Source organism: Indicator indicator, chromosome 38, assembly GCF_027791375.1.
Source record: "Indicator indicator isolate 239-I01 chromosome 38, UM_Iind_1.1, whole genome shotgun sequence".
Taxonomy (NCBI): Eukaryota; Metazoa; Chordata; class Aves; order Piciformes; family Indicatoridae; genus Indicator; species Indicator indicator.
This window is the reverse complement of record NC_072047.1, coordinates 4794306-4858986: the sequence shown is the minus strand read 5'-3', so window position 1 is coordinate 4858986 and position 64681 is coordinate 4794306. Positions and strand designations below refer to the sequence as shown.

The 64681-nt window shown below is 44.8% G+C and overlaps 2 protein-coding genes across 4 annotated transcripts; both read right to left on the bottom strand.

Moving 5' to 3' along the window:
* Positions 1–10914: 10914 nt before the first annotated feature.
* BNIP3L (BCL2 interacting protein 3 like) lies at positions 10915–25236 on the bottom strand. Its single transcript, XM_054396625.1, has 6 exons — positions 25084–25236; positions 19910–20096; positions 18031–18103; positions 16175–16278; positions 15252–15401; positions 10915–14056 (listed from the first exon to the last, which is right to left on the bottom strand). Exons 1-6 carry the CDS (start codon positions 25166–25168, stop codon positions 14008–14010), a joined length of 648 nt encoding a protein of 215 aa, XP_054252600.1. The 5' UTR covers positions 25169–25236; the 3' UTR covers positions 10915–14007.
* Positions 25237–30672: 5436 nt separating this feature from the next.
* PPP2R2A (protein phosphatase 2 regulatory subunit Balpha) lies at positions 30673–63495 on the bottom strand. 3 transcript variants are annotated; one of them, XM_054396703.1, is made up of 11 exons: positions 63482–63495; positions 60764–60822; positions 56717–56791; positions 38536–38633; positions 35708–35873; positions 35059–35171; positions 34644–34821; positions 33854–34018; positions 33182–33351; positions 32403–32494; positions 30673–31676 (listed from the first exon to the last, which is right to left on the bottom strand). In XM_054396703.1, the coding sequence occupies exons 1-11, from the start codon at positions 63493–63495 to the stop codon at positions 31397–31399; spliced, it is 1410 nt and encodes a 469-aa protein (XP_054252678.1). In that variant the 3' UTR covers positions 30673–31396. The 3 variants fall into 3 exon arrangements, with proteins under 3 accessions (XP_054252678.1, XP_054252680.1, XP_054252679.1); XM_054396705.1 differs by lacking the exons at positions 60764–60822; positions 63482–63495 and adding an exon at positions 59183–59199; XM_054396704.1 differs by lacking the exons at positions 60764–60822; positions 63482–63495 and adding an exon at positions 57400–57436.
* Positions 63496–64681: the final 1186 nt, after the last annotated feature.

Sequence of the window (64681 nt, the reverse complement as noted above, 5' to 3'; positions counted from 1 at the left end):
CAAGGTTTGGTGCAGTGGGGTTTAGTCCTTGAAAACAGATGATTTGAAAGCCACATTGTGCCACCATGCACATAGCCAATAGTACAAATATTTGGTCAATTAGAAGGGGATTTTCCAAGTCACAAATGTAAGAAGCAGACAACTCCTAGTGACTTCCAGAGGGAGTGGAGAGCCTCACTGCCTCCAAACCTACCCTTGCTAGTTCAGTCTTTTAAATGCATGTGGAAGGTACTAGCCTGCTCTAAAATCAGACATTTTCCAGCTATTCCTGGGATGACAATCACAGATAGAAGCAATGGGAATCTCTGGAGTGTTCAGTATTTAAGAAAAAAGTTCCAGCAAAATTGTTGATTCCACAGATGGAATTCCATTCCAGAAATGTCCTGTGACATTTTGAAGCCCTAGCAATAGGTTGTGTGGATGGATTGCAGCCAAGGATTGAGGAATGCTTCTTCCAGACAGTGTCATTAAGAGACCTCACCCTTCTACCCACAAAAAGGCATCATTAAATACTAACATTTCCTTTCAACACCTCTCTAAGAATATGACAGCTATTGGCTCACCACCACTAAAATCTGTATGGAACTTAGTCCCAGTTCCATACTAGGAAACAGATATTGATTTGGACTGGAAATATTCTGTAATTTTACCAGCATTTTTCCATCTGCAAACTGACTGAGAGACCACTCAATCCTAAAGATACTGAACAAGACTGGCCCTGGTTATGCTGACGATTCTGTTATGAACATCAGTGGATGTCCATAGCACAAGTTCACATTCTGCCATCTCATAGAACAAAAGCATCTTACCCTTAAGCTGCATTAAGCAGCTTCACCTCATGGGCTCTGTGTTTGGTGATGGCTTCAGAGCCTATTTTAAAATTGTCACAGCAGTCTGCACAGGTAGGGTGCACACAGCCAGAGAATGGAGGGGGTTGGAAGGGATCTGTTAAGACACATTGAGATTGCTGAATTTAAAAGTGAAGCTAGGAAGAAAAAACTTCAAGCAGAAACCTGTACTGGGCTGTCTCTGTACTGCTCAGCTGCTTCATCCCACTGACACAACTTGCAAACCTCACCAGGCCACAGTGACCAGCAGGGCAGAATTCAGTTCTGAAGACACTCTCAGCTAATGCACTGAAAATCATTTGTCATTTTTGAAAATCGCATCTCATTACCTTTTAAATAGACAGGACAGACAAAGGCAGCATTATCAGCCTCACTGTACACACGGGAAATGAGGCATAGAAATTCAAATGACCCACCTCAAACAGCAGAAGCAGCTTGTCACATGGAGCAATAGCAAGACACAGGTCCAGACTCTCGTCTGTGTCAGCCCAGTCTGGGGATCCCCTCCAGCCACAACCACTGCTTTGTTCACTAGTTTGACTTCTTAAAAACAATTAAATCAATGGACACAAAGTCTTCACAATGTGTCCCTTGTCCTGTCACTGGGCACCACTGAAAAAGAGACTGGGCCAGTCCCCCCTGACACACACCCTTGAAGTATTTACGAGCATTGAGAAGATCACCCCTCAGCCTTCTCTTCTCTAGGCTAACAAGCCCCAGGTACCTCAGCCTTTCTTCATATATAAATAATAATAAAATAATAAATAATAATAAAAAACAATACCTTCTACATTCCCTTCTTCTCATCTCTGTTTCCTTACCATGGAACAGAGAACAGAACACAACACCAGGAAATTTGATGCCCAGGTTGCTGGAGGCAGGCACACTAATACTCTAGGCCTCTGTAAGATGATTCAAGTTGGGAATCTTAATTGCTAAGCACTCAGGAAATCCTTGCTGTAAACACTTCAGAGTCCTTCCTGTCAGAATGGGCATCTGGCCAGTGGGCTTCTGTTCTGCACCCTCCCTTCAATATCAGGATCTTCAGAAGAGCTTTCTTGACAATGGTGTCTCTGCTCTGTTGAGTTTGCACCTGGATTATCGTGTCCCGTTCTGGGCTCCTCAGTTCAAGAGAGACAGGGAACTACTGGAGAGGGTCCAACAGAGGCCACAAGGGTGATTAGGGGACTGGAGCATCTCTGTGAGGAGGAAAGGCTGAGAGTCCTGGGGCTGTTTAGCCCAGATAAGAGCAGCCTGAGAGGGGATCTGATTGACACTCAGCCCAGAGAAGAGCAGCCTGAGAGGGGATCTGATCGACACTCAGCCCAGAGAAGAGCAGCCTGAGAGGGGATCTGATCGACACTCAGCAAGGGGGGGGGGCAAGAAGTTTGGGCTGGGCTCTTTTCAGTGGTGCCCAGCGACAGAACAAGGGGCAATGGGTACAGATTGGAACCCATGAGGTTTCACTTGAACTTAAGGAAAACCTCTTTACTTTGAAACTGCTGGAGCCCTGAAGCAGGCTGCCCAGAGAAGCTGTGGAGTCTCCACCTCTGGAGAGATTCCAAACACACCTGGGCAAGCTGCTGTGGGTGCCCCTGCTGGAGCAGGGATGTTGGACTGCATCATCTCCAGAGGTCCCTTCCAACCCCATTCTGGCTGCTCCCAACTGTTTTTGCTATAATCAGCTGCCTGGCTTTCCTGGCTCAGAAATGAAGAGGACAACAAAGGCCCTGGCAGGAAGCTGCTGCCCTCCAGTGCTGCTGCTGGGCTGTGGGAGCCGCAGCAGAACTGGGATCTGGCTCTGCTGGCTCTGGCTGCACTCCTTCTTCAGACTCATGTCTGACACTGTGCTCCTGTGGAACTGACGTGCTGATGTGTTAATCCAGGGGTGAAAGGTTTCTTTTATTCTGCTCCACACAGAAACCCATAGAATTCTTAAAAACTGCAGGCTTCTGTGCCTCCCCATCTCATGACAGGGATGGATTGACATAAGGACTTGAAAGGCCCGAGAGCCTCTCTTTTGCCTGCGCCTGAGCAGGCAGAAGGAAGGAGGGCAGCACAGGGTGAATCAGGCTGGATGAATTGTTCTGGCAGGGCCTGACCCTGATGTATTCCGATGCATCCAGGCATGGCTGAGTAAAATGTACTGGGCTGAAGTTCCCTGATGTTTTTTGCCTCAATCACGGTGGGCAAAAGTCTGATACTTACATCCCTTCTGTTTCATTATCCAAAGCTTGCTCCTTACAAGCAATTGAGAGGTTTGGATGATAAGAACTTTGGAATAGGCTCACTGTTGGGTGCAATAGGTTTGCACTTTACAACCAGAATACAAAGAATAGCTCTGAAAACATTGATATCAAACTAATAGTAGCATGGACAGTTCAGTGGCATCCAGTTCTGGTAAAGAAGATCACAGAGCGTAGATATATCTTCTGTGGCATGGTCCAGGCAGGGACATCTGAGCAGTAGAGCCTGCTTGAAAGCAGCATAGCACTGAACAACTGGTGAAGCATGTGGCCAGCAGTCATGTTATACTACTTGACCTGCAACTGTCCTGGAAAAGAGAGGTTCCTCATTGTGTCAAGGAGCCAGTCATCAAAAGGGGTGATTTGTAATGTTGGGAAGAGTGAGAGAGGAAGGACTCTAGCTAGTGTGGTAAGTGTGTAAGAGTGATCAGAAGTGGGGCCCTTTTGGATAATTCATTAATTACTCTCATTTTATTAGCAGTGTATTAAATAGGGTTCATTGCACTAAAACCTCATTAACTAGGGCAATCAAGGACAAGCACAATGAACACACACAATCTGATTTTTACAAGGGTTGCAAAACACCCTCACTTATACATAAAACCCCTTTGAAGTCCAAAGTTATCACAACCTGCAAGATGGGAGAGCAGCACAGCTAAACTGCTCCACCTACTATCATGTGTCTTGCAGAAGGCTTTTGCTGTCAGGACCCTGTCTTTGGAAGTTAGTGGGACTTTTGCTTTGACATCCCTTGGTTTGGTCAGAACTAAAAGCCTCTTGTAAACTTCTTTAAAGCTGTAGTGAAAGGACAGAAAGAGTCCAGAGGCCTTGTAGAAGCTGAGTGATTTAGCTGCATCCTCCATGAGAAGGAGCAGGTTGGTTGTTGGAGCGGATGTAGCAAATGGGCAGTAATTGGCTTGGCAGTCTGTTGTCAACCTTGGCCATTTTGTGGAAGCTTGGATCACTTTTATTATGGAAATGGAACTGATAATAAAAATGTGGTTGACTTTAGTGTGCATTATGGTTCAGTGGACCTTTTACCATGGCCTCATGGACATCAGTGCTTTGTAGTTGGATAGCCACTGTCTCAATGCAGTGCTGAAAGGTAATTTTGCTGTTAGGGTAATGGAAGCAGCACAGTAACAAGGGTAGAGAATGGTGTCTATTTATAGGCCTCTCATCAGGATATATGAACTATAGAACAAAGCACTTGCTCATGGATAATCTGTGAGAATTGCTGACAGCCTGGGCTGCAGCCTTTGAGCACAGAGAAGCAGAAAAGATGGAGGCAGCGATTAGGATGAAGGCAAAGTCAGCTGACAAATTGGCCGTGTCCTTTTTTTCATTCAGTTCTGAACGACAAATGGTTTAACTTATATTACTTCCTTACATTAAACTACAGCATGGCCAACTGCCTGGAGATGAATGTAGTCCCTGAATCGTGCAGCTCACATTTCTTTGAACGTGGTTTCTGTTTTAAAGGGTCTTAGTCATTTTTGCTTTTGGTTCTAGCCTGTTAGGTCCCTGAAACGCAGTGTCTGCAAGAAACCTAACTGAAAGGATTACAGTGTAATTAAAATTCCTTGTCTGTTTTCTTATCCTTTTTTTGGTTGTTTTTTTGGTTTTTGTTGTTGTTGGTTGTTTGTTTCTGTTTTTCCCTTTCTGGCACTCCTGTGTGTGGGGTAGATTGTTTCTGTCTGGAAGATCTGATTAAGCTCACAGCTCTGAAAAAGACAGAGAAGCGTTAGAGGTGGCCTTTTCAACTCAGCTGAGGTGGAGCATGAGGGCTGCATGGTGTCTTACTTATGTTCTTGTATAATTTGCACTCGATGTGATGATCTGACATACCATAAGAGTAGACAGGAATGATTGTTTAACTGAGTCACATTGGTTTACAGTGCTGAGAATGTGACTGGACCTTCCAAAACTGGGATCAGCCAACTTTAACTTGCTATCTACACAGAAGAGTGCCCAGACCTTTCTCAGTGTGTGTTAACATTTTAGTAGGCTCTGAACCAGTTCTGTCAGCCAGTGCTAAAAAATTAAATCAGATGCTATTTTTAGCTGTGTACCAGTGGATACAGAAAAGATTATAGAATCTGTAGAATCATGAAATCACTGAGGTTGGAAAAGACCTCTCAGACTAGCTTCTAGGAACAGAAGAGTTAATAGAAACAGTGACCGGTTTCCGTTGGAGTTGGCTTAAATGTCTTCTTTACATCTTCAGATGTATGGACTGACACATCAGAGTTTTTCTCGGTGTATCTCTTTATCAGAAGCAGCCACTGATTAATCTCTCTGTGCAAATTTTGGTCTGTGCTGTGTTGATGAGTGCTCAGCACTCTTAATTCGAGATGGTTTGGGTACATATGCCCAATACAACCCCTCAACTCCTTGCCTTAGGCCTGTGGGCAGCCTTCAAATCTGACCTAGGTGCTTTTCTGAGTTGGTTGAAATAATGCATAGGCCTGAAATCAGCTCCTCTTGGCATAATGAAGGAAGGACAGAGGAAGAGGAGGCTACTCAGAGAGGACTGATCTTGTGGATCTGGAGCAGGGTGAGCAATGTGGTTTCAAAACTACATCAGGTGTGGGGTACAGGCTGGGTGAAGTGACTTGAGTGTGTACCCCTGCTGAGGATCTCAAAGTGGTGGGTACACCCCTGTCACTTTCTGCCTTTCTCCTTCACTTTGCAAACCCATCCACTTTGCTCTTAGAAATCCTGTCTCTAATCTTCCACTACAGCTTGGGCATAACAGGATTTGCTTCCTCTGGAAACTGCAAGGATTTGTGCTCTGTGCAGCAGGGACTGCTGAGGAGGGCTTTGCGCACATGCAGCCCCAGTGATGCCCCAGTTTCAGTCCTGTTTAACCACTGCAGCAGAGTGAGTGCCAGCTCCTCCCTCCCGTGTTTTGCTGTGAAACCTGTTTGCAAGTCCCTGTGGCTACACCAAGTGGCTTCTGCTGCTCTTCCACTTTCTTCACTAACCTTTGTTTTGTACAAGCCCTCAGGAATGATGTACATCAGGAGCATTTCCCTCAGGTTTTTTAACTTATTTAGATCCAGCTTTTTGCTGCACTGCCTGAGAGCAGAAATCTCAAACACTGGACAAAGCCAAGGCAAAGGTAGATCTGCACAGAGCTTACAAAGGCTAAGGCTTGGTGATCAGTAACCAAGGCAACAAGGGCTTTTTTGAAGTAAGTGCATGCTGCAGACCCCATTTTGTAGGGAGAACTGGTCAGCATTAATGATCAGAGAAGAGAAGAGAAGATCTATTAGGCAGACAAAGCTCTCAGACAGGTGAGCAGATTTTATGGCAAGGTCTGAATCTGATCCTGAACATCTTTGCTGCAGGATCCCTTGCAGTGTCACTGCTGGCCAATATGTCCACAACCCATCCACCACCAAAACTTCAGTCTGAGGGAAGTGGCCAAATTGGTTCCAAAGCTACAGGCATGATAGTGTCTGAACAAAGCATTAACGGGAGGGGACTGTTGTCACAGATGGTTCTACTGCCCAGTGCTTTTTGTCAGAAAAAGTGAGCCCAGCCTTTTAACTGTGCGGCCATGTGTTCATTCTTGGCTGCTTCAGCACCTGAAAAGTGGGTGAATGACTGTCTTGTCTTCAAGTGGGCCCCATTTCAGTGTAGCTTAAGCTGCTGAAGCTCAAATTCAGTGACCTACAGCAAGCATTACAGGGGGGTGTGCACTGGCAGACTGGAGCTGCTGTGTCTGGCAGCCCTCAAGGATGAAGAGAATGAGAGCACTGCGTTTCGTTGGGAGCTCTTCCTGCCCTCTGGAGAGCACCCTTTGCATTCTGCTGCCATTGCTATAGTAACTTTCTGTCTCCTGGTTTTGTTCTGAATGGCAATGGGGAAAGCCTCCTCACAAGCTCCAGCTGATGCCCTGCTGTTCCAAACAGCCTCAAGTCCTGCTCTTGTTTTTAACCCATGAATGGATAGTGCTTTTTAGCTGGGGTGCTTTGTGAGCCTGTGTTTGTTTCCTTTTTTCTCTCCTGTGTCTGTTGTACACAGAGGAAAAATTTGGAGCAAGCAGCTTTAACCAGGCAAAGGTCTGGATGGCTGCAGGGAGTGCTGGGCACTAAGGGGAGGTGGCAGTTTATAGCGGTAGGGTTTGTGAGATGAATGGTAGTCCGTGGGGTTTAGCAGGCACCAGTGCTATGCTCTGAAGGCTGACTTTTGTCTTTCCTTTATCATGATCCAGGCATCCCCTCTCTGGACAGAAAGCAGCTCTTTTCCATCTGCCAGCACGTTCCCCCCTGGGACTTGCTGCTGCCATGGAAAAGAGCAGAAAGCTCTGGTGAATCTATTCTGCACCCATGGGTGAGCAGCAGGTCAGGGCTATCACTGCCATTTAACAAATGTAGGTGGATCCCACAGATGGGAAGTGGCTTGCTCAAATCAAAAGACCATACATCAGAACTGGGGAAAGAGCTTGGGAAGCTGGGCAGGCAATGCTAATTTCTTGGCTTCTGTCTGGAAAAGAAAACAGTGAGTAGTTTGAGGGAGATTGTTTGTTGCTCCTCTGTAAGACTGAAGAAACTGATCCAGTCTGAAGACTGATTGGGTATTATTGGACCTGGAAAGAATTCTGTCATGTTCAGGGGCTGAAAGCGTGGAGCACTGAATCCTGCAAAAATCCCCAAAGGAAGCTTAAATCTCAGTGAGAGAATTGCTCCACCAGTACTGCTGAGGCCACCATGCTTCTGAATCTGGGATGCTCACTGAAAGAAGTTGATAGATAGACACTGTGAGGCACCACCACATGCATTATTTGAATTGATTAAATAGATTTTCAGATCCTGACCCTCATGGTACAGCTCCTACAGCAATCACATTGCCTGATACTGCCTAACAGAAGACTTGCAAACACCTTTCACTTCTGCAGAATGCAAGGGAAGGTAGCACCTTTCAGCACCATTCTCTCTCTCTTATGCTTTTCTGCTGAGAAACGAAAGCCTAAGGCTGAGCAGTGCCAGAACCCAATCTGGTGCCAGGCCCACCAGGGTGACATCACACATCACACCACCATGAGCCCAGCCAATTGGGGAGGTTTCTTCTCCTGCCATTATTTCTCATGTAGCAGGGAAGCCTATAGGAAATATTACACCCCTGGGAGAGGACTCACTCTGCATTGTTGATGCTTATCTTGCCGCACCTTCCGTTCCCTTCCCACTCCAGCGTGCACAGACACAGAGAGCACAGCAGAGGCAGAACAGACACAGGCAGCAAAAATCTCTCTCCAAATGTGAAGCTTTTGGCAGTGACTCACAGAAGAATTTCCTGCTGGTTCTGGAGATTCATATTTTTGTTTGACAATTTCAGTGGGAGGAAGAAGCTCCCTCTTCTAAGACACTGATCGTTGTAACTTGCTGTCAGACACCATGCAGCTCACAGCCTTTGTATTTCCATCCCAAGTACACTAAAAGCAATTCATCTCCAGCCAGACAGCCCAGTCATGCCTGTGACCCTGTGAAAAGACAACACAGAATTTAAAGCTAGGGCTACGGGCTGGCTTTTCCCAGATACCTGCTAATTTAACCAGGCTAGACCTAATTCTTAGCACACAGACACAAAGCCCAACATGAGATCAGGGTAAGCTGCAGTGCTGCAAACTGAGGCTTTCAAGTTATTGCTCTGCTTACAGCAGATACTTCACTGCAGGGCTGTCTAGGAGAGGAAAACAGAAAACAGGCACATAATATCGTTCACAGGATGAAGCAAGATATTAAATAATTGGTAGGAAGCCCAGAGATCTCTGCTACCTCTCAGACAGGACTGTTAAAACCACAGGTGTAGGTTCGGGAGTGAAACACTTGGTGCATCAGGAAAGCAAGCCGAGCAAGTTGTAGCCTTCCAGTGATGGCACAACCCACTCAGGCAGAAGGTTAAAACAAGCCCTCTCTGTAAGAACTCAAAAGGAGACTGCAGGCTGTACTCTGGGCACACAGCTTTAAAACCAACTCAGCAGCACCTGAAAAGCCTGTGGGTACAAACTGCTTTTGGTTCCATTTCAGGCAGCAGTCACACACTGCCAGACTTTGCAAAGAGTGGGCTGAAAACAATCCAGCACCAGTGTCCATCTTGCTTTTGCTGACTCTGGTATGAGCATTTTTTCCTGCCTTATCAGTACTTACAAAAATATCTTTACTTTTAAAAAGGCAGAATCCTGCAACTGGAGCCGAGTAGATAACCCCAGGAAAAAGAACATTCTGTTCTTTCCCAGTGCTGGGGCAGCGCAGCCACAGCAAATCCTGCCATGCTGTCCCAGCAGACCTGTTCCTGCAGCTCGCTGCTCAGCCCTTGGCTGCACTGGCAGCCACAGGCAGGGGTTGTTACAGCCCTCTGCCCAGCCAGATCTTACTGCAGAGCACAACCAGGACTATCCTCTCCCTAACACCCAGCTAGTCTTTCTGAAATCTGAATAATGGCAGCTACAACTTCACCTCCTCTCCAACAACAAGCAAAACACTGGCAGAAGGAGCAAGTTATTTCTGTGAGCTCCCTTCTGTAGGAAATTCAGAGCTGAAAGCAACTATGCAGCATCACTGGAAGTAAACTCTGGTACAAATCCTCCAGACCTGCAGGAGGACTTCTCGACAGAAAAGTCCTGAATGTGTTTCCAAGTTTGGATAAAAATCCCAATTGCTTACTTATTAAGCCTGCATCATTCTCTTAGAAACACGACAGGCTGCTCGTACGTGACCAGGCGTGCTGCGCAAGAGACCACGCCAACCCCAGGAGGCAGATCTAATGGGACAGGATAAGGCACCACAAAACAAGGCAGATTTTCCTTGAAACACTTATTCAGGAGACAGCCTCAGAGATGTACCTGAGAGGCAAAGTCTCCTTTATCTACCACAGAGAAGCATCCCAGAGTCCTGTGGCTGAACTGTAAACTATGGTCCAAAGACGATACAAGGTAAAGGCTGTGACAGCTGAGCTCCACACACTGAAATCTTGCAAGGCTGTATGAATCCTTCTATGGCTACATTATACATCTTAGCAACTCAAACCACGTGGAAGAGACTATTATACTCCAGAATAAGCACTTTGGTTATTTTGTGGCTTGAAAATTACTGGATTTCACTTTAGATTACAAGCTGCACGTTCAATAAACTCTGCCAATCAAAAAAGTTTCTAAACAAACTCCACAACCTTATGAGAAAAGTGTTAGGAAACAATTTAAAACAGCTATAGTTGAGAAACGCCACTTTCCATGCTCTCAATTCTCTGGCAGCAGCATAGAAAGTGAAGTCCTGTTTACTTAATGGAAAAGCTTCACTTGCTCTCCCCCTAATGTCAGGACTCATCACAGAGCTTTGGCTGAGTCAGCTGCACTCAGCTGAGCTGACACAAAGAGCGAGTTAATGAAACAGAAATTATGTAGCCATTTCCTGTTCCTGTAGGTGCTGCATGAAGCACCAGAGTTTTCCAGGAGTATCTTAAGGTTTTAAAGTGATGATTGAACCATACAGTCCAAGAGGCCTTGTATTTCATTTGGTTTTCAAGAACCAAAACACAAAGGGCTCTTTCTGTGTAACCAAGCATGAGGCAAAGAGCCTACAAACACTTCCAGAGAATCAGGGTTTAATTTTTAATACAAATTTGTACAGATATGCACACACACAAGACACCTAAACTTGGACTGAACAACTCTCCGCCATGACTCCTAGAAATACCCTGGGCTCTTGAACCAAGAAATATGGAGGCAGATTAACAGTTAGGGTTTCTGTCCCTTATTCTTTAATCTGCAAAGTCAACAGTATTAGGTAACAGAAGAGAAATACAAAGAATACAACAGAGTTGACCCACGATACAAAAAATCCCATCAATCGGACTTTACGTTTTTATGTGCCACTACATTATTTTGCTTTAAGTTTCCCTGGACAAGGTGCTGGAGGGTTTGGTGCAGATCTACAACACTGACAATGGAAATTCCTTTATTAGGTGCTTCAGGAAAAGAAGCAGATGATCCCAAGTCACTACACAGAAAACTAAGCCCAGCAAACTTTCAGATGATGATCCCAGTCTCTGAACAGCAGCTGCAATGTTCATGTAACCCAGAACACAACAGTTCCAGTGAAACACTGCACACAGCAGTCCTGTAAAAGCAAATACAATAAAAGAGAGCGAGAAGGGCGCAGTATGAAGTGATTCCAGACAGACAGTTTTGTGAGAGCTTTAATGGCACAAAATGCTGGTAAGCTACAACTTATACATGAGCTGTAAACTGTATATAATGTTACAAACTGCTAACTAATGGATGAAGAATGCAGAATCACTTTGGCTCAGTTAAATCCAATATTTTAAACAAATGTCAATTAAAAAAGTTTGAGTTTCTAACAATATTCAGATTCCACTTTAAAACAGTAAGTCAATATCTGCTGCAGTTAGCTCAGCCTGCTGCATCTTTAATGTGCGAGTTTATGCATTATTTCTTTTTTTCTTTGATCCTATTTACAAATATTCTAGGCCAGTTTTCACCAAAGGTAAGAAAAATGAAGCCTGCATTTATTTATTTATTTTCCAAAACTGTAAACAGGTATAAAGCTTTTAAAACAACATTTATCTTAACAAAACTTCAATTATCAATAGTTGAAACCCCTTTTCAAACAATTAAACCATCTGGTTTTGCTCATTGTAAAAGCAGGAGTTGCAGCCTCTCATCCAAAGTTTATAGCAGGGTGTCAATAAATAATGCATTGTGTCACAGCAAGCATTACAGTGACCACCTCCACTCCTCATCTAGAGGTCTCGCCACTTCCAATCACTCCATGGCTTCTTCAAACACTGCAAGCTGTGTTGATACTCTAGCCACAAGCTTGCAATACTCTTGATCAGATTTTAATTTAGAAAGGAGCCTTTTATCAGTACTCCCTACTCAGAAAAAAATAACTAAAAAAAAAAAAAATCTATTTCCCACTATTGCAATTTCCATACAAAACAAGGTGCTGCAATTAGAACTGAAAGTGTTTCAGCCCTTCTCCTACTTCCTTGGTTTTTAGGGCTGTCAAAGGATGTACTTGGTCCTACCTAAAACACCTTTCACCACACCCCTCCTCCTTGTCCCACCTTTGGGTGAAACCCAATGTCCAGCTTGGAACAACCAGGCAGCAGCAGACAGCTCAAGGGCCACCAGCATCCACCACCAGAAGAGAAAAAAAGCAGATGTTAAGAGAATTTCCTTGCATCCCAAAAGCATTCTCTGTCAGCAGTCAGAAGTAGAGAATAAATATAAATACAGTTTAGCAGGGGGTGATAATTCACTTTCTTACTTTCTGGGAGCTAACTAAATTATTTTCAACCAAATCTCACTTGGAATTTAGCTTCTATGCATCAACATTGTTTCAGGCAATCACTGCTCTATCAAATTATCAACTTTATAAAGTCTGATGCAAGCAAACAATTACAGGTAGCTGTTCTCTCTACACCGGCTGACTAAATCTCCTTGTTTTCCACACGTCAGCCTGCTAAAATTTTTATTTAAATGAGCTTTTTGCTGAAATTTTTATTTAAATTACCACTGGTTCCCTAAATACTTAGTATTGAAGTCTATATCATATTTTTTAATATATTCATATATATTAAAAAAAAAAAGAGTATTCTACACTTCAGAGTCATGCTGCATGTTCTGAAATCCAATAAAACCTATTTAAGGACAGGACTGTCCCAATGCTTTGTAACAATTTGGTACTAAAGCTTCACATTTTGAGAAGTGTCACTGAAGGAGGACAAGGCTTAATGTTCCCTAAGATAAGAGTTCAACTATGTTAGTGATCAGTCTACCTAACATGAGACATCACAAGTGACTTCCAAATTCCACATCTCCCCAGAGGAGACTGTACAGTACACAACGAGGGGAATGTTGAAGACTCCTTCTGCAGAAGGCATCGCAGAACTCCACAGCTCCGCAATCCTGATGAACCTGCCAGGCTGTCCCCTTGAAGTCAAAAGCTCTGTTTTCTGAAGCTGCCCTATCAGCATGACTGAATGGTTCCACAACAGTCATTCCTTTATACAGACACTAACTATATCTACAGCTGTTGGGTTTTTCCTTAAAGTTAAAAATACTTGAGGAGGAAAATTTCACATTTAAAATTTCCCCTTAAGAAAACAGGTAAGGAAAATAAAAGCTTCTTCACATGCAAACAATGCAATTTCTCTAATATTTTCTAGGCATCAGACAGGTTTTCCTACAAGGAATAAGGAGCAGACTTCATAGAAAAGACAAGATTACAACAATTACTTAATACTAAAATATGCTGATGGATTTAGTTATCTTGCTTTAAAATTTATGCGCTCTCTGCCTCCTGCAAATCAAAGGGTGTTAGCCAATACAAGGGGCAAAGTAAATTCCCCCAGAAAGCTGATTTAAACTTTTTTATTGCCAGTGATTTCTTGGTTTATTTCACAACCAGCTTGTTTTTCAAAAGAAAAACTTAGTTTCACTCCCATCAGTAATTTTCTTCCAAGGAGACTGTTAATTTTATCACTGTAATGCAGTCAACATTTACACCATGCACAACTGCAATTTAAGTCAGGTTGCACTGAAGAGGCAACAGCATCACTGATAAAATGAAAACTTGCTGGTGGCATTTTGCATTGAGAGAAGCCCTTGCAACATATAGACAGTTGTAAACTCCGTTCAGCAACTCTGACGTGTCTTGCAGGCCAAGAGGCAGGGATATGGGAGGAGAGGGAAAGCATGTGGATAGCGAAACACCTCAACAGAGTTCCAACACAATACTGAGTTCCAGAGTTAGCAACAACCTGGATATGTAAGGAAAGGGTGAAATCAGGGTCATGCTTAAAATGGTCTCAAGTCACATGTACTAAATGAGACAGTAACACCTTCACAGGTCACGGGGGCTTCCAGATTCTGCATTCCACCTTCAGTAAGTGCTGGCTGAAGGTGTGGTCAGTCGCTTTCCAATGTAGATGCTGAAACAGAGAGCATAAGGCAGAGGTAGTTCAAGGAACAGTCTGGTCTCCAAACATCCTCAAGCACTCAGCTATTCTGATTTGTCCTTCAAGCACGTCTGATGAGATTCTTCCAACTTGACCCCTGTAACATTACTTAGAGCAAGATTTTCAGATGAGCCCAGGAGGAGTTGTCCTACCCATGCCAGTACAGTGGGCTTCTGCCAGCCCCAAACTCATCTGAAAACCCCAGTCAAAAGCTTTTGTCTTGTTTGTGGAGCACCTGACACAGGGGCTCCTGAACAGCTAGCCAACACCGTCAGATTACTGTGCAAAACAAAGTGCTGCCTGCAAAGGGAGGGGGTGAGCTTCCACACTGAGCACTCAGGAGCTACACAAATGCTGACCTCCAATAAATAAATCCTGCAAGATTTACTTGGTCACAGAAAGGCACAATTTGCTATAGCACAAATACCTCAAAACACAGACTCACGCGTTCTCTGCCTGTTTAGAAGAATTTAAAGTGACACTCCATCCCCAGAAACAAAGCTGAAGCTAAAGAAAAGCACAATTTGAGTACATCCCTTCCCCACCTGAGCAGAATATAAGATGGATAAACACAGGGTCAGGATTAAAGCAAGGCCAGAGCTTACGTGAGATTAAGCAGGCAATGCAAACACTGCTGAGCAGTGTCACAGCTGATCTCCCAGGGCACATCCAGCATTTCACGTACCTAAATATTCACACCTTGACTGCCAGTGGTATCACACAACGGCAGCATGAGACACTGAAAATTCCAGGGCACGTGCCATACACAGGACTTCAGCACCATAACTTGTATGTGCTCCTAGAATGGTTCAAGTTGCAGCAGGTTTCCACCTATTCCATTCTTACTTTCGCTGTGTGATACCATGAAGCCTAAGTAGAAGGTGTGGACAATCAAATGGCACGTTATAACTGCAAAGGTTACCTGGCAATTAATTATAATCCACGGAACAAAATCAAACCTATTCTAGTCTCAAAATAAAACATAGTAATGGCTGCAAAGTTTTAATTGCTACGAAGTTTTCCTGCATCTCAGGAAGTGTCCCAAGTCTACCTTGAGCAAGGTGCAGCAACACTCTGGTTATTCTAGACACATCCCTTTCCAGCAGGCACCTGACACACAAGCAAAGCCAGATGCAAAAGTTGAAGTGAGAATTAGATCAATACTTACCCTAGTCCCAAAGCCAAAACATGAGATATGAAGAGAGATGGAATGAAAACCTTAAGAAATTCTGCAGAGAAAATGCCACCTTTTTTCATTGCTCCACTTTTTCTCATACTTAAAGACACTGAACGTTTAGGATGTCTGAAATGAAATTCCCTGAAAGAAGAGGGGGAGGGGGGGAAAATTCAACAAGGTCTTTTTGTTTCTTTCCCTTTTTGCACACAAATGCACAGATCTCTGTAGAAGCATTTTGTTAAAACAGTACAAAGAGGTAGAGATCAAAGCAAGAGATCCCTTACACAGAGTAAGGAACCAAAGAGAATAATAGGAGGTATTGTGGAGAGACCACTTACACAGACAGTACAGAGACAAAGGGAGCAGTAGCTGAAGAGAGAGGTAGGTCCGAGAGAGGGAATTTCAGGATGTGATTTGTTAGCAAGAGCCTCATTTTTTGTTCCAAACAGAGATACAGAAGTCTGCCAGATTTAGACAGCATCCTCTATTTTAATAAAAAGGCTTTGCATTCACGGATCTCAACGTTTCCCCTTCCATGGATGAACATTACATATTTTACATAGAAAGAAAAAGAGGTACAGAGAATTTAGGAGACTCTCAGCATTATCCCCTTCAATAAGCCAAAACTAAATCCCATGAATCCCAGCTCCAAGTACCCAGCTCTCCCAGTAAATACAATTTTGTCAAGAAACCCTGATCAGCTTTCTGAGGATTTATATCACTTGATATTACTTTACTGGTGCTATTAAGTTTTTCATACTACATTGTTTTGACTTCCTATAGCCTCCCCACAGAGAAATCTTTTTCTAAGATGATTCTATTTGGAAAGCCAGAGCAATTACATGTCATTGTGACTTACGATTCTTCTCTCCTTCATATCAAATAATATCCATTGAAAAAAGAAGTTAACTCACTTGGGAGGAACGTTTTCAGGCCTACTTGACCAGTCTGATACCCAGTCAGTACTTTTCTTCAAAACTTCCAATTCTTTCTCTCCTTCTACTGCTTCTTCTTCAGACTGAAAATAGACATGGGTCAAGCCTTGTAACACTCAATCAGCTCCTCCTTAGGATGTTAAACTGAGAGCAACAACAGCAACAGTAGTGAAATTATAAGCACCAAATGGTGACACCTGATATATGAACAAATGTTGTTGGACTGCTGGTTATGTAGAAGAGATTTGATTATGCTAACAGGAGGATATGCAGAAGTCAGTACACTACAAATGTTACTGCTATATTCAGGACATCCATCTCATTGCAACTTGTCTGGTTGGGTTTTTTAAAACAACCCCCCCCAAAAAATGTTTATTACATTCAGTATTAAACAGTACTAGGCAAAAAATATCCAAGTTTTACAAACAGCAAAACCTTTAAGTTGATGCCATTGGACTTAAAGCATACAGAACATGGCTAAAGCACAGAAAAACAGTCAAATAAACAGGGTTCAAACCCAGCATCTTTACTTTTTTAAAGGTGTTAGCAGTCATTTAGAATTCATATTGCTTGCAACTTGCAGGTTCTACTCTGTGTGTCCCAGATGCGGTAGGGAAAGGCAAGCCCCCACTACAGCTGCCTTGAACCAAAGATTTCATAGCACATCACTTTACACAGATGTTACTACATAGGAAAAAAAGTAAATGGAAAGACAAGAGAATGCCCCTGACTTTGGTATAAATTCCTCCTTGGTGGTAAAACAATTTGCTGAGGGACTCTGTAAAATCAGATAAAGCACTTAGAACATTCCAAAACCAGAGGTAATCACAGAAATGAGACAGCAGAGCCAACCAGCCACTTCATTCAGAGGGCTCTGGCTCTGTTAGAGCAGAACTGCAACAGTCCTGCTGTTGGGCCAGGTCTTTGACACAATTAAATGCAAGGTTTCATTCTTCCAGGAATGCTTTTTCTTTATAGTGCTTAGGACAGCAAGTTCTATTAAGTGATCAAAGCAAGGGGTTCAGCATTGGTCTTCTCTCAGTTTGCATCATGGAGATTACTCACTATCATGTGAGCTGACTGTCTGCAGAGCCATCAGCTCAGCACTCTGACACCTTGAGCTGAAGTAGAAACATTTCAACAACGAAGCAGATGTGATACACACAGTGGCAGCAGTGCTAGACAAGAGAGCTGCTAATGAACAGGGCGCTTCTGAGCGTTAGAGGGGGAGCCTCATTTCTCCCCTCACTCCACAGCTATTCACCTCTACAAGTCAAATTCCAACTCACGTGGAATCTAAGTCAAAACAAAGTTTACTGACCCTGCCTTGATACTAGAGATAAATGTTCTGGAATGTGTTTTAATTAGTAAAATGTAATTCTGTAATTCTGAAAAATAAACCTTAAAAGAAAAGACAATTTAGTTAAACTGCCCTAGGCTTGAGAGCACAGAAATTATTTACTACCCCTATTTATGAGTAAAAACCTGCAAGAGCAAAATACAAGTGAAGTAAAAAGCCTGACCCAAATGACTAAGGGACAACTCCACATTTTGGATAAATAAGGCTTATAGAATTCATTTGCTCGCATTGCAGCTAACAGCCAAGTTTAGGGTCTCAGAAGGAAAACAATTGCTAGCAAGCAATAATTTAATGCATTTTCTGATACACAAAACCCATGACGTTTTAGGTCTTTTGACATAACAGAGAGCTTGCTCTACTCCTTGAGTACTCCCAAAAATTTTGTACACAAAGATATGATCTCTACACAACATTCACAACTTTATAATTTATCTCATTGAAGTTTATGTATTTTAAAGGTTAATGAAGACAATACCTGAGAACTACTGTCTTTACTTGTATGCATTTCCACATCAAAAGTTATCTGTCCATCTTCTTGGGGTGAAGGGCTGAAGAAAAATTGATGTCATGATGTCAGTTTGCAACACTAGACTCTGTCAGCTAAAGAATCATCAATGTAAAGAGCATTTCAGCTGAATCATTTTCCATGCACTCCTGCATACTGCTCAGGTGAGGTACAGGGTATGATGCCCTTTAGAACACAAACAGCAGTATTAGGAAGCCTTCCAAACACCCTCACCTTTTCCATTTTTTCTTTTCCATTTATAAACCTACCTCATTTGAGTTTTCATGAAAAAGGTGTATTTTAGAAATCATAGAATCACAGACTGGGTTGGAAGGGATTTTAAAGGACCTAGTTCCAACCTCCCTGCCATGGGCAGGGACACCTCCTACCAGACCAGGTTGTTAAAGGCCCCATCTAATGTGACTTTGAACACTGCCAGGCTTGGAGTCTCCAGAGCCTCTTGGGCAACCTGTTTCAGGTTCTTACCACCCTCATGTGGAAGTATTATATTATATACTCTCAATCCAGTTTCTCGCAGCTTGAAGCCATCACCCCTCATCCTGTTACTCCATGCCTTTGTAGAAAGTCCCTCTCCAGCTGTCCTGTGGCCCCATTCAAATCCTGGAAGGCAGCTCTAAGGTCTCCCTGAAGCCTTCTCTTCTCCAAGCTGAGCTGCCCCAACTCTCTCAGTCTGTCCCCATAGGGCAAGTATTCCAGCTGTCTGATTATCTCTGTGGGACCTGCTCCAACAGTTCCATGTGCTGAGGACTCCAGAGCTGGACACAATACTCCAAGTGGAGTCTCAGCAGAGCAGAGAGGCAGAATCCTCTCCCTCGACTTGCTGCCCATGCCTCTTCTGATGAATATCAAAAAAGAACTCAAAACATCATGTTGAAGACCAACTTACTCTGCAGAGCTTTTAAAAAAGCATATTAAACATCAATGCACCTCCCCTTCCCTGTGTGTTACTTCAACTGTCAAAAGGGCAAAGAATTACCAAAATGTGATCCAGTGGAAAACCACATTAAAAAAAAATAAAAAGGGAATGTCTTCTTTCACTAAAAACGTGGGTACTGACTGAAAAACTCCTTGGTAGTACAAGAACTCAACAACCATCACCTACCAAACATTTCTGGCTGGACTGCAAAGTATGAAACGACTGACAGCTAGTTTCTTAGCAACACAGACGTAAGAAAATTTTCTATAAATACAACCATTCTATTAGAGATATTAATATGGCTCCTTTTAAAACACTCTACTCCATTCAGTAATTAGATCAGGCCTAACTAACTTTAAATAGCTCAATAGATCAACCACTTACATAAGACACGCAGCAGACACGACAGACAGCATTCAACCAGCAAAACTGAAGGAGGCAGGAGCAGAGGAACAGCTAAAATTATAGACAGAATCCACAAGAGAATTCCCACAGCTGCCCCAAAACTCCCTAGGGAAAAAGGTATAATGAACACCTAAGAATATCATCATGCTCACCATGTGCCTCAAAGGATTACAGCTTCAGGTAAGAAGAATCACACAACTGTCTCAGGTGGCAAAGACCTCTGAGATCACCAAGTCAGCAACATTAAGTACGTTTAATCCCGCTGGCATAAATCATATGTGCTAAGTTTAACTGCCATGTTGATGTGAGCTTCCTGCTCTGGGACTCCTCAGTTTTCAGTGAAGTATTTTTTCAATTCTGATGTGTTTTTGATAGCCATGATCCAGTAAATACTCCATACACTGGAGCATAACAAACTTAAGCCCAAGACAAAACTTTACCCCCGCCCTGCACCCAGAGGATGAACACTGCAGTGAGTTGCACACACGGCAGCAAACATTCCTTTACCTGTCACAGTGGGAGCTACCCCTGGAACTGCTCTGTCCTGACTCGTGCTGGGCATCCAGGAGGATTTTCTCCATGTCTCCATTGTGGATGGAAGAGGATGAAGGGACATGCTCCAGGCCTCCGTTTTTCCCACTGCCATTATCATTGCTGTTGCCGTTGCCATTCATCTGCAGCTCCACCCAGGAACCTGTTGGACCAGCCAGACGTGGCTTAGTAAAAACAGCAGAACTGAAATCCATCTTCAGGTTATCAATTACACACAGAAAAACACACCAGCATGGGGGATTCAGATAACATGCTCTGCTGCTGGGAGAAAGATCATAAACACCCAATGCAGGCAGGCCTGACCTGGCTTTTCCTCTTTCATCAACACAAACACCCCTAAAAAGTTCTGAGGTGTTGCTGCCTGCCTAGATCCAGAGCCAGGCAAACAGCATGGCCTCAATTGTTCACAATTTCCTCAATTGTTCACAATTTCCTCAACTGTTCACAATTTCCTCAATTGTTCACACTTTAATGGGCCACGTTTCTCTCTGCAGTTTGAAGCTTCAATTACCTGTCTCAGTCACAGTAGTCACCAAGCTTCCTTCTCCTTCTGCGCTCCTACTGTTCTGTTTCTCTTTTTCAAAACAAAATTTTCATTCCCCAGCCCCCTGCTCTACAAACCCTCATTTGTGATTCCATATTCTCCTCCTTCCCTCTATTTCCAAAGGCCCCCAAGTCAACCCCTCATGTTTACACATGTGACACAGGCTGCCCTTCTCAGGCCTCATTTCACACTTTGTCCTGGCCCCTAACAAACACCTCCCCCATTGCACACCACCTCTCCTATCCCACCATGACCATACTGGGTCATACCACAACCCTGCACTTAGACCTGAGCTTCCTCACATGGCTGAAGGACACACCAACACAAACATTGTTGCAGTTAGATTAAAACACTCTCCTGCTAATAAGCCAAAACAAAGAGCTGAGCAGCAAGAGGAATCCCAAACTCTCACATGTAGTAAGTTAATAATTTCATTGCCTTGACTTCAGCCTCCTTCCCCTGCCCCTTTTTGCCCTTTCCATAGCCAAAGAGGGCTGCACAGCCCAAAAGTTGAGATTTCTTGGTTTTCCCTTGATTTTATAGTCCTGCCTATGGGCTATCCACCTGTGCACTGACATTTGACAAAGAGCAAGAGGGCATCACAAATGCTAAAAGCACCTGCTAAGTTCATGTGCTCTGTAACCAGGCTGAGGATTTTTATCTTTGCTTTTAAATGTCTTCACTTGTATTTAGGTGCAGAGTAACCACATGCAAAGCTGTTCATTAGGGACAAGTTTCAACTAGAAACAAACAGGTTTGGGAAATATCCTTCATTCATAAATAAACCATTTCATGTCCTGAGGGGTAAAGGTAGAACAGACTTCTCTTGCTCTCTGTTCCAAATATTTGACTACATTCCCTATTCAACTGCAATCCCAACCTCCTCATTAAGACATGTAATGAGAATCATACAGCCACAATTACGGAGGGAAAGATCTCCAATTTCTCAGAAGGATCCTGTTTTCAAGGCAACATTACGTCCCATTATGAGCCAGAGAATGTGTGATATCATCACAGGTCCTGTGGAACTTAATCTGGCACCTGAATGTCAGAGCTTTCAGGGCCTTTGTGGGTTTTATTTTTTTAAGTTTTGGCATCTTCAGCATTGAGGCAAACATATTCAATAAAGGAAGCCTAAAGATATGAATCAAACAGCTTTTATAAACATTAAATGTAGAGGTTCTAAATTTTAGCACTGATTTCTTGGCTTCTGAAATGCACCTTATCTTTTAATTGCAACGTTTTGGCTCTGGGAAGGGTACCAGTGACACAGGAAGGGTACCAGTGACACGGGAAGGGATAGATCTCATCATGAATTCACCTATTTTCAACTTGATCTTGTGAAGATGAAGCAGAGTTTATCCTTAGCACCAATTATTATCTAGACCATTATACTGATGACCATGGAAGCACCATAGCCCTACAAGTCCTGGTGTTTTACAGCCTGGTTTTCCCAAGCTGCACTGACAGAGGAGGAATTTTAGGTGTGCATGGGGTTCACGCACCAGCTCTGTGCACATGCTGGGCTGCTCAGATAATGGCAGAAGACAGCTTTTGCTCAGATCACTCAGCATGAGGCACAGTGAGCATATTACTCCAGATTTATGATGACTGCTGGTGTCTAGATTTAAAAACAAAAAGGCCATGTTGCAAGAACCACATCAGGAAGGTAGATTTGCCTTGCAGCAACACTTCCACAGCAAGAAGCCATGCATAAAATTGTGTGGCAGCTGCAGTGAGAAGACAGACCAGAAAGCTGTATGCTGCCCAACGTGCATTTTGGAGTAGAGAGCAGCTGCTGGGAGGACTACACTGCCCAGGATCCAAAGACATTCACTGCTACAAAACCAGCAAGGAGTGACAAAGAATGTGAGAAGAATAAAGGGTACAGGTGCAGGTGCAGTGTCTCCCTCTGACACCAAGCAAAGGAAAAGCTCCAGAGCACTGAGTATTGTGCTGTTTATCTAAAATGTGTTCTGGAGGAAGAACACCCAAATTAGCCTGTGAGTAAGGAGTCCCAACCAGCTGAGCAGCAGTTTACATGACAAGCAGCACGTTCTCCCTCTGACCTCACACCTCATGAGTCAAAGCACATCCAAGGAAGCGCAACCTGACATCAGGCTCAAACATGCTGCATCCTCCCACTGGAAGACACAATCGGTTTGGAGAGGGAGCCAGAGAGCTTTGGGAGTTTCACAAACTGGCCAGAGGAACCTGTATCTTTGCTGCTATCAAAGAACGCACAGGAGTACATCAGAGAATAAACTGCCTACCAAAGAGCGTGCTTGCTGCCCCAAGCTTTCCTCAGAACACAGGGACTTAGATTCATCATCCACAGGAGAACTCTTAACTTTACCATATTTCCAACTTGACAGTAAAACAGGAAATGTGGTAGAATTCTCCTCCCTTCACAAATCACCTAAGAGACGCTTTGAGGAAAAAACAAATCCGCATCCCAGCAACACAACAAAATAACAAACCACCCCATAACTGTTTATCTGAGTGGTATTTTTCTCCAAAGGGGTTTGAATTTCAGCCATGCTTTAAAGCTAATTAAAAGTTGATCCAGGCTGATTTTACTGATGTGTTTTTCCACAGCTGGTGGACTGCTTCAACAGCAGTAGCTAAATGTGTTGGGCAAGAGGGCTCTCATGTTGCTTATTCACTCTGCAACTTCACTTGGGTGGGGGAGATATCAACCACAAGATATACATTTAATATATATATACTGCATGTCAACTTGAATAAACCAAGAAATATCATTTTCATAATGCAGTACAGTTAATAAAAACAAAAGAAGAAAGACAGAGAAGAAAGCTGTTCAGATTCCCATCATGGTAATTATTAAGCAGATTTTCCATGACAGAGCTAGATGGATTCCAGCCTAAAGTGAGATTTCTTATTTTTGTCAATATGTAACATAGTTTTATAATAATTAAAATACAGGAAGCACTTAGAATTCCCATTACAAGCAAACCTTCTGCTTTATTTTTGATGAACCCAACAGCACAGATTCAGTTACCAGAGTTTTATTCCCATGTCTTTTTCCCTTCGAGTCAAGGGCTAAGGCATCTCTGAATGAAAGGCCCTAAACAGGCACAAACGACAGACAACAAAACGAATCAGTGTCTAAGCTCATTGGTCTGAAAAGGTTCACTGAAAAGCTCACACAGTGGCAGAAAATGTACCCATAACACCAAAGTATTGTGGAAAGGCTGAACGTCTGAAAGCAGCACTAAGCCTAGATGGAGCTGGTTGGCTGCATTTGTTTTGTCCACGGAGCACATATTATCAAACATTTCCTCTCATACCTTGTGCTCACCACCTTCAGTAATCACATTGATTCTGCTAAGCCCTTCCCTGCTGATCCAGCAGTAAGATCTGCGTGGGCAGATCCAGCAAAGGCTTACAGAGCACTCCTCTCTTGTTGCTCCTGTCTCACAGCAAATTAACACGTCCCACAGAGCCAGTTAAGTACCAACAGGAAACAAAGAGGGGATGTTAAAACACAGAAGCATCAGAGGCAGCAGATTCTAAAGTCAGCGCCCAGTTAGGCACCAGGCATGCCCCAACTCCAAGGTGTCAGAGTTGTTAAAAGTCTGCTAACAGTACTGAATAATTTGCTGAAGTACAGATTTGACTCAGGTGAGCACTGCTGCGAGCTGCCATCGTTTTCACAAGAGGCAGTGCTACCACAACACAATAGCAGTGTTATGAAAATGTCTTGGTTTATTCTTCCTTAACACAATTCCCATTGAACTAGAGCAGCTCAGGCAACGAATCTATTTCGTGGCCAGTTTAACTGCATAGTAAACCACGGAGGCAACAGTTAATCAGTAATGCAATTTATTCACCTCTTCAAACAGCAGCATCCTTAATAACTACAAGCAAACGAAAGGAGGCATTGCTCTAGACGTGTAACACGAGGGAAAATCATCTGCCCAAGAATGGGAGCCTAAACACAACGCCCGATGTGCCTCACCGGTGCTGTGCTCGGGACAAAAGGCTGCAGAAGGGCGCTGACAGCGCTGCCGGATACCGCGGGGTAGAGCTCACGTCAGTGGCATTGCCTCAGCCTCTGAACAAACTCAATTCTCGGCCACGCTCCTCCCCTGCCCTGCTCTATCCCCATCTTAGCTTGCCAATGCCAGACACCGAATGAGCTCCGTTCCACCACCGATCAAACCTGCTCCAGCTCGCCTCGCACCAAACCACGGCGCTTGCTCGATCCTCCGGCTGCCCTCCCCGCGGCCGATTCAGCCTCCACCGCTGTGGTGAAGAGCGGCCCTGCCCAAGAAACCCCCGGGGGCTCACCCCATTTTGGGCGGGCAGCCTCCTCGGCGGTCCCAGCCCCGCACCCAGAAGCTCCCGGGCCTCACTGCCCCCAGCTCGGCGCCCCCCGACCCCGCTCCCACCTCCTCCCCCCGGTGCCCGCCGCCGAACCAATCAGACTCGCTCCGATTGGCCCCCGGCGGCTCGCGCGGCCCCGGCCTCTGCCAATCACGGCCCAGGTAAGAGAGACAAGGGGTCGAGGCCCCACAGCCGGGGGGGGTCCTCGGCACTCGCTGCCCTCCGCTGCACTCACTGTTGAGGGCCGGCTCGGTCTGCGTCCCCTCGGCCGGCGGGTTGTTGTTGTTGTTGTGCTGCGGAAGCTCCTGAGGGCTTGACATGGCGGCTCAGGACCGGCGGCGGAGTGACTGAGAAGCCCGCTGGACAACAACAACAAACCTGGACTCCGCTCCGGGCCCGCCGCCCCGCCTCCTGCACTGCGCAGCCGCGCCTGCCCTTCGCCGCTGCGCACCACGGGGCTCGCTGCCCCTGCGCACGTCCTGCCGGAGCCGTCGCGCCTGCGCTGGGCCTCGCGGGCCGAGGCGGGGAAAGCGCGGGAGACAGGCGCGGCCTAGCTGGTGCCGCCCGCCAGGAACGAAGGGAAAACGCAGAGAAGAGCAGTGAGACCCGTGCAAAGCCGGCCGCCGGGATGCGAGGCTTGTGCGGTGCCAGTCACCTCGAAACCTGGGGCTGAAGTTTTCACAGGAGCTGGACATGGCAGTTGGCAGAACCCTGAATGGGATTCTTCTGCTCCTCATTTTTTCATTCCCATTCTCTATCACAAAGAAGCAGTGAGATTAATGTCTCACAGATGATTATTTAATTTGCCTTCCCAGCTTGAGAAATCATCTCTCCTAGCTTCAGTCCATTTGACATCATCCAAGGTTTATTTTGAGGCTTAGAGTCTTTTTGGTGGAGCTTTATAGCTGAAGTCCCACCTCTCACACATGTAGAAGTACCTTTCTTCCCCATAGCAGTAAAAGACTTTAATGTCATAAATCCCCTCAGCAGCCAGGAGAGTATAAAAGGTGGGCTTTTAAATCAGGAATAGGAGTTCAGCCAGAGCAATGCTACCAGAGACTGGAGTCACACAGACACATTGCCATTAACATTCTGTTACCTTCCCCCTTACACACAAAAAACCCATGTGGTGTCAGTGGCAGAACTGCTTCAAGCTCAATAAAAGGCCTGTGGGTACAAGTGTCTCAGCTGTCCCATGCTGGAACGATCATTTCAAATGTTCTCAGCTGTTCATCAGCACTGTGTTGATAAGCATCCAGATACTGAAGTGTAGACCTTCCAAATCCACCTTTCCTAATTGCAGTGCCATGCCCTGCAGGACTGTACTGAATGCCTGATCATGTAGGAAACATGAATGTCTCTAGGGTATCACCACAAGAAGACTAACCACATGCAGTAAAAAGAAAGCATCTGTTTAAATAATTGAATAAACCAGCTGCTTGCAAGCAGAAGGGCTACAGATAGGCTCTAGATTGGAGTCAGAACAATGAGCTGCTCATGACTGAACAGAATCCTGCACAGGTAACCCTGTCCTCCTTTGCAGCCCTTCCAGTCACAGGTCTGCATCATGAATATGTGTCATCTCCATCATTCAGGAAGCATTTGCCATCATAGTTGTGGCATGAATATTTATCAGTGCAGTGGGACTAATTAACATTTCTGAGTCATAAATAAATTGATCAAGATTACAGAGAGAGCCAATGCAGAGCCAGAAATAGCATTCACAAGCCCTGACTTTCAACCCTGTGCTCTAACCACTACACAGATTCCTCAGGGCAACTGCATGATGTAATTAATGTTTGTAAAGTCCTTTGAATCTGTGGATGGAAAATGCTATGACAACAGCAGGATTGGAGGGACAGAAAACCACTTGTAAACAGAAGGGTTTTATTCTGATGGTTTCAAGGTGTTCTCAATGTTTGAAGTAATTTAAGTAAATAATGATTTAAAGTCTTAAACCTGCTGCCATTGCTTGTTTTCTTCATTTAGTGCTTGCATGCCCCATGCCTGCAAAAAGTGCTCTCTGATGCTCAGATGGATGACACCCAGCAAAGTCTTCTCCCTGTGCACCTCTGTTGGTTCCTTATGCTGGGGACAGTGATGATGTCTACTGGAATCCTGGCATGGTAGGGGTGGGAAGGGACCTCTGAAACTCTTCCACTCTAACCCCCCTGCTAAAGCAGGGCACCCACAGCAGGTTGCCCAGGAGCACAATGTCCAGGTGAGTTTGGAATCTCTCCAGAGGAGACTCCACAACCTCTCTGAGTAACCTGCTCCAGGGCTCCAGCACCCTGAAAGTAGAGGTTTCTCCTTAAGTTCGAGTGAAACCTGCTGGGTTTGTGCCCATTGCCCCTTGTCCTGTCCCTGGGCACCACTGAAAAGAACTCATCCCCACCCTCTTGCTGAGCATTGATCAGATCCCCTGTGAGGCTGCTCTTCTGCAGGCTCAACAGCCCCAGGGCTCTCAGCCTCTCTCCCCCTCATGGGGATGCTCCAGACCCCTCAAATCTTCCCAGCCTCTGCTGGACCCTCCAGTAGTTAGTTCTCTGTCCCTCTTGAACTGGGGAGCCCAGAACTTGTATTCTGTTCTTAGCAGCAGCGGATCACAGTCCTTGCAGATGACTGGTGGATCCACTGGATCCCTTTTTGGAGCTCCCGTCACTGGTTGGTGACGCTTTGCCTCCTAGTGGGGAGCAACAACACAGAAAAGCATCAGAGTAAACCGCAAGCACTGCTTCCTGTGAGAGAGACACAAGGGCTGCGTTGTTTGCAAATGGCTGAGATTATTCAAATGCAAGAGTAGGTTGTGTAGAGAAGTAGCAATTCCCACTGCTAGAGGCTCTCAGCTGGATCACGGTAGAAGGAAGCCCTGTCCTCAATCCAGCCACTGCTACCCTTCTACTGCTCCTTTTTGCAAGCCAGCACCTTTCTGTCCCAGGTTAAACAAGACCTTACAGACCATCACTCAAGAAACCAATGGTTCTGCACAGCAGCCTCACTCTTTCCCCACAGCACACTTCTCCCCACCTTGATTCCACATCCCAGTCGTCCCACTTACAGCAGCTTATCACAGGGCAAAAGGCAGAAGGAAACATCTCCTGTCTGACAGCAGCCAGCAGTGGTGTGTGGCATGGGGGACTCATCACCTACAGCCTGAGATGAGAATCCAAAGGCCAGCACACAGGAAATTATTTCCCAGCTGTGTGGTGTCTAAGAACACCCAATTCAGCCTCCTTTTCTCCAGGCTGAACAACCCCATTTCCCTCAGCTGCTCCTCACCAGACCTGTTCTCTGGCACCATCTATTCCACCATCCAGCAGCCTCTCTCCAAGGGGGAGGCAGGGAAAGAGATTTCCGCTCATCAGCGCCAGCAGAGCTTTTTCAAACTAGGCTGAGCAAAACAATGTGCACTGAAATACTAAATGCTGAAGTTCCAACCCCACCAGAACAGCAGGGGCGAGCAGGCTGCTGCTGACTTTCCATGTTTTCAAGGCAGCAGGCACTTCTCAGCAGGAAAATGAAGGGCCTCCAAAGCATTGAAGCTGCCTTCACCAGACCTCAGCATTGGTGACACCACTGAATGCTGGCAGTGATGTCACTGTGGATCAGCATGGCTGCAATCTTTCAGACGCCAGCTGCCTAAGGGACAGTTGTTGGATTTGGGTAGCCTCACTGGCTTCATAACAAGACACTAGAGAGCAGGACTCCTTTTCTGTGTTTAGTCCAGTACCCAAGGACTGAGAATGGAGAGTTTGCACTGATTTCCACTGGAAGAGGTTGCTGGAATGAAGCAGGTGCATTTCTGTAACTGTGCCTGTTGGTGGAAGACAGAATCACACACACCCTGCCTGGCCCAGAAACCACAGCACAGAAGCCAGGGAACTGCTCAACACGCAGAAGGGAGAGCTCAGCAAGTGCACAAACACCTGTAAAGAGAGAAATGGAGAGGGACTAGGCAGAGGATAAAAAGCCACCTGACAAAACATATTCCAGGCATACTTTTATTAATAAAATATAAGATTTACAGCATGTATCAATGGACAGTGTGCTTAGAGAATTATTTAGTTGGATAGTATGACAGCAAAGTCAGTAGCTGGTTTTGGTGAGGGCAAGTTAAACATGCCAGGGGTCACCAATACTGACAAAACCAGAGCTCTTCCCAAGCCCAGCTTTAACTCACTTGCATTCCAACACACAGCTGAGGTCCCAGAGGCAGCTTCACTTGGGTGTGGTATTGCTGGGAAGCTGCACTGTGCTTTAGGGCAAGCTACCTGCCCAGTCTGTGTCCTCTTCACATCCTCACTTCCTTGTGTCTGTGCTGAGCACCTTTCCAGGTGTTCAGTGCACAGAGAATCATAAGAGCAGCGGTCCCAACACCCGTCTTCCCAGAGCAGCAGGCCTGAACCCTGTGATGCTCTGTGCACAGCATGAGTTTTACCTGCCCTAGTGTCAGTCTCATTACCTCTTTGCCCTTGCAATAAGAACAAACCTTGCCCTGATCCTGTAAACACCCAGACACATGATTAACCTTACTCACCAGTTGTCTCCTTAACAAGTAGTCATTTGAGTACAATTAGTCACATGCTCTGTAGTTAGGAGTAGGGCCTACTACTGCTTCATTCACCACTGGAAAACAGCTGCTGTCCCTGGGGCAGTTAAACATTTTTTACAAGGCTAACAGGTCAAAATAAAAAGGTCAAGTTCTTACAAAGGCTCATGGTCAGGCATGCATGGTACAAGACAAATACTTAAGAGAAACGGATCTAATGAATATTAGAATCTTTATGTTTTCAAACCACTGCACAAGGACTTGAAGAAATTAAAGTATGACTGCAAGAGTAGTCTTGTAACCACCTCACCCAGCCATAACTTTACAGCAGAAACAGTACCTCAGCTGATCAAATAGAGGCATTATAGTAACTACCTAGAACCAAGCCACAGAAAGAATTTCAATATAGGTAACTGAAAAGTGAAAATCCTCCCAGTCAGGGCAACTTTACATTCCATCTGAACCTTTCCATAAAGGAAGAGTAAACCTCAAAGCACAATTAGCAAAAATGCGTCAGTAAAAACTCATGAACCTTATGAAGCATCAATATCTGGTTCATCTTTGGCTAAGCCTTGTTTGCTGAGGACTTTCAATCTCTCAACTGTGAACATTTATGTCATGCAGCTGCTGCACTCCAGGTGTTTCTGATCTGCACCATGCACCTTTCTCTAAGTGCAGCAACTCTGCAACACCAGAAGCCAGGAGAAACACCTGCAGTCAGACCACAGTTCCACTGCTACTGATAGCAACAAAGCACAAACAGGAGAGCAGCTCAGGATGCTGCAGTGAGCTCTGCATGTGCTCAGTGTCTGCACTACAGACAAGAACTCAAGACAACTGAAAAAGCCACACGGAACTCAGCACTCCAAACAAGGCATTAAAGTTTGCACCCTAACAAAAGGCAATCAAGAAACTAGGACAAAACTCAACATTAAGACATTAGCCCCATAAAATGGATTTCTAGACCCAAAACCTCACTTCCTGTTCCAATTAAAAAAAAGAAAGATAAAAAAGCTTTTGGGGACACTGGCAGAGGAACTGCCCTGCTTAGATGGCACAACCTGACAGCAGGGCATGGCTGGAGATGCAGAGGTCAGCATACACAATAACTGGTGCTGCTGCCACTCATGGATGTGGATTTTGAAATCCCTCCCTCTCCTCATTCCCATGAAAAAAATTAATACTGGTTAAAATTATTACAAAAAAACATCATTTTATTTTCATGCATCTAAGGTAGAACACAAGAGTATTTGTATAAAGAGGTAGATTAAAAAAAAGAAAACAGATTCTCCATTCTTTGTCACTTTTATTCAGTAGTTTGTTATTTTTTCCTTATTTTCTTTTTTTTTCCCCTTGTTTTGGTGCCAGACATGGCAAGGAGTGATTACAGTCAACTGTTTATTAAAACATTTGTTGCAACACAGCCCCTCTTTACCACTGACCCCAAACGGACCCACTTCATGTGCTTTATTCTGGTTTTTCTCTATACACCACCACCAAGGCGAGGTGGAGGGGGATGAAAGGGGAAGGGGGAGTCCAGGAGGCCAGGAGGAGGAGGAATGCTACAAGCCACAGCAAGAATGAGCTGTATTTAATAAAAAAAGGGGCCACGAATGATACAGTAATGAGGTTACACAATTAAATCCCATAGCATGATTGAAGGCTTTCCCTGTGTCTGACGTCATCACAATGGAAGGCATAAAAAGTAGAGTAAACCGAGGTCGGTAGAGTCCAGGCTAGTCCATTAGGCAAGATGGTGCAAGTAGTCATCTTAAATTAAAAAGTGCCCTACCCTCACCTAAATGGCTGGCAGGCATGGAGGGGAGCAGCAAGGCTCTCTCCATGCAGCTGTGAAGTGTGTTGTCATATGGCACATGTCAAACACTGCCAAGGGGGTGCCACAATGGACCTCTCGCTTGCTCTCCGTTACAGGTACAAATACTAGATTCAACTATTTCAACTATGCAGGAAGTGGACTCTCCAGTTAGGAATGCCATCCCTAATTCATTTTGTCTTGAAATATATACAAGTTGTTTGTGGTGGCTACAGCGATGATGTTCTCCTTGGGGTGCCAGGCTGTGTGCAGAATCTTCTTGTTGAAGTCCAGGCTGTCCACGCTGATCTCATCCTTCTTCCGCTTGCCACTGGCGCAGACCTTGCGTGGCTTCAGCACCGTGCGGGGCTTGTTGTTCTCCCGGGATGCCTCCAGGGTGACGTCTCGCTTTGTGTTCCTGTCAAACATCCTGAAGAAGTTGTTGTAGGACCCTGTCATGACGATGCTGCAGCAGGGAGGGGAAGGAAGAAAGCAACAGTTCAGCCAAAAATAACCCCTCCCTTTTTTAGGAGCGAAGATCACACCTCAAGCCAAGCCTTCCCTATACCTTCTGCAGTCTCAGGTGAAACTCAAAGTGCTTGAATGTTTTGTGGATTTACTGTAATAAGGAGCATCTTCCTCTTTCACTGGCCCTTGGAGGTATACAGACAAGGAGAGCCAAGAAAAAACTCCTGAAGTTTTTTTCCCTAGTGTTCCACCTTCTGACAAGGCAGTCGAAACAGAAAGCATGAAACACGAGCTGCTCAATGGGCCTGGTGTGGGCAGCAGACACCAGGGGCTGGGGAAACAGGCCTCGTTCCCATACAGATCATTCCAAAGTCAGATCACAGATTCCAGTGAAAAAAATCCAAACCAATCCAAAAGACAAGATATAGGGATAAAGCAGCTAGTGGACTCAGGTATGGGTAGCGTTTCCCCAGTAAAATTTGCAGAACACCATCTCTGACCTTCCTGCACTGCCAGCCTCTCCAGTCTGAGCAGCAGCTGCAACATTCCCTTGCCATTTTACTCTGGCAAACCTCAGCTCATACATCAGCACCTACTCAAGTACTTCAACATCACCCAACCCAGGTCATGAACGAAACCAGGTGTTTGAGCCATGCTCCAAGGTGTCTGCTCTAAGAGTAACTCGGGAAGATCTTAAGTGCATATAGAAAAGAATTAAACTGACCTGTCTGATCCATTCCAACAGCACTCAAACTTGTCAAAGATGCAATCATTCTCATACAGGGAACAAAGTTTACTTCTGAGGTATTCATGCACCTGGGAAAAAAAACCACAGTGAACTGAATGAGCCCGTAAAGTAACTTTCAGAGACTGTTTCAGAAGCAACTGCTCACCCCCTGCCCAGATACAAAGTGGTATGAACAGATGCAGGAGCTAACAGGCCCTGCTCTGCAGACTTTCAAAGGAACTCAAACAGCAGCAGGTCACTTGGGGTGGGGAAAGCAGAAGCTTTCCCTCTGAGCCCCTGTCAGCCCCTCACTAGCCCCTGCAGGTATCAAAAAGGATTTATCAGACTTTGCTTCTCTCTAAAAACATGTTTTGGCGACTGATCTTCCTCCTGTCTATGATGAAGAGGAGCCTTTCACAGATGTTCTTACAAAGAAAACACCACAACCGTTCTCAATGCTGTTTTCTGCAGAGAAATGTTTTCGCTCTGGGCAACTAAAAAGTCACCTGCAGACTGTGAGGGCTGTGCTAGCTCATGGCTGAAGGTTACCTTGCCAAATTTCTACTCTGTAGGAGGGAGGCTTTTTCATAACCAAGCATGGGTTCGGGTTCTGCAATCAGTGTGCAAACAACAAGATCCTTTAGACACGTCTGGAACCCACAAATCTTACTGATGCTTTTCTTGGACATAGCCATCTCTAGACAAAAATGTAACTGCCAGAAACCCAGTGTCCTCCAAGGTTTTACTTTCTAGCCTACAGCATCCTCCTTCAATACCTGGTATGTTTCCACAGGTCTGTTTTCCATATTTAAGTCCCAGATCTTCACTGACAGGTAATCTCTAGTCATCATATAGCGACCACTATGGCTAAATTTGACATCAGATATGGAAGAGATGATTTCAGAGAAAAATGATCTGTTGCTAGGATCTTCTGGTTCTTCAAACACTGTATAAAAACAAGAGAGGCATTTCAAGAGGTAAATTTGGCTCTTCCAACACAAGACACAGCATTTTCTCAAGCAGCTTGCCACACTGGGCTCCTCTGCCTGCCTTACACACAGCAGCTTTCAGCCAGAAAGCCCTAATGGTACAATGATAATATTCTGAAACATTTCACAGTGAGTCAGGGGCAGCCTCTAAGTGCACTGCTCACAAAGACCTGGAGTCTTCATTCACATAAGTAAGATGGCTTGCATCAATGACAGACCAAACTCAACCACTCCTTGACCTCCTGAAGCCCACTCCTGCCTGGGCAGACTGCCCTGCTTTAACTGGTCAGATTTTCAATTATTTTTGCCAAAGTAATGAATTAAGATAAATCTACTTTTAAAATCTAGGTTTTTGGGTTTAGATCCATTCAGCAGATTTCAGAATGCAAGACAAGCACACACACACTGCAGGGTGCTTCCCTCCACCCAACAGCAAGCAGGTGACACTCTGGAGCTTACGTTTGGAGTGCTGGTCGCAGAGCGCCGACGCCCTCATGTCACAGAGGCGAATGGTTCCTTTACTGCTGCTGTACACAAACGTGTTGCAGCTGTTGGGGTGGAACTCTGCAGCTGTGATCACCTCTGTCAGCTCTTCCATGTTGGCAGGCTTAATGTCTACAATATCTACAGCATTTGGTTAAGAAAATGCCTCCTGTTTTCATAACATTTTTCATTCAGCAAAGTTTCTTCAGCTCAGCATGCACCTGGAACAGCCAAAGAGAACTAGAGCAAGCCAATGACAGCCAAATACTGCCTGCAATTTGGAAGCAGGACACGACTTCCATCATGCTAAGGACTGTGGAACCCAGTTAAACTGGACAGGAGTTAAAACATGGTTTAGCACCAGCCTTGGCAGAGTTAGAGAATGGTTGGACTGAATAATCTTACAGGTCTTGTCTAACCAAAGCGATTGTGCAATTCCTTGAGACGTGGATGGTCCTGCACCAACTTGCCTCTTACTACAAGTCAAGGAAAGTCTCACACCAGTCTGCTGTGATGCTGCTCTCTAAATTGCTCAGCTCACTAGAATCCCTGCTCTTTATCCTTTACAAGAGGCTGTTTTTCACCGTTCAAATGGCTACTACTCATACTGCTTGTTCCGAGTGACCTCTTGAGTAGTAAAATCCTTAACAGCTGCTAGGGAGAAACAACAAGGAAATGGAGGTACACGTCACATGGAAAGTCTTCCATGAAAGGAAATACGATCCAACAGCTGTTCCCATTGTGAAAAACACCATAAAAAAGATACTAAAGCTTCTGTCTGTGATTTCTAGGTGCCACAGGTTGATCCGCAAGTCATCTGCAGACAAGTAGGTTTCGTAATCACTATTGATGGAGATGGAGTTGATGTGATATGTGTGAGCATTGGCAAATATTCTTCGTGGACTAGCTTCAACCATGAGGTCCATGGGCCTGAACACTGGCACCTGCGAAATACAGAACAATGGAAGCTTGAGCTGCAGATGCACTACAAACACTCTGGCACTCAATACACCAGGCTGATTAAAATAGCTCAAAATCGTCCCAGGAGTAAATCTGTCTGCCAGCTAGCATCACAGAACATGACAAGTTACTCCTGGGGGCACATCTGACTGAGCCACAGGTTCCTCTGTGTGCTGGGGTGAGAAGACTCCCTTCAGCGCAGCTGAGAGTGAACTACTTACCCGTAGTGTTGTAACTGTAGTAGGATCCCTATACCGTCCATCTTCTTCCTTTAAATTATAACCCTCTGGTCTCTTGTCCCTTTCACTGATTTTCCATAACTTTATTGTTTTATCTGAAATAAAGCAGCCACAATTTGCAGTCAGAGCTCTAGCAAAGACTGATGCACTTTAACATGAAGCCTGTGAACAAGACAACACCACCTCCATGTACCAAAAAAAAAAGACAAACACACTGCTTGGAGAAAACAAGCTGGAAAAGCATTAAAAAGGCCTCCTCCACAGTTTGTTCTTTTATAAAAGTTACAGCAAGTTTCAATCAGAATCAGGATTGTTATGAATGACTAATTCAAGCTCCCACCATTAGTTACCCACATCAGAAGCACCAAGTGACAGCTTAGCCAAGTCCGTCTGCTACAGAGCAGCCAAATCAGGACTGCCTGATGTCACAGCCCATGCTGGGGGAATTCAGCAGGGCAGGCAGCAGTGCAGTTCCGCAGCACAGCTCTAGGGAAGCCACAGCCCTGGGTACTGGCATTTAAAGCCAACTTACTTCCAGCCCTCTGACAGTGAAAGATTAGACAAAGTCTCCAGAGCAAGCCTATGTCACAATAGCTCACCATGCAACAGCAGCTGGGCAGGCAGGACTTACCATTTGTAGACAATAAAAACTGAGCAGCATTTTTCTGGGGTAACCACCTAATTTTGTTGATCTTCTCTTCAATTTCTAAACTTTTCAAGTAGTCAAACTCTGGTTCATGGCTTTGAAAGGTACTGTAAACATTGTATTCTCCCCTACTGTGAGACTGGGTTTTGTTCTAAAAAGAGAATTAAATCGTCAAGGTATGTATGCAGTTTACAGAATGCTTTCAGGCTGCAGGCAGATACAGACACAGGTACAGATGCAGTCAGACATACAGGCAGAAAGCCCAGCACCATGAGAACATCTCAGGACTGCCACACACATTGTTGCCTATGTCAGATTTGCCCCACGTGTCCTTTGGCGCACAACTTGCCTTACTGTAACAAGCCTGCAGAACCACAGAATGGTCTGGAGTGGAAAGAACCTTAAAGACCGTTCAGTTCCAACCCCTCCTCTTTCTAAAAGCTATGTTTTAGGCAGTGGCTTCCTAACACCAATTACGCACTGCATGGACCAAGCCTGCAACAGGTACAGTGCCAGGAAAATGGAACCATTTCTGAAATAGCACCCACTGGGGTTAACGGATGTGATTCAAGCTTCATTTTCTGAGGTATTGCTGTACCACCCATTTCAAGAGGTTGCACCATCAGATGCCTTTCCTGTGGTATGCTCCTGACCAGGGACTTTGCCCCTTCCTTCTCGTGTCTCATGTCCAGCCATTCATTTCAACCTTTCACACCTCTAAAACATACTTGACACGATCCTTGCTGGCCCACATTTGTCATATTCCTCACATCATTCTCTCTTGCTTCATACCCTGACTCGCAGGAATCCTGACATTTTACAGTGTACTGTGGAGGAGGGAAAAGGGGCCCAAATGCCTATACATAAAGGCTGGCAGCAGAACACTGCCCCAGAGGTGTGAGTGACACTGCCCTCCCACCCCAGGAACAGGAGGAACTGAGCTTCAGTGAGACCCAGCAGGTTAGGCAGGGTCACTGCCCAGGACACACTTGTGAAGTACATTCACTGTGCTTCAGGAGATGCTGGACTGTGCTGTGAGGGTGTTGGAGCCCTGGAGAAGGCTGCCCAGAGAGGCTGTAAAGTTTCCTTCTCTGGAGACTTTCAAATCCTGCCTGGACACGTTCCTGTGTGACCTGCCCCAGGTGAAACCTTGGCAGGGGGGTTTGGACTTGATCTCCAGAGGTCCCTTCCAAGCACTACCATTCTGTGATTCTGAAGGACTAGAATAATAAAAACAAGTGATAACAAATTCAATCCATCCTTGGGACAAAAGCAGGACTGAAGCCATCAGATCACCCCAAGGCTCTCAAACCCAGGAAACCAAACAGTTGGCCCAAGCAAGCACCTCACATGAAATGCCCATTAGGCAATTGCAGGCTGCCCACGCCAGTTCCTTTCTTGGTTTCAATTAGTGACTGTGCTCACTTCCTTGTGAGCATGACACTTGAGCAATGTCCCTTGCCTGGCCTTGCAGAAGGGCTGCCAGGCTCCAGCCCAGAAGTGGCAGTGCTTTGGCAGTGAGTGAGTTACACCAGCTCCTGTAACTCTGTACAGAGTTCTTTGTGCTTTAGTGTTCTCCTTCCTGCAGAGGTCTCTGAACACAGTGTGACAGAAGGTGCTACATGAATGCACCCGAAATATTTCAACAGTTGCCACAGCTAAAACTTGCTCTAGACAGTGGTGAACATGGTGTAAGTACTGATACCTTACGGAATCCAGTCCCCACCTGCCATTGCCTAGACTGAGGAATCAACATTGTGGAGTTGTGTGCAGCTCTATGTAATGAGCCAGGTGGCTCCTGCTATACCTAGATCTAGAGGATATGAACCATGGGTTCTGCATCAAAAACTGAAGTAGTCAAAGACAACTCACTTGAGGGTGGGTGATTAGCTACATAGCTAACAGGCTTTAAGCTACATTAAAGGATCCTTAAAAGATGCAAGCTACAAACCAGAGTTTAAAAAAACCCAAATGACAAAACGGCACAGAAGTTTGTGCCTGACACTACAGAAGATTACAGCAAGGATGAACACAGCAGGTGAACCATTTCAGATTCTGGCCCAAGAAAGCCAAGCAGAGGCTGGTCAGCCAGGAGATCCCACTAGATGGCACCAACTGACCACAGAGGAATCCACCCGGAGAAGTTCCTGCCCTCCTGTATCCTGCTACTAGCAGACAGCCATTTGCTCTGGGCAGCTGTGGAATTTTGAAGGCTTTGGATTTTTAGACTCGAACTTGGCTGCAGTAACTGCATGGCTTTTCTAGGCAGTGTGGTGACAGAAGTGCTGTTTATCCTCTCCCCGAAGCAAACTCTAATCAAATCACCATCTAACTACAGCCGTAGCTAAAATCCAAGTGCTCCATTCTCTGCTGCCCCACCTTCCACGAGGAAGCAGAGGCCCTCTCCTAACATTAGAACATTTGCAGAATTCTGCACAGACCACAAGAACAAGGATAAATGAAAAGATACCTTTCCTTCTAGGACACCATGGTTTTGCCTGGCTGATAGCAGTATGGAAAAGTGCATCTTAGATCATTGTAAAACCACCAACTTCAGCTTCCCCTCCAAGGTCTTTTGGTATCCTACTCCCCTCCCCCTTTAGACCGCAGTTAAGAAATGTGTAAAGAGAATTTAATTTCTAAAAACATCACAAAGTCCTCACCAATTTCTTCACTCTTAAATCTAATTTCTATCACTTATTACACAAGCATCAACTGTGTGTACACTTTTCAAATAAAAGCATTCTCCTTGTCTTTAAAATAGAACGACCAGGGACAGAACATGGAATGTCCTTTAGGTAGTTAGCACTCACCTCCTGCTCCTGTTGAAAGATGACAACTCTCCCTCCTTTGTCTCCTGTCGCTAACAGCTCTCCAGAGTGGTTAAATTCTACTGTAGAAATTATATCAGCTGCAGGGGAAGAAAAACAAATACTGCACAGTCACCATCAGGCCCAGAGAGCTGGAGCTGAGAGAATGCAAAGGCACTCCTCAGTTTGAGCTTGTGTCACAGAACTCAAGGGGGGCTGCCTTCAAGAGGTTTTTTTAAGGCTGGACATTTGCAGAACAGTTACCAACTGGCCCTGCCAGAGTTACAACCTCAGTGCTGTCACTGCATCAATGCGAAGGGGCTTGCACTCCTGAGAAGTGTTCCTCTTCTACACCTGCTGCTCCAGCTGAGCACAGACATGGACCTGCAGTCTGCGCTTTGACAGCGGATACCACAGACAGACAGGCTCCCATGCTTTCTGATGGAATCGTTACCTAGATGATCTCAGAGCCTCCATTTCCCATTTGTTTTAGTAGTTGTTCAGTTTTGGGGGTTGTTTTGTGGCTGGTGGTGGTTTTGTTGTTGTTTAAGGACTCTGTACCAATTTATCAGCTCAAAGGCAAAATGCATTTGGTTAGCAATGTTCAGACACCAGTGTCTAAGAAACACAAGGGTGGGAAACAAGAACAGCTACTGAAAATTAATAAACAAATTCAACAGCCTCTAACAAAGTCAGCATCTCCTGAGGGTGAGGAAGGTTGGCATCACCACAAGCATTATACAGAGTGCTAAAATGAAATAGTGAATCCACAGTGACAAAAGCCCAGTCACACAGATCTGGTTATGCAGCAGAAAGGACAAGCCACAACCCCAAGTCACTTTTTCAGTCACACACGTACCCCTCACTTTAAAGCAGCAGAATCAGAAGCCAAATCATTCTTCGAACCCCAACTTCAAGCTGCAATTTCACCTTAGATCCAGATTTCTGCTGAAGGAAGTACCTCAGATTTTTACATATGCAAGTTTACAGCTTTTATGTTGGTGAAGCCATGATAATAAACAACTCCAAAATTTTCAACTGCATGGTTTCTTCATCCTCTGCTTTGGAGTTGCAAAAGTTTCTGGTACTTGCTCTACAGACTGAAAGCTACTGCTGAAGAGAAGTGACTCAGTGAGTTCCTACAGACACTATTGTGCAGCGTATCACAGAAGCTATCACAGACAGCACAAGGCTTATTGTACCTCAAGAAGTGAAACCTGCAGGATTTTCCTCTCATTCACTTCAGTATCAGAATGAGCTGTTATCCTGGGGCTGCACCAGATATGGGTGGTGGCCGCCAAGGCCAGAGGTGAGTTGTGCTGTGCTAGCTATACTCCTAGCAGCCACAGGCAGGCAAAGCCTGCCCCAGAGTTGCCCATGCAGAGCTTGGGCACGCAGACAGACTCAGCTGTAAGGTCCTCAGAGGCAAGAGATGCAGAGTCAGCCTCCTGGCACAGCTCAGCTGTGTTTGCTATACATACAGCACAGCCTGGCATGCAACAAAGGAGAAACAAGATCATCCTGTCCCCATCAGCTTCCCTTGCCATCATTACTTGGCATCACTGGAAGCACAAACAAGCTGCAGTTTCTCAAGAAAACTGTGTTAAGGACAGAAATATGATGTCAGCTTGTGTGAAGATAAACCAGGATCCAGATCACACATAAGAATCCCTTGATCTGAGCGCACATTATTTTCCCCTCTCCCTGGAAGGTAGCAGCTACTTTAGTCATTAATTTGTGATCAAAATGAAGTGATTGATCTTCCCTCTGTAAGGCTGACAGCTGCACACTGTTCAGTGTGCACCCTGACAGGTGAGCGGGGCACAAAGATAACACACAATCAAACCCAGTATGCAGAGGGAAGTGCAACCCAAGCAGTCTCATTGTTCCTCTTCCATACAATGCAATGCAATCCTCTGCAAGGAGAAGGTCCTAAGGAAACGATCAGCTGGAGAAAACCAAGATAACTCCCCTCTCAGCATCGAGAGGAACACAGTAAATACTGATTTGATTAACACAGATCTAACACTGTGAACTCTTCAGAGAAGACATTATAGCAACTATCAGCAGATCTACATATGGACACAGATGTGCAAGGAGAACTGAAAGAAAAAAACCCCACAACCCAAAAATCTCACAAATCTTCTATATCCACCTAAAACCAGGTGGATACATTCATCACAGCACTTATTTGGCAGGAGTCACCAAAAAGTTGTACAAGGTCAAAAGCCTGGTTAGAAGAGACTGTAACAGCCTTAAGTGAAGGGCTAAAGCTTTTGCTCAGCTCTGCTGGGGTGCTGGAGACTGCAATTACAAAAGGCTCTCATGCAGCAGAAAGCTGACCGCTCCTCTTTAAGTGTTCCAGACCTTCTTCCTTTTGGCATCTACTTTAACTTTCCAGATCATCCAAGCTTGCTACTGGTGATCTCCAAGCTGATGAAGTCCTGCTTTGTCTATGCAATCAACTGTGTGATGGAACATTCAGCTCTAATATCCCCACACTTCCAAAAACGTCCATCAGGTTGGGCTGGGGATGACCAGGTGCTGAAAACCCTCTGATGCCTGCCCAACACCATGCAGAAGATCTTTCCTAGTACTTGGATCGATTTGTAAACAAATTACATTCCTTAACAGCAATCACAACAGAAAATTTATTAGCTGTTAGAATCCAGCATGCTGGAATCCTGGACTGCTCTCTTTCCAAGGGCAAACCAAACACGCTGAAAAAGTAGGCAGAAAAATGATTTCTGCTTGACTAGTCCCAAAGCAGGGAGAGATCAGTACTGGAGAGCAAAGCCACCACCAGAACATTGTAAAGCAGTAACTCACCATTGAGAGCATCGCATTCCCATACCTTGGTCAGAGACACAGACAGACGTCGTGGTACTGGTGCTGAACTGGGCAGGTTTCATGGTGCTTGAGAGCTGGCAGGGGAAGCATCTCATCTTCCACAGTGCACCAATTCGCTCCTGGATCTTCATCAAGGTTAACAATCTCCTTGCCAAGGCAAACCATCAGTGCTCCCCTTTTCTGGGCAGAGGGGGGCTCCAGCTTCTTGGTCAGTTACACACTGGGTTATTTTAGTCCTTCAGCATCTCCAGAGCATGCTGCCTCCTCCCTTGCAGGTTTTGCTACAGTCCCTAGGTGGAGTTTGGCAAGCACAGAGGGTTGCTCTCACTGTCCAGAAGCATGGAAATGATCCCTGCTATGCCAGACAGCACCAGGGAGGAGCATCTGAGGGAGAAGCAGACGTGTAGTGCTCTGTCGTCACCAACATTAAAGGCTTTTGGAGATTGGATGCATTCTGTTGTTTATTGCTGACTTCATTTCAATGTCCTCTTCTTCAAGCACCAGTGTCTGAGATAAATAACCACCAAGTCCTCATCTGATAACCACAGCCCTCAGAGGACACACACCACTATTAAGAGACTTCCACAACGTTACCCATGTCTGGGAGATGAGATTTGTCACTCTCCTCTCCCAAAACATCTTGAGACATCTCTGACACCAAGATGAAACGTGGCATTTCAGGTGCTAAGATTTAAAGCACTGTAGGGCAACAAACACACGTGAAAGCAATATTCTGACAACAGCAAAAAACCGAAACCAAAACCACCAAACCCAAACCAGGACAGCAATGTATCTGCACTTCTGACCAATCAATTCAATCCCTTAAGAGTAGCAGGACTGATACAAGAGAAGAGAAGGAACCAGTACCTCGAGACCACTATTTCACAGGGCAGACATATCAGGATGGCTTTGAATTTAAGATGCATTCATAATAGGTTCTTAGATAGCCTAGAGATAATGCAACTGAAGTCCCCATACCTACAGGAGACACACAAGCTACAGGGCCAGCCTTCACTGTCTAAAAGCAATCCCAAACTCATGCCTTGAGACCATTTCAGCTATCAGACAGTTTCATAGTTCTGTGTTGGTTTGGTTTTTAACCCCAAATTAGTTAATAAAGTGCTTGAAAAATTACTGTGAAAAGTCCTCTTTCAATAAACTCGTAACTACAGCAGATAGAAGAATGTTCTCTCTGTATAAACACAAGCAAAGCTGTTTGGTTTCTGTATAGAAACCATTAACCCTCACACCCCTCATTAATCACTTTCTATTTTTAAACCTTAAGATATTACAGCAGTTCCTTTCAGAACACAGGCATAGGAAAACAACTTCTTCCACTAGGTGAAAGAATCAACTGACCACAACAGTATGTCTGGGCTCACAAGGAACTGCAAGCCAACAGCACTCTCAGTACAGTTACAACGGAGCAGTCCAGATGCAAACACCCCAAAGAGCTCCTGCTGACCTGGCTGACCAGGCACTGCTTATTTAATTAATAAGGTTAATTGGCTCCACCACTGGTTGATATAAAAAAACCTAACAGTGGAACCAGCAAAACATAAGTTGGAGTCTCCTTAACATGAGGAGCAAACCTGGTTAGGAAAGCAACAAGGAAAATTCTCCTCTCCAGATCTTCATTACCTAGGTTTAGAGTTTTCCCCTGAAGAATATCTACTCTAACAAATGGGATTCTGTCTTCCTCTACTACTGCCAGCAAATTCAGAAAGCCACACACACACATGCATGTACACAGAGGGAACATCTTACCAAGGACAAAAGGCTTAAGTCTCTTAATACCCAGGCTTCCCCAAATTCAAGTATTCTGTAATATATGACCGGAAGTACCTATTTGCTTGTCCTATTCACACTGGTTCAGGTCTATTGTTGGCTGAAACAAAGCTCTTTCAAACTGCATGACCCTTTCCCAGGACATTTGACACCACTTTATTAATATCACAAACACAAGAGGCACAAGTGGCAGAAATCCAGACCCACTCCCGTGCCAGTCTTGAACGACCTTAGCCAGGCAGGTGAACAACCTCACAGGCTGTCCAACTACCACACTTGTTCACAACTAGGAACAAGCAGTTAAAGGTCACAGCTTCTCCTTCAGCCTGTTCTTTGCAGCCACTGCAATACCAAAACAACCTCAAGCCTGCCCACAGGATTTCCTGCCTGTAGAACTGCTCTGCCTATAACCAAAGAAGGTAACCAACAGCAGGCCCAACATTTCAGCATCATGAAACGCCAGCCTGCTGTTCCATGCGACAGCTCTCCTGGGGCTCAGTTTTCTGAACATCACAGTACTCGGATGCTGACAGCTTCCAACCTGTGAAACTTAAATCGGTTTTCAGGTGGAGAAAGGGGAAAAGAACAGCAACTCTCCTCCTAGGGATATGTCACACCTAGCTTTACATCAAGCTCTCTGCTACTACAGTTTGTACTAGAGAGGGAGCAGGCTAAATACTACTCCAGACAGAAGAGCTTCCCCCTTTGAATTTTCCTGTTTCTAGCATTTCCTATCACAGGGACTGTGCCTTTGAGGCCCACATTATGCCTTTAAACAACTTATTGCATGAAGCAGCATGACAACAGTCCACACCAGTTCTATTTCCACCCCAGAAAGACTGTTCAGCCAGCAAAATCTGCACTGATTACTGAGAAGTCCCCCCAGCCAGAGCTAACAAAAGGGTTAAGTTGTACTGGTACTATGCAGAATTCATTTGGAGAGTTACTCATAATTTTTATCCTTTGTACAATCACAAACAGATCAGACATATCTAATTATAAGGGAACAAAATTAACTCCAGCAGGAACTAACTTCATGTCCAAACTGCTTTATACAGGACCCCCTTAGGTGCCTGCATGTTCTGTGACTAAAACCGAGGGACCCGTTTAGCAGTATGACGAGACTTGAGACAAAAAGGCTTATAAATATCAGATTTGATTATTTCTGCTCTAACACAGCCATTTGTCTAGCCTCAGTGCTCCGGTACATGACTTGTTCCAACATGTCTTCTGCCTGCAGAGCTTTACTTTACAATGTATCATTAATAAAGCTGCAGCAAAACTGGTTCTACATATATAATTTTCAAGAAACATCTCAATTTTTGCACTGCTGAGGATGAAAATTCAAGTTTACTGATTTTTCCAGAGCAGACTTTATGCTGGAACAGAGAAATTAGCCTCTGTTCAGAGGAAAACAGCACTGTCACTTCTGACCTCTCTCACAACATTGCTGCTGAGCTACAGATCAAGAACATCCTATTAATCACAGGCAGACTGAAGATGCAGGAGACCAGAACTCCACCTCAAGCCTCTTCTCTGGAAAAATCTGTGTTCCTAGAGCTCAGTCATGGTATCACACTCAGTAGGCTCCTCAGAGTCATACACAATGCCCACAGGAGGGCTCCATATCCTCACAGGGCACACACCAAGAAATTCAAGTCATGTGTCATACAGGGATTCCCCAAAACGCACTAAAAACCTTGGCCTAAGTCTCAAGCTTCATTTCCTCTACTTGTGATAAGCGTGTTTGCACTTTGCCAAGCACAGACCAATCGCCCCTTGGTAGCAGAAGTGCTTTACTACTTTAGCTGTACCTCCATTTCCTTAGGGAACTACTCTCAATATGCTGAGTTGGAATGAAAAAAAATTCTTGAAGAAAAAAAAAAAACAATCTAGGCCTGAAAGCAAGAAGTGTCAGCAGCTGAGCTGTTCTTCCCAACAAGTGACACCCAGTTCACGGCATAGAGGCATTCCCTTGTCTGGGCATTGGGGCTCACTTCCATCCAGGCCCAGCATGCAACCCAATCCCCACACAAATTCTAGGTGTTCCCTCACCAGAAGTGATCTTCAACAGTGTAAAAGAAGTCATTCCAGACTCCAGTGACTCAGCCCATGGGTAGCTAAGCTTTCAAATATACACTTCTGAGCCTGTAGAATCTCTGCAGATGAAGGGTTTTCACTTAAAGCCCAACAGCAGTAACAGGTTCAGCTGAAAGGTTTAGAGAATGTACTAACAAGCTCCCAAGGTCCGGTCAGCCCCATTCTCTGTGATGCCGTCCTCATTCTGCTGTGACAGCTGATAAACACATTTGCTTAATAACCAGGGGCTGAGAAGGACAATGAAGAGTCTGCCACTCAAGAGCATGGATTTCACAAATGCCGAAGTTATTTTCACGCTCTTTGATTCCCTTTCAAGAGAAGATTTCTGCAACGAGCAACAGGACTAGCAGAAAAATCAGCCCTGTGATGGAAGCAAAACATGGAAGCGTTTACTTGCCTCTTCATCTAGTTCACAAATGTTTACTTGCTTCTCCCTCAAGACTAAAAATTACCTTACTCAGAATCACTGACACCAATTAGAGCTGAACACACCTACACAAGAGCTGCCCCTGTGTTACTTATTCAAGAGCATGTTCAGCTACACAGCACTGACAAACCTGCACTACAAATCAGCTGTGGGTTAATTCATGTAACCCAACATCCAATCAGAAAAAACAGTCAAGAGGAAGCTTTAATTTGGGTGTCTGTTCATAGAAAAACTGTTTATATTTCAAAATTGTTTATATTTCAAGTCATATTTACTTAACTTACTACCTAATGTCTAAAACAAAAGCCATCAGGTGATGACTAACAACACTAATGCATACCTGCTTCTGCTCACAGGTGTGTATTTTTCTGAGTCTTTTCTTTCCCTATGCTCAAGCCAGGTGGCTCCTGAGTCCCTGAAACTAATCTGGATTAGGAGCTAACCAAATTCCTATGGATAGCCCCCACAGACTACAGAACACTTCCTGTTACCCACCCTAGACTCTGCACTAAGCACACACCAATAGCACAGGCTACACAATTCCCTCAGAAGATCTCACTTTAGATCTTTTCAGAGGTTGTTTGTGTTCTGAAGTAGTACAGAGCTATTTATGGAAAAATCTCTGCTGGAGTCACAGCCAGAATTTCAATGGGCTGCAGAGCACAGAAAAGCCAGTGGTTGGTTTTCTGTTTGCAAATAATATATTTGGAAATAACACACTGTGCTATTGTTTTGCATATGTAGAGAACAGAAGCCTTCAGGCAATGCCTTTCTCCTCACTGAGAATGCCACAGACTAAGAGCACTGGAAGATCTTGATTTTTCTCCCTTTTTTTTGCTGAAGCCATTCCAAACCATATTGCAAGTGAAAAATTAGAAGCAGTATTTTAGAAGAGTATCACAGTTTGGCAGTGCCTTTCAAAAATCAGCTACTAGGATGCTGTGGCTGGGCGTGTACTGCTGTCATAGCTATAAAAACCACCTCCTAGAAACGATTCTGCTGCTTCAGACTTAGCTTCTTTGAGCCTTTCTATTCTTTGCTTCATTCTTTCTATTATTTTACTTCAGGTGCAAAAGCTAAGACAAAAATGTCTAAGGCTTTTCATCTTCAGGTGCAGACTGCAACAGAGCATGGCACCTCAAACACTCCAGGGCCTCCTTCTGGGGAAGGAGAAGGAAGGCAAACACTGACTCTCACCCACCCTGAGGAAGGAGAAAGAGAGGCAGACTCACTAGAGTAGCTGCAGGCAGCTTGCTGGGGAACAGAGCGCTTGTGAAGGTCATAAGCACAGCTGAAGTTTCCAGCAGGGATTAATGCACTGCTCTGGCTCTCAAGTGACTGTGGAATAAAACTTTATGGATTGCTTCACTATGGGCATTCACTCCTTCAGCAGTTCATTTTGGTACTTACTGTATTTTTAGCGGCACTTGGAACCTGGGGGGGGCAGAAGAAAAAAAAAAAAAAAAAAAAAAGTCTTCCCTTTACCAGTTGCCTCCTTTGCCTCCCCACCCCAAACTTGGCAAGTATTTTGCCATGTTTCTATTCTGGCCCAAGCACACATGCCTCAGCTTCTTAAAAAAATAGATATAAATTAAGCAGAGGCCAATCCTAGTTCCTGGCCTGGACTTTCAGAGATTCTCAACACTCACTTCTTTACATGCAAAATGGCATCTACAGCTAACAATTCTGCAAGGCATATGGTGATATTTAGAACACATCTCAAAAATTTGCATTGTTAAGATACTCCACCAATTTTCACAAAATACTTCAAATGTATTATTTTACATCTCTCACCTTCTTCATTTACAGACTGGGACCTTTTCTTTGGATTTTGGGACAGCTATATATCAGCTGAAAACAACACAGACTGTTTAGCTGTATTATTGTCCTGCACGGATCTCCAACTTCCTTGCAGTAACTTTTAGAAGCTTTGGAATTTAATTTTGGGAAACTGGCACACTGATCTCAGGGAAAACAGAGCATGGAGGGGTTGAAATAACTTAGTGAACTTCCAGTTGAAACAGCTCAATGATTACTTTCATTTCTCTCCATTTCTAGTCATTGTCTTTATCAATCTCTCCCCCACATCTCAGAGTAAGTAAATCTGAAGACTTCAAACCAGGTGCCAAACAACTTCCAGTTGAAGGTTACACCACAGTGTAACTTCTGGAACAATTATTTCAACATATACATAAAAGACCTTGCAAACCAAGAGGGCTGCACACTACTTTCTCCTGACAGCTTCTTCAAACGAAGAACAACCAGCAAGGAGAGAAGACTAAGCCCTTGTGCAGCAACATGGAGCAGCTGAACAGTGGTGACCTAGTAGCACACTTGTAGCTGACAAATTAGAACATCCTTCCCTGATATTCAGAAGCAGCAGCAGCAGATAAGCTACAGAACCAAGTGGATGTCTGTTATTTCCTAGTTCAATACAAGCTTCTTTAGGTCAAACCAACGAAAAGAATCCACAAGCTCCAAGGAGCCAAGAACCTAATGTGCAAAATCTGAAGGATTTTTTTTTTGTTTGGTTTAAATGTTCTGTCTTGCTACTGCACTTTCCTAAGAGGTATCTAAATATTGTCAGTAACAACACTGTTGGGCTAAGCACAGCTTGTGTTTTCTGCTCCAGTGACAGAACTTGTGTGTTTCCAGCCCCCACCACTTCCAAAAAAGTCTGGAGAAAAATGAAAGACCCTGAACACTGCTTGGAAACAACATGAAAGATTCAGTAACAACCAAGCAACCACAGCACCAACCAACCACAAGCCCCAACCAAAACCCCCCACCACTAAACCCATGCGACTACGGTAAGAACTGCCAGAGAAAAGGCAGAAGAGCACACAGAACTATCATTTTGGTCCAGCAGCCAGTTTCATATTCCCCTAATGCTGCTGGTGAAGGCTGCCATCACCTCTCTAAAGCAGTGCTGTTTTCTCACTGCTCAACTATGTAATGAGGTTTGTGGGATCCATCTTCAACTGCTGTTTGTTCATACTGATCTGTGATGGTTTGAAACTGTCTTTTTAATTTTTCCTTGCAAAGTTCAGAACAGAGAAAGTGAAAGAATGTAAATAAGTCACTATTGGGTGTAAGCAAAATAACGATTATTCTAAACACTTCCATTGGATAGATAGAAATGTTTAAGAACTATTACCCAAAACAAAGTAGGCATTCTGCACATTCTGCGTTCGGCAGTGGGGGCAGTTGCTGGGCTGTCTGGCTGCTGTTTCTTCTTCTCTTCTGGCTGAAGATAACACGTACTGACCTTGGCAGCTAAGTTAACAACTTTCTGCTTAACTAACTCTGCTTCTCTGTCCAGGGGGGTCTGGGGGGAAGCTCCTGGGAGAGGGAGGCCCCTTTGGGAGGGTCCCCTTGGGGGGAAGCAAAGGGAGATCGGTTGTGCTTTTCTGTTGATTGTATATATTTGTGAATGTTGTGAATTTTGTATATTTGTACATATTCATTGCATTTCATTGTAGATTTTAGACTCTGCTTGTAAATACAGCCTTCATTTGCTTCCAGACTGGGCTAGCCTGGTTATTGTCAGTGGGGGGGGGAATTTCAGCTCACACCGACACACTTTTTATTTTTGGCGCCCAACGTGGGGCCAAAAATAATCCATTAGAAGAGATGGCCTCAAACATGAATTTAGTTCCCTAGGAGCACAGTTTTGCCTGTGAAAGGCAGTCTGTGAGTGAGAACCTATCACCTGTGAGCACAAAAGGGCTGAGAAAGGCCTGAGCAAGCTGTTCAGTGCCTTAGTTTCTCAGGTTGCCTTAAAATCATTATAATTTCTCCAAGAGAAGCAACTCCTGGCCTACTCCTGACTAAGCTGGTAACTCAGTATAAAACGAATCTGACAGCAAATAACCCCAGACATATCATTTAAATTTGGTTTCCCAGGTGAGCACTGGTGAAAGTCCCTGCCAGCTCAAAGCAGGGGCTTGTGAAGGTCCGAGGAAGGAGCAACTCTTTCAGAAGCAGCAGCTACTTGAACTGACAATGAACCTAGAAGCAAGTCAGGATGCAACAGGAATTCTAATTCCTCCTTCCATTTCAAGCCCACAGTTCACAGAAAAACAAGCTGAACAGGACAGTTGTTAAAAGCCAGTCCCAGGGCTGTTGTTTTAAATGAATCCTTATCCAGTACTCCAAGAACTTAGGGGTTTGCTAAGCAATCCCATTTGAAAAAAGTCCAGAAGCTCTCCAAAAAGTGTCTTTGAGAATCATTATATGGCTGTTGCAGCTAAGGTTTATTCATTACACAGCTCTTTTCTGCTGGACCAATTTAACCTTTGAAGTCACTTGAAAAGACCAAGTCCTTCAGTCTCCATTGATACATAAACACAGAGTTCAATTTCTGGGAAGCATTTTCTATTGACCTACTCACAGGAGAAAGGCCAAATGAAATCGCTGCTTTTAAGAATCAAAGAATGGTCCCTGCAATACTTTTTGTAGTCATGTGGGAAAAAGGAAAATGGAGCATTTCTAGCATTTAACAGGCAAGGATATATTGGTAATTACTCCACATTTTAAATAAGCAGCCATAGTATGGAGTCAGTTTCCTTACCTGCTCCTGAATATACTCAACTATCTTTTCTCAAGTCCTCAAAACCAGAGTGCCAACTGTGTGTGTTTGGAGATCACATTATTTCCAGGTCACTAATTTAAGAACTGTAATCAAAAATGTAAAGAGAAACATTCCCACCTAAAAGGCATACCTGGATTCACTGTCTTACCATGCAACTCTAAAACCCTCATTTCCTGACCCTCAAATTTTCTTCCAAAATGAGACTGCCTAAGGATTTAACATGTAAGCTAAATATGCTGGGTTTCTTCGTGGTGCTCTCACTTGTGGCTTGACAAGAAGAAAACGCATTTCTGTGAAGAATGGCTGTTTTCCTCCAGTGCTTAACAAAAGCATGGCAAGTTAGAAGCTTACAGCGACTTCTGTTTCTGCTGTTGAACTACAGTCATGCACAGAAGCCTCTGAGAATTACTTTCAGTCAGGTACCGCTACTGCTGCACAGCAACTGTGGTTACCTCTTTTCCACTCATGTTTAAAAGACTACACTGCCCAGATGTGGCTATTTTGATCGCAAGATCTACCACTGCTTCCTGAAAGACAATGTTCTCAACTAGTTTAGATCAAGTATTGCTGTGTGCCCAGGTGGTCAAGGCCACCAGTATCCTGGCCTGGATCAGCAATGGTGGGGCCAGCAGGACCAGGGCAGGAATTGTCCCCCTGGACCGGGCACTGGTGAGGCTGCCTCTCAAGTATTTACAGAGCAGTCTGATAACTGTTGTCTCCATTCACATTCACCACCCATGTGCCCACCTCTACCAAGACCTTTCACTCAGTTCAATCATTTCTTCATAAGGCTAAGCCTCAGTTTCACCCTGCAAACCCTGTGCACAGTTAAGGCACTGCATGCTATAGAGCACTGAAAACAGGAAAAAGACCCCTCAGGCAGTTGTAAAAGCATCTCATACTAATAACATTGCTGTGGAAGCATGGTGCTTCCTGAAGAACAAGGAACAGTAGCTTTAGCTTGATTCCACCAGCAGCTGATGGTTTTACTACAGGAGCTACAGCACACAGCAGATTTAATTGTATGCAGCCCTCAGCAGCACCTAAATCAAAGCAGGCCCAACTCTACAGTACCCAAAGGCAAGACAACCCATTGGTTTAGGTGAAGTCAGAACTCCAAACAAGGGATCAATTCTTCAAATCATATTAAGAACATTAAGACTTGACAAGAGTAGATGATCATTTGGCAGATTCTTTTTGAAGTGCTTTACAGGGAAGTGATCAGTCAGTAATCCACCTCTCATTTAAGTGGTGCTCTTTCCTACAACAGCTTCCAAGAAACTGAACTGCATTGATACCAACATAGAGCTAGGAACAGTGCTGAGCAGATATCATCTCCATGCATTGCTTATGTGGACACCAAAGGAAGAGAACCTGCTCCATGTGTGCTGCTTTAGCTGCAAAAAGTGCTCCAAAAGATGATTTACAGCACAGTGATACAAGGCATTTGTGTTTGTGAGATCTGCTGTCACACAAAATCTGCAATTGCTACCTCACAGCAGCTGGGCAGCTGCCTTACACCCCAATCCATGCTGCTCCCTACAGCACCCCTTCTTTACACCTATAGTGTTTGTATCTCCACACAGATGTACATCCAGGGATCTCATTTGACTGCAACCTAACCCAGAAAAAGAAAAACAAGACCCAAACAACTCTAGGTCCATCTACTTTCATGATCAGCACAGACTTAGAGCACCTTCAGTCTTTACATCCAACAGAAGTGATGCAGGACCTCTGGCAAGCATTAGTGTACCACATCAGACCTTCAACCATCTCACTCTGCCAGTGTTTTAGTTCAGTCTCTTCAGATAATACCCCAGAGCAACACTGTCAGTGTTCCACTGCTGGCCTTCAGATAGCACCTGATCAAAGGCTAGGTCTTGAACAGAAAAGGTTTAAAGTCCTGTCTAGCAGCAGCAGAGCACCTGGAGATCAGGAACTTGTGTTGACCATACATAAAGCCTTCTAAGACACCAACCTTCTTCCAGAGGTAGGTCCTTGTATTCCCTTGAGCCACTTGATCACTCTCTACTCTATACGGGCCCAAGCACACACAGAACTCTAAGAATCAGAGCAGGGCTCAATTCAGCTGAAAAATAATCTGGTCAAAACCACAATTTTAATTTTTCAGCTGCATCAGCTTCCCAAACACATTCGTTCTGCATTTACATGAACACTTTGCTGGCAAAGTAGCAAGGAATGTTGCTAAACATGTAGCCATAGCCTAAATAGGCAAGCCAGAAGAGAACAGAAAGGAAAAACAAACAAACCCCAGGCAGACAGTAGAGCTAGGAACACCTAGCTCTTCATTCTTACTTCAGCACTGCTTCCACAAAGAGCTGCAGTTCTCACTTTAGTTCTTTCAAAACACACTCCATGATGCTACAGCTACCACAGAAACCAATTTCTAAGGTAGAAATACCCAGAGCAGAATTGTTTTAGGCAGCACCTCTAAATCTATCAGATATGAAGTTTTAAAGCTGATCAAGAGCTATAATCCACCAGGACTGCCAATGACAGCTCAGTTCCATTAATTTGTATTGTTGGAGTCTTGACCACTATAATTTCTGCATTTATGACACACAGACCTCACTCCGTTTTCCAACTGATTTTTAATTTAAGCCAAAGAGATTCAAGAACAGCAAAACATCCCATATCTTTGGATTACACTTGAAAGAAATTTAGATACAGAAATTTGACTCTTCCTTCTGCCAAGTGATTAAAACAAAATTGATTCAATTTATTCTAAAGTACAAACTCAGTTCATTAAGCAAGCCTCTAGTTTTCAGAGACAGTTTAAACTCAATTCTTGGTTGTTTCCAACTGGAGTTGCAATTATGCCACTTCTTGGAGAACAGAATGGCGTAAAAGTCTTAAAATGAAGCAATTGCTGCAGAAAATCCTTGTCATCCTTGCCTGTGACCACTCCCATAAAGGAAGCTTCTCCTATGAAAACAGAGCCATGTCTGCTCTCCAGTGCTTCTGGACAGTTAAGTCTTACTTGCACTGAAACAGTTCCAGCACAAAAGGAAAAAAAATCCAAGCACTACAAGATGCTTAGCAAGGGCAATGACTCCGTGTTCCGCTGGAGAAGTCCTGGCTAATCCAATGTCCTGGCTCTGAATTCTCCAGAATACACAAAACAAGTTAAACACAGACATTGCAGGACTGGGCTCCAGTAAGACAAACAGAAAATTAAGAGGGGAGGAAGACTTCTGCTGAGCAGAGAATCAGCTGTTTCAGAAACAAGAGCACAAGCTACCACACCCTTGCCTTTACCCAGGGGACTCCTGAATCACAAAAAGGCAAACATTTGCCATCAGTTAAAATTAAGGGCCCAAATTATAATGACGCTGACACTCAAATTTCCATTTATAACCCAATTTCTGTGCTTAACTTTGGGATCCAAGAGAGCGAGGTCACAGCTTACACCAAGCTTAGCAAAAGAAGAGAAGCTATTCCTCTGCTCCTCACATTTGTACTCCAAGTCAGAAGAGCTCTGCCACGGCAGAACAGCACAGGCAGGCCCCAGGAACAGACTCACCGCCGTCTCCTCTTCTTGAGCTGTCCCCCCTCTTTCCCTTCCACCCTCACTAGCTCCACAAGAAAGGCACATCCATTCATCACACAGTGCTTAGAAAGCCAGAAAATCAAAGCCTGTATGTCAGAGTTCATGTTTCAGCCAAAGCCACCAAATATTGACTTTGCAATAGCCAGCCAGGCCAGCCTGAGCACCCACAGCAGTACTGGTTCTACAGGAGAGGTTACAAGGGTCAGAGCTGACCTGCAAGATGCTTACAAGCCTTCTCAGGAGACCTTTTCCAAGTTGCTGCCACTGTTACGATATCAATTTTTTTCCCCCTCCATCAGCCCTGTTTCATGGACAACCTTGTGGAGAGGCCACAGGGTTCACACTCTGCTGATCAGTGCAATTAACTGGATGATGTCCCGTTCTTGGTCAACAATTCCCAGTTCAGCCTAAGCCCGCTTTCCAACACAAACATTGCAACACTGCACTGCCAAGGGGAAGAAAACAGAAAGTGAAACCTCTCGTTTCCTTCAGGTTTGTATTCCTCACTTTGGTTTTCAGTGAAGTTTCAGCATTCCACAAGTTCTCTTGAAGTTTGGCCTCTACAGCCTCTCAAAACACGAAAATCCACACCCTGGGTATGACCACACAAAAACTGTCACTGTCCTCGGGCATGACCCTAGTCAGAGCCCACACTCGTCAGCTTGCAGACCACAGTGGTTAAACAACCATCTCAGTTTCAGACAGCATGATTTTCTTCACCTTTCAGCATGTTGCCTGCCACAAGAAAGCAGGCAGAAAGGCAGGGAAGGTAGAAAAGTCCCCAGACTACACTTAGAGCCATTGTCAACTTGTCCTTGGGTATTCTGAAAGAAGACCAGCAGCACGCAAAGCTTTTTCAAGAGCCACACACAAGGCTCCGTTTCATTAAGAGTGAACCTCCAAGCCAGAAATACGACTAGAAAAGGAAAAAAGCCAACAGCTTGACACATTATTAACCCTTCCAACAGTATCACAGGAGACGTGAAGGATAGCATGGAAGCTGAAACAATTGCCTCTTAACTATCTCCAGCATGAATTGTGGGAGCTAAACACACAGGAAGAAGTGAGAATTTCAGCTCCACAATTCTATACAATCAAGTATCAAAACCAGCCTTGGAAGCTCTCTCCAAGATCTAGGCATTTAAATTTCAGGATGTCTCACACTTCTATCAAAGTTTTGGCATTTTCATCTTATGACTTATCATAAGTCAGCTACAGCTGACACTGGGGTGAAAGTTCTCTTTGAGTCACCAAATCAGAAAGCTGCACCTCCCATAAAGTCAAAAATGGACATTCTTACAAGTTTTTGGAAGCCATCCTGCCTGGCCTGCTGCAAGTGAAGCCACTTAATGCACTTACAAAAAAGTCCCCCAACCGTGGCTGCAGTCCTCGCACAAGGAAGCACAAAGCTGGTGAGTTATCTTTCCCAACACAAAGCACAAGGCTTCAGCACAGCCAACAAAGTCAAGGACAGCCTATTTCCTGACTTCTGCATGTCCAGACCCCTGTGAAAACCGCTTGACCACACATATATAGAAAGTTCATCTCTATTATGTGCATATCAGCACATCTATTTTAATGCAGAATTATTTGAAAGCAGTTGCCATACAGACAACTTCAATATCCAAACTTCATCAAGGATTTAGTTGGATATTTCATTAAAGTCAGAATTTAAAGCCTGACAAGGAAGAAAAAATTACATTTAACAGTAGTTTTGAATTCAAGCTTTGAAACATATTTCCCCAAGAACGTTAAATGAAACTTTAAAAAATTGTTACAGTTTTCTTTTTCCCTCTCCCATCTCTGAAGGCACATTGCCTGCCACATGCTGCACCTAATAAATAAAAACAAGTCACTGATGTCTACACTGACATACTGGCCTCTGGAAGTTACTGAGCGACAGGTGGAATATGGAAACAATGGAAACTGTAGTTATGGCTTTTCTAAACACAACATGAATTTCACTTATAACTCAGAGAATTCCAGACACGTACAAAAAGAAAAATGCCCAGGAATCACCTAACTGCCAAGGCCAGCTGCTTGCAAAAGCAACATTTAACTTGTGATCTTGCAGGCTCTGTTCTGCGAACAGGACTTCATGGATGAAGAAAGTTAGAAGTCAGTGGGAGTCTCCTCACAGAAGAAAACCTGCTCTCTAGCATAGCGATGCAGCAGCACAAAGTAGGATTCCTCCTATGATCCCCAAGCCCAGTAAAAGAAAATGAGAAGGACATTTCTCAACCAGTCACAACCAGAGGCAGCCATCTTAGTGTGACATGACATTTGGCACTGCCACCTTGGGAACACTGCAGGCAATTTCTAGTAATATTTCAAACAAACGCATCTTTTACTTCCCAAGTCAGCAAGCACAAATACTCAGATTTCTTCCTCTTCTTGTTAAAAGGAGCTGTAGAGATTGGGAAAATGACCTAATCTTTATCTAACACTTAGATTTTCAAAGAATACAAACATTAATTAACTCTCAGAACACCTCCCTGTGAAATGCAAGTATCACATTCCCATTCTGCAGATTAGGAAAAAAAAAAACAAATCAAAAACTGAATGACAGGAAAATCTTCACAATCCTAGAAAATTATTCCAGCAAAACACTTCTAAGAAGGACTGAATTCAGGCTGCTTAAGTGTGCAGCACAGTACACTCAAATCAGTTTCATCCCACCCTGCACCTGGGTATCCGAATGCACACAATGTCTATTTGCTTTGCTCCAGTTGCTTACAGCAGCTCTGAGGTATTTCGGTAAGATCACATCCACATCTCCCTGCCTCAGGAGTGGCTAAAAAGTCAGAAAATATTCAGTAAAAAACCACCACAACTAAAAATATATTGCTCTTACCTTCTGCTACATCATCATCCACAGCGCCTTTCACCTGAGAAAAACACCACTGAATGTCATTGCCTCCTCCAGCTCCTAAAAAAAAAAAAAAAAAAAAAACAACAAAAACCAAACACAATCAACGAAAAAAATGAGACACCACCCCCCCTTGCAGAAGCAAGCACACAATAGTCAGCAGCAGAACATCTCAACCAGCGCGGTGCACGCCCACTTCCCGAGCAGCGGGAGGCACAGTCCCAGGCCGCCCCTCCCCACCTTTTCCTTTAGGGATTGTTTTGGCATTAGCGGGACACCAGCGCTCAGCTCAGCAGCCACCGGTCACCCAGAGCTCGCTGGAGTCGCGCACATCGATCAAGCTAACTCGGGCCACACGTTTAAAGCCAACATCTTCTTGCATAGGAACCTTCTTCCTCCTTCAGAAGTCAGAACGCTCTACAGACACACACAAACTTAAGATGCACGCTTTGGAAAGCTTCAATCCTTCATCCAACGCAACCCAAGGGGCCTCCTTCGCTTACACTACACTCAACTCGACCTCCACTAAAGGCTGAAGAAAAAGAGTTTTTCCACAGTTTTAGTCTCTTCGCTGAAGTAATGAAAACATTTATGAGTCTTAAAAACAAAGGGCAGCAAATCCGAGCAGAAAAGCAAGCAAACAACGTGATGTGAACGAGCTCTACTACCATAGAAAACGGATCGCAGAGAAAACTTCAGGAACATTACTGCCCGGGCGGAAGGCAGCGATTCATTTGAACCCTGCCACCAAAACGCACCAAAAACCACCACCCATTTCTTTTGCATTTCGTGCTGAGCAAATCACTGCAGGGCTGAGCACATACAGGAAGAGGCTGAAATGGACTTTTTTTTTACAATTCTTTTGAAAGCCACTGTCAAAATGGAACTTTTCCTAAGCACAGCTCCAACAGGCTGAGCAACAGATGGCATTTACACATTAATCCAGAGCCCTGCCACAGCTCTGGGGGCAATAAGGCACAGAGAAGGGACTTCTTCATGCTTCCACACTAACTTAAGGGTGGGAAAATGTCCAAGACAAGGAAATCAGAAACCTCAAAACAATCTTTGCAAAAAAACCCGAAGTGACTCAGAATGCTGAGAGAAGTGCTGGAACACAATCAGGGTCCAATCTGCCTTTTTTTTCCTTGCCTTAATTTCTTTCCTGAAGGATTACAGCCGTGCAAAGCAGGCAGCCTAAGGAGGCAAAGGCAAGTCCAAGCACCCACTTATGTGAGGGAACGGCTTGCGGCTGCCCTGGAGAGCTCTACCTCACACCTCCCCCTACCATTCCCCAGCACATCAACAACACATCCCCTTTCCACTCTCCAGCCTCATTTGCCATTTAGCAGCTGCCACCATGGAAGCACTTGGAAGGGTACAGCTTGTAAGAAATCCCCTGCTCATTCTACTTATGACCAAAATTTTGGTTTTCATACAATTCTCTTGAACCGAGTTGGAACTTTCCCTCCCCACGATTACAACAAAAAGAGGAGGGTGGAGCATGGGCATATGGTGTGGGGAAAAAAACCAAAGCACAAACCTAGTGCAGCCCAGCCCGCTTGCTCCTACAAATGCCAGGCGCTGAAAAGACAATTAACGTGCAGAGGAGGGGGCGGAGGTATTTCCAAATTAAGAAATCTCTTGGAAAAGTAAAAAGGAGGAGGTCTTATGCATACACACTTCTAGCCTACCAAAAGCACTTCGGAATGCAAAACGGGGAGCGAGCACAGGAAGAAATAAGAAAGAAAACACAGCCGGACTTGTATTATTTAATTACACCCTGTACTTAATTTTATTCTTATTCGCAGATGCATAGAAGCTACACCCTGCAGAAGGTTGCAGTTCACTCCCGACACAAGCATGACTGCACCTCGACACCTCCCCGCGCACAGCAGCCCTGTTCTGTGCAGCCCGCACCAACTCCACCTGAGCGCACGGCTCGGACACGGACCCGATTCCTAACGTCTGTGGGGCGGAAAAGCCAGCCAGGAAAAGGAGGCGAAAGACCCACCCAGTCTGCAAGGCTCCTGCATACCCAACTTCAAAACACACCCCTTCCCCCACCAAGCCCCTCCGCCTCGCTGCTTGCCTGCTTTTGGGGTAGGCTTTTTTCTTCCCTGGGAAGGGAGGAAAAGGAATAAGGGGTGGGTGGGAGAGCAACACGACTCCCCCAAAGGGGGGGGGGATAAATCGGGAAAGCGCAGGCGAGCCGGGGGAGAGCGGGGCCGGGGCAGCGAGCGAGGCAGCGGCACGCCGGTACCCACAGCTCGAGAAAGGCAGCGGCGGGTTGCGAGGCGCTCCGCCAGCCGGGGAGAAAACCCCGGCGAGCTGAGGCAGGCGGGGCACGATGATTGACCAGTGCCCGTGGCCGGCAGGCCGCTGCCGCAGCCTCACCTGCGCCCCCCGCCCGGCGGCAGGGGCCGGTGCCCCGCGGGGGCAGCCTCCCCTTACCTGCCATGTTGGGCTGGCGATAGCGGCCGCAGCGGGTCGGGCGGTCTCGGCGCAGAGCGGCGGGGCCGCCGGTGCCGGACGAGGGGCGGCGACGGGGGGCGGATGGCGGCGGATGGCGGCGGGGGTGCGGCCGGCTCCGCTTCTGGGGCTGCCCCCACTCCGCGCCTCGCTCCGGCCCCCCCCGAACGCTCCACTTTCAAAATGGCGCCGGCCGACCTGGGGGTGACGTCACTCGGCGGGGGGGCCGGGCGGGGCGGTGCTCGAAGAGGGCGGCGTGGACGGTCCCTCACGACCCACCGTAGCGCTGGGCCGCAGAGCGGGTTCTTCACGGTTCCGTGTATGGCGAGGCTGTATGGCGGGCTGCTGCTGCTCCGCGCCCTGGGGCTGCACCCGCCGACGCTTCCTCTCCGTGTTCGGGTCGATGGCGCCGAGGGCCTTTTCCGGGGCTCGGCCCTGCAGGGGAAGCATCCTCCGAGGGCTCCGTGTCTGGCAGGACGCTCTATATTTCACCCTTTATTTCCCTCCTTCCGGGGCGTCGTTTGAGTTGTGTTTTTTTTTTTTTTTGTTGGGTTTGGGTTTTTTGGTTGGTTGGTTGTTTTGTCTGTGGGTTTGGGGGGTGGCGGTTTGTTTGGTTGGGTTTTTTTTTTTTTTTTTGGTTTTTGGTTTGGTTTGTTTTTTTGCTTCCTTCCACTCGCTCACTTCCTTCTCTTGTCATTTCCTCGCGCAGCAGTTCCTAGCTGTAGCCACAAAACCTGTTTGATGCACGTTTTCCGTCCTCTTGGATGCTTTCCATAACGTCTGCAGACTCGGTCTCTGATTTCTCCGGAGAAGCCCAGCGCTTCTGTGCCGTTCTCATTGCCATTCGTTGCATACACCCGGCCATGCTCCAAGCCATTTTTAGGCTCCATCCACCTTTCACACTGACAGTCAGCAAGAGCTGCATAGAAAGACCCAGCCGAGCCCAGCTTGGCACCACTCCTGCTGGCTAAGAGAGGACGAAGGCTCCTTTTTTAGCTCGCTGGGTCCCAGTTAAAATCTCAGCTGTAGTTAGCATAGAGGAGTTGGATAATTGATTCAGTACAATTAAAGATTTTGTGAAAGTCATCCATTTCCCTTCACAGATGTTTGTGCAAACATTTTCTTCTCAGACTGGGTATAGTTTGCTGGTCCAGACTACCCTTGGGAGATTCATGAGTTTATCCTTCAAACCCAGCACTGCCACAAACGCAACGTGCTTTGAAACAAGTCTCCTGCAATCACATGTACACCAATTTTGCATTTCCAGCTCACGCCACCCAAGCAGATGCTTTTCTTAAATGAGAGACCACGGAATTCCTAGTCTGGTACACACAAAACACAGCACTGGAAACTGAACATCCTTTAAACACACCCACAGGTTCTCAAGTATGTGAAAGTAAACACCAGAAAACTGCCACCAACTGCTTTGGACACATGCTGATGTACCTCTACATCCCTGATAAAAGACTGCATATGCAAATTAAAAATAGAAAATCAATCTTGCAAACAATGTTTGAAAGAGCACTCAGCACACATGGGGCATTCTCAAAAACTGCAACTCACCTAGGTTTGGGAATATCTGGAACCCAGTATTTTTCTTAGTCCATTTTGAGAGCAATCCAAAACCCTAAACCCAAACACACTGCAAGTCTGAAAACCTTCACAGTCAAGACAGGCTCTCTTTGGATCGCTACGGCATTAAGGCCCTTCTCTTAACACCCAGCTCCACCTTTCCTAGAGCTGAAGAACAAATTCCTTCAGTTCTACAGATTTGTGGCTGTGTTTAGTTGATACCCAACTGGGAATGAAAATGTGATATTTCTTCCCCTCCCCCCCAAGGATTCCTTAAAAAATCCTTTCCAACCCTAGCCAGAACTGGCCTGCAACCATTTAGCAGGAAAATGTGCAACTAAACTCCAGTTCATTCATTGCCTTCTGTACAATTACTGCAGAATTTGGCCCTCATAGTAGAACAAACATTGTTTCAAGAACTTCTGCTGCATTAAAAAAAAAAAAACAGACCTGCAATTAGTTCTGTAATATAAATTAATGAAGCTTTAGTGCATACCTTATAATTAAACCTTTTCTAAGAGGGATTGTGTCTTAATATCATCATGCCAGAAGGATGGATCATAACACCAACATTTCAGGGTTTTATTTTGAACTAACTGAGCTACAGAATGTAATGAAGTATAATAAATATTTAACATTAAATCACAGCCAGGATAATTAGTAAGACATCTTGGAAATCACAGTCTTTGCTTGGGTGTTCACTTGCTTGTTAATTCAGGCAGCACAAGGATTCACGCTGGTGTGAATGGTTTGTGCAAATGAGCAGGAGCATGTTTGGCAGCTGTGGATCGCTATTGTGAGCACATCCCAGTGCCCCTCGGATTTCACTGGGGTTTAAGCGTTTGTTCAGGTGCTCAGGGCAGCCAAGAATGGTATTACATTAAATATATACACAGCCACTCACAGCACAAAGCTTTAAAGAACATTTAGCTATTGCAGTCACGCTTTAATTACTAATTCTTACTCTATGGACTAAAGAATATCTCCAGGAAAAGTGAGGAACATCCTGGGACAAGGAACCACAGAAAAACATTTCTGGTTGTTTTGTCAAAGCGCAGTGAACTTCATACAGAGTGCTTAGTTCACAGCAGTATAGATCAGGAGCTGCAGACGTGAGAACAAGTTAAAAACCAAAGTGCAAAATGCGACTGGCAGCCAGTAAAAACAGATTTATATTAAATGTCAAACCCACTGAGCAAGCAACCCAGAGAACTCCTTCGGGAACTGATCTTGGATCTGCTTTAGCTTCCCTGTAATTATTTGACCCATTAGACTAGACTATAATGAACTACAACTCCTCAGGTTAGATGCAGAGGGAGTAATTATTACCAAAATTATCACTGGAATTTAGTAAGAGCTGAGCCATCAGAGGTCACACACAGGCTGACATCAGGGCAATGCAACTCCCTACAGCTTTCTGTTCTTCATTCTATCTGCAAGTGTCTCAGCAAGAGCTTCCACTGCTTTTTGGGAGATTTCACAGCCAAAAACCTTTTGCTCCTAGAAATGTTTGCTAATATTCACATTGTGTTTCCCCAGTCTTAATTTCATATAATAGTTTCTATCTGTGTAGCCACTTAATTAACAGCCATTATCAAAACAGTTCTGAGTCACATCTTAAAACTGCTACATGGAATTTCATACTTAACAAAGGGGCAGGCAGATGCTGGCTCTGCAGTGAGTTTCAGGCAAACTCCCAAAAAAACCCACAAACTTGGCTGTGGTGCAAGTCCCAACCCATCCAGCCTCTGCATGCCACACCAACACCAGCTTTGCTCAAGCAGGGAGGCCCTCTGCACCATTTGCAGCGTGTCAGCAAGTTTTCTGTGGGCACACAGATCTTTCATTGGCTTTTTCTGTCAGAATTTAGTCAACCCAAAGTCACTTTAACTAGGTCCCACTTCTAAAGCCCTAACTGCCAGTAGCCAGAAATTTTTAGTGAAGCCTAAGGTTTAAGCATTTCCAGTTCCAGTTCCTGCCTCACTACCCTAAACTCATACACTACAAAGACATACATTGTGCCCTACTTCACTAGAGCAATTCTAAAGTCATTGGGTTTTAATCTTCAAAAGAAGAAGAAAAAAAAAATTCTAGCAGCTCTGAGCATCTGCACTGCTGAGGAAATACTCAGTGGCATAAAAGCATCATCTCTCCTGCTCTGTCATGGGGCAGTTCAGTAGAAATATTAACAATGATAAAAGCCAAAGAAGATGGTTCACAAGTATCAGTTTCCTCTGTAACTATCAGTAATTTTCTCAAGAGCCATTTCCCAAACCAGGCAAGGTGACAGCACTACCTGCTGCTCCTTGGAGTGCCCCCAGCCCCCCATCACTGTGCAAACCTGGGCAGTACAAACTCACAAATTCTGGCAAGCAGGCAGCTATTGTCATCTCAGCAGTGGAAAGTTCATTGGATTCAAGTTCTGCTATTCAAAGGGGAAGCCTCAGCCTATTCCCAGGGAAAGCCTCAGCATTTTCTTTCAGAAATTACTAAGGCCTTTTTTCCTGACTTTAGCCTGGTGAAAGCAAACAGAACAGCTAATTAGGCTTGGGAAGCATTCCATGTGTTCATTACAGCAGTAGTTTGCAAGACAAGTTTAAAACCAGATCCAAAGATGATTTGTTTAGAGCAGGTCTAAACTAAAATGATTGAGATGAGATCACAATTTGCAAAGTGTTAGTTTAATGGATTGTTTAAGCATGACTTGTGCAGGATTCATGCATTTGCATTTTGACAGGAGCTTTATTTTAAAGCAAGTGCAAAAATACAGGCAAGGATAGAGGGGAAACTAAGGCTTCTGGAACAAAAATTAAAAGATATTAAAGGTAGATGGGAAGCACCTGTTTGGAGAGCAGAAAACAAGTATTTTTCAGCTAGGAGGGTTGTTTGGGAGGGGTCTCAGTATTCTGAGGTTCAAAATGAAGAAAACAAGGATAATTTGAGATGCCTAGAAAAAATATGTTCTTATTTTTTAATCTCTCTCTTTGCTTGGTTTTGTGTTTGGTTTTTTTTTTTCTTTTCCTAAACTGTAGTTTGTTCTATTGGAGGATGAGTTCAATAAAAAAAGAGAACTGTTGTGTGAAGCTTCCAATCTTTTTGGAACTGGAGCTGCAGCCATAGGAAAAGAGATTCACAGGACCTAGATTTAGCCCCTCCTGTAACTTAGTAGCTACAATTAACACAGCATAGAGTTCAGAATAACCTGGCACTTCCTATCTTCCACCTCAGAATAGTTTGAGCATAACTTGGAGACCTGCTAGCCATAGAAGAAATGAAGTGAGGACAGTTTAGCTAAAGTAAGCACCGAGAACATAAGGCAAGGCACTCAGAAAGTGTTTTTATTCCAACCAGAACAATTAAATGCTGAACTACATCTCTGAAAGCATCCACAGCACATCCACCACCAGGCACTTTTAAGAGCAGATTAGATAACCATCTACTGGGAATAGTCTAAGTAGAGCTGCTCTCTGCGTAAAGGTAAGAGATGCCTCAGTCTTTTCCAGCCCCAGTTTTCACCACATTCTTCAGCTTGAAAACACAGCTTCTTTGTATCAGCGACAAAGACCTAGATACTCAAAAAACACTTTAAAAACTATTAAGAATTCCTTCTGCTATTAGTCTGTAGAAAGACACAATTAATGCTCCCTAGTCTCTTTGAATCCTTGAGATCAATAGAGGAAACATGTTAACACCACCAACAGCTGTAACAAGAGGTTATCTGGGAGGGAAAACCACCACTTTATGCACAGACTGAACTGATAACATGCTGCACCTCTAGGAAGCCCTGGGTGACCCTCAAGTGAAAGGAGCCTCACTCTTCACCTTCATGCAACAGATTGCAGGAAGAGGAGGAACTAAAGCAAAGACCTGCAAAGAGCCTCCAGTAGCTTCCATGTGAAAACCAGGCTG

What these genes read in the sequence shown, in the direction of transcription:
- PPP2R2A (XM_054396703.1), bottom strand. An exon ending in AATCACAGACAGAAGCTTTA is followed by an intron (nt 34,019 to 34,643) that starts GTATCTTTTTTA and finishes CAAATGCTGTAG; the next exon opens with ATATTGTAGACATTAAGCCT. An exon ending in GACCTGTGGAAACATACCAG is followed by an intron (nt 32,495 to 33,181) that starts GTATTGAAGGAG and finishes TTTTTTTCCCAG; the next exon opens with GTGCATGAATACCTCAGAAG.
- BNIP3L (XM_054396625.1), bottom strand. Translation starts at nt 25,168, where the DNA reads ATGTCAAGCCCTCAGGAGCTTCCGCAGCACAACAACAACAACAACCCG. An exon ending in GACCGAGCCGGCCCTCAACA is followed by an intron (nt 20,097 to 25,083) that starts GTGAGTGCAGCG and finishes CTGGTCCAACAG; the next exon opens with GTTCCTGGGTGGAGCTGCAG. An exon ending in GGTAGCTCCCACTGTGACAG is followed by an intron (nt 18,104 to 19,909) that starts GTAAAGGAATGT and finishes ATTTTTCTTCAG; the next exon opens with CCCTTCACCCCAAGAAGATG.